General features: G+C 35.5%; 1 protein-coding gene across 1 annotated transcript; it reads left to right on the forward strand.

The window, feature by feature from the left end:
* Nucleotides 1-26251: 26251 nt before the first annotated feature.
* Nucleotides 26252-60599, forward strand: LOC149182910 (alkaline ceramidase TOD1-like). Its single transcript, XM_089414721.1, is given in 5 exon segments — nucleotides 26252-26420; nucleotides 58893-58973; nucleotides 59090-59304; nucleotides 59307-59883; nucleotides 60274-60599. Coding segments are annotated over 5 exon segments (1368 nt in total).
* The last annotated feature ends 2350 nt before the right edge of the window (nucleotides 60600-62949 follow it).

The following is a 62949-nucleotide window of genomic DNA, read 5'->3' on the forward strand; positions in this document are numbered from 1 at the left end:
TGGGCATCCTTATGCCACCTACACTTGAGGCGAAGGTGGGGATTTTGAATAGAGTCAGAAGCAACTTTAGGAAGCCTCTTGGATTCCATGTTGTAAATCTTCTTCTTATACACTAGATACTTAAACGTAGCCCTAATTTCAAAGGGCAGAGGTCAACTTCGATAAGGAGGATAGGATAGAGGGTATTTCCCTTGATCTTGAGATTGTAGGTTATGGATTGCTTTTGAATCATATCAATCTTTCACCACGACTCTCTGGATATACTGCAACCCCAAACTTCACAACCATAAAGGACAACAAGGGTGACGAAGGTCTCAAAGAGGAACCTTCTTTTGCTCAAAATACAAAGATCGCTAGCCTTAGAATTGTTTTCAATCTCATAATAAGTTTTCCAGCCTCTAATAATCCTTTTCTCAATGTTGTAATTCAAGTTGAGCTGATAAGAAATGTCAATACCCAAATATTTATAATAAGAGACTTATTCCAAGCAATTGTTATCATAGAAGAAGTTTCCATGGGTGATATTTTTAGATTTAATAATCATGATGTTATTCTTGTCTGTTTTAACCGTCATACCCATCTTGGAGCAATAGTCATGAAGAGTCTTAAGTTTCTTGTCTAGGTCCTCATAGCTTCTAGCAAGAAGAACAATATCATCGGTGTAGAGGAGAAGAGTAATGATAATACCAGCAAGCTCGGTCCCCTTGCACCTCACAATTTCCAAACACTCCTCTAGCTTATCGATGTAAATACCAAAAAGAGAAGGGGAAAGGGGACACCCTTTCTTAACCCCGATATTGCATTTAATATCTTTAAACCACCCTTCGTTTGTAATAAGCTTGGAAATAACTGTCTTGTAAAGGCGAGTCACAACAATATTCAACTCAGGAGGAACCATTATCTCATCAAGTCTTTTCCAAAGCTTATCCCGAGGAACAGTGTCGAAGACTTTTCTAAAGTCCACAAAGAAGCAAAAGAGATCAGCTTTACTATTGTGAAATTCCTCGGCAATGATCCTAAGAGTGAAAAGATGGTCAATAGTCTAGTGGTATCTCCTAAAACCAACTTTCCCTTTAGCACTTTTTCCATTGCTTTCAAGCTAATGGCTAATCTTCTTTTCCCAAATGAGACCATAAATGATCTATTTTTGTATTATTAGTTTTGTTGTGCTAATAACAATTATAGATTTATAAACATGTGCTTGCTTCTTTCTTTTCGTGCCGAAGTTTCCTTAGTTGTTGGTGCTTACAAACAGGTAAATTTCCTTAATTTTAACAAGACATTCATTAGAAAAATAGCTTCAAAAAATAATAATGAACAACAAACATGTATAGTGAAGCAAACCATCAAAGAGATACATTAACATAGTGTTTTGATGAAGGAGTTCACCCCTCCTGGGCTACATCTCCTTAGTCCATCTTCCATGGCTTGGGTCTCTGTATTAGATCAATGTGGTAAAAATTCTGTTTAAAAAGATCTAAGGATCATGATACATGCACCAATGTGTTCAAAAGGTCCAAATTAGCCAAAAACACTTCTTTCTGATCTCAATTTGGTCAAAAATTGCTCAAGTTATGCTGCATTCAATTTTTTCCTAGGAATCCCCGCTAAATCTGGAGAGACTCTAGTTAAGTCCGCCAAAACTGGCAGTTTCCGCCTAATTTGGCATGCCGCCAAATCCGTCACCAACTTAATCAATGGTTTAATTAAATTCTAAACGGAATTAATTAAATTAAGTGCGTTGAGCACCTATCTGCTAGCCCTTGGTTTTCTGGTGTGCGGTCACATGGGGTGGGGGCTGGCCCGCAGGGCTAGCTCCCACCACCCCTGTTATCGGCAATTAATGCACATTTAAATTAAGGTTTGCGTTGTTGTTTCTCAAACCTTTTGCCAATGGTCCAATGGTAAATGCATGTAATTTGGGTGGGGAGGTTACGGGTTCAAACCTGCCTCTGCCCAACCCATATATACTTTTACCATAATACATACATATATATATATATATATATATATATATATATATATATATATATATAGATACGAAATTTGTAATATGTGGATTTGTATATATAATGTTTTATTATATATATATATAACATAATAATAACTATATATAAAATATATAATAATATTTAAATAAAAACAAATATGAATTCCACCTTGGAACCAACTAGGCAAATTCCCCTTTACACAACCACACTGGAAAATCTGGAGGTCACACTTGTCACAAATCCATTGGGCAAAAACTGAAGAAGATTCCCCTTGCTAACTGGACTGCCATGTCATCATTCTGTTCCATTCTGCAATTTTTTAGCTATTTAGGAAAATGAACAACAGGGCTTTTCTCCTTCATCCGAACTTCATTTTCGATGAAATGAATTGCATTGCAATCGTCTTGACGAGACGAACGCAGTCGTACAATTTTTGAACCAATTTGAGAACTTTGATTTTTGAGCTAAATACTGAGCACCTGATCAATAAAGCTTGGCTAAGATGTAGCTAACCATAATGGTCTTGTAGTTAGAGGGAACCATTTTGTCCTCATTTTTAAAGATATGCACAATAAGGCTTTGCATCCAAGGCTTAGGGAAGCCATGCTTTACAGCCAAATTGAGAAGCTTATGGAGATGAGGAATGAGGATAGATCTTCCCAACTTTAAGATCTCAACTTGGTATCCTTCAATATCTTTAGCTTTCCCATTAGCGAGCTTATTAATCCCAGACTCAATGTCCTCAAGAGAAAATATATCTTCCTTAATAGGAGTGCTAACGATGTTGTCCATGGTGTCTGGGGAGTCATACAACTTCTTAAGATAGATGTCCCACTTTTCTAAGGGGATCAAATGATTATCTTTAGATTTACGAACAAGCACATTCCACCAAAACTTTTTGGGTGCAACTTTAGAAAGGTGAAGAAGATGCTCTTGTCTCTTATTAATATATGACCACTTCTTCTCTTTAATGAGGGCTTTGTATATACTAATATTTTAGAGCTTTACAGTTTTGTTAGGAGCGTCTCGAATAGTTTTCCTGGCACTTTTACAGTCTTTGTCATACCAAGGGTTGGAAGTTCTATTAATCTTATATGAAACCTCAGTAGAGAACTTGTTAATGGTAGTGGAAAGGGTAGTAGTAAAATTGTGATAAATTTGATCAATATTGTTATTATAAGTCAGGGAACTTAAATCCCTTTTTAACTCCTTTAAGAAAAGGTCTATATTACTCTGATTGAAACAAGTGTGTCTTTGGCTTTCACTAGTATCCTGCATGTGGCTGGTATGCATAACAAGATTGAGGGTTAAAGACAAAGGCCTGTGGTCAGAGTCAGGCTCGAAATCTTTAAGAAGCTCAAAGTTGGTAATATGGTTAAGGACATGGGTGTCTGAAATCGCATAGTCCACAACACTACTGTCCAAGCCATGTAAATAGGTCATCTAGATAGAGGAAGGCCACTTGCCAACACCGTTACAGATAATCAGGTCTTGGGAACTACAAAGCTTAAGGAACTCGGTGCTAAATAAATTCTTAGTTATGTTTTCAAAGGTTCTCTTGAATCTATTAGCTAATTCATCATCTTCATCAAGCCACAAGGGGTCAGGGTTAGAGTGGTTACTTAACATAATAGCTTGGTTGGTAACAATTATAGCATTGCAGTCCCCAAGAAAAAGGATATTACCTTCATTCTCAGGCTATGAATGTCTTTTTTTAAGGTAGTTAATGGAAAATTATTATCTAAGTTGTTTTTCTTATAGGAGGTAGAGTTGATAGGAGCGAAATAGAAGATTGCAAGAAAAATCTTATTGGAGGAAGAATCAGAGATATCAATTCAAATGTATTGATTGAAGGGGTCGATAGTATGAAGTTGGATGTGAGAAGAAACAATGTTCTTAATATAACAGACTATACCACCAAGACCCCTTCGAGAGGATTTATTGTTCCAAGCAGACCAAAGAATGAATCTGTCAAGGTGAGGAACCCTAGATTCGTCATGCTCCCAAGTTTCAACTAGAAAAATAAGGTCAATATCACTTAGGATCCAACTTAACATAGGACCTTTACGCCATGGAAAACCATGACAGTTCCAGAAGAGGATCCTGAGTGATCCTAATCCCTATTTATCACTCATATTTTGGACTCTATCTTGAATAATAGCTTTCCTATTCCTAATGATAGCCCATTTCCCTTCTTTTCTTGCCTCCTTGACCTTTTGGACTTCTTTCCTAAGTTCATCTTGGTCTTCTGGAATAAGATCTTCATTTATAAATATTTTGGTTCCCTTTAGGCTCGGGGATTTCTTGAGTATATCTAATTTGTGGTCATTGCAACTTACCTTAATATGGATTAGTCTATGTTTATTCTCAATTAAATTTCCTACCTAGATTGCTTCTGTGATATAAGTTGTTTGAATTTGAGATTTTGTTTTTAATTGTTCTTTTACTATTTCTAATGTGTCCTCATTGTTTTGTTCTTCTATACTAGCAATTATAAGGTGTAAGGCTCTTTTATGGTGCTCATGGTCAAGTTCAATCAATTTGTTAATTTCCTCTTTTATGGGTTTAATATCTAATTTACTCTTTGTGTTATTTAGGGTTGAGTTATTATTTAGTTGTTCTTTTAGACTTTTAATCTCGCTTTTCAAGGCGTCATTTTCTTCAATCATTGATTGTTTACTATGTTCTATTTCTTGAATCCTACCTTTCATTATTTGGAGTTCATTCTTAAGTGAGATTATTCTATTTTCTAATGATTTGTGATTGTTTTCAAACAATGTTGTTAATTCTATTTTAAATTGGTTTTCTCTTTCTTCTCTTCTTCTATCTAAAGCTTCAATGTACTCATACAGACTGTCTAGAGTAATTTTATTTGGTCTCCCTTTGCTAGAGGGGGGCTTAGATAGGTGAAGGGAAGTACTCATAATGTAAACATGCAAAACTTAATCAAAAGAGGGTGAGAGGGAATATATGCACCTGTCAGAGTCTAAATACTTGAGGTCACCAACAGAAGTGGTGTCTAATTTTCCTCTTCAATTGTACAATTTTGAGACCCTAAAGATGTTGTCGCAGAGATGTATATATTTGACAAGATCACAAATGTTTGTAAGTATGTATGCAAATGTTTGTATGCATCTTAGAGTGATTTTAAGTTGAGTTCAAATAAATATAGAGCATTGCCAAGTGAGACCACCCTTCAAATATGCCACCACTGTTCATACATATGACCATTGCAGAGTAAGTTTAAATACAAATATATGGCTACTGCAAAGCAAATTTAAAATTTCCCGAGTTTAAATATATAGCACCATCTCACACACATTTAATATTTTTTACTATTTTAATCATACTTTTTTATTATTTAAATTTATAAATGATATAAAGAGAAGATACATTTCATTTACCTTTATTTTTTATAATTTATTAATTTTAAAGTTGTATTTTTCCAAAATATCTCCGACTACTAGTATTCGACTTTATTATATCCATTTTCTCGTTGGCATATAAAAAAGGCCAATTCCCCAAAATTTTGTGTGGAGAGACAATGGACACTCTGTTATGCTCAACTTTCCCTTTATACCTTAGAAAAGCCAATTCCTCATCCTTTTCTGTGGAGAAAATAACTTCAATGTTAATATTGGAGTTGCCCATGAATCCATGGGCTTTGAAAAAGTTGTAATAAAAGTTCGATTATTGGATAAAGGGTAAGTTATGATTGAGGGTCTTGGTTTATATAGGTCATAGGACACCAGGTGAAGTTATAATACGTTGTCTCCAATTATATACAAAGCCTATATTAGGCTCTAATCAAGGTTAGACCCTGATTTCTTAGTCTCCCCTTCATATTGGGGTTATGGGATTTTACAAGCCATCGATATTGTTTTAAGTAAATTTATTATTATAGCTTTAAAATTAGTATCAATGTTTCTAATATTTGTGTCTAAATATTCAGGTTTATTTAAGCAAAGGTTTTTTTTACTAATTTTTGTTAAAGGGAGAGATTGAAGTTGAACATAATTTTTGGACTAGGAATATATGGTGTTTGATATAGAATTTATTTTGATCATGAACACGTGATGGTATTATGCTTGGGAAATAAATCTTGACAAACTACAAAGCGGGCAAATAGGAAGTCTTCCAGATGAAAGATTCAAAGATGAACCATATCATTATGTAGAATCAAGCAAGACATTAAAGGAACCTATATCGATTGTTTAAAAAATTATTCTACTATTCCATCTCCATGAGGGTATGACAATGCTCGATGATGTGGTCATTATTCCAAAGCTAACTCTCCCTACCCCTATTCCCATTGATCTCACTACAAGAGAACTCTTTTTAGAATGGGAAATGGAAACATGAATCAATTTTTTAAATCAAGAAAGGAATCTAATTCATATGACTCTATTGTATGAGACAAAGCAATTCAATGGTGGTACACTCCAAAAGTTTTCAATCAAGATGTTGGTTGGTCTGAATTCAAGAGAAAGTTGGGGAGGAAGGACAAAAGTGAGGGGTGATGATCTTCAATCATTATCTTTATAAATGAGAAGACTTACTTATCATGGAATGTTATCCCTAATCATGTGACATTTTTTTATTAGATTGGTGTATAAACATTACATATGGATGAACAAGCATAATATATTGCATTCACCTATGTTGACTTAATTTATTATGATCTATTAAAGCTCTAATTTTTTTCATATCATTAATGTTCCATATTCAAAGATAATAGCCCCCTTAATGCTAAATTAACTCTCAACCTTATTTTTCCCTTTCTTCAATGGTATTTGGCCTTCATTGAAAAATATCCAAAGAAAATTTATAATGAAAGGTAAGAAAACTTTTGATAAAAATCACATCATCAGAGTTTTGTTGACGTGTTTCAAACCATCCAATGTGGTTCATTGTTAGGATAAGATGAATAACCAGATCTTGGCATCAAGTTAAATAGATGAAGAGAAAAAAAATAGTTGTTATAATATAACAGTTAGATTTGACTAAATAAATATTATTTATTAATAAATAATATTTTAATATAAAGAAATAATTGTTAGAATATAGTTGTTAATATTGAATTAAGGAAAATAATTAATCAAAAGAAAAATTTTAATGAAATGAATATCTAACATAAAAATAATATTTAGGTCAAACCTAAATAATCAAAATAATTAATAAAATAAAACTAATATTTGGGTCAAACTTAAAAAATAAAAATATTAAATGGTTAAACTCAAAGTTTTCTTACTTTTCATGATATGAATCACAAAATTCTAAATTCCAAAATTTATAATATTTGATAAAGGTCTATTAGGATTTTTTGAATTACAGTTATGATGGTTATTTTTTGATTATAAAAAAATTCTTGATCTTAGAGTACATTATCGAGATGGAAAAAGCATAAGTTGCCTTGAAGGGACTTGTTTCATGGAAGGAACAAGTTAATATATGAAGTTATGGGCATACATAGAAACTATGATGGAGTTTCTAAAAAGGTTAAATTACCTAGCTTCCACTTGGAATTGTGGGGTTTGAAGATTCTACAAACCATTGTAATGCTTTGGGTCGATTTATTTCCCCAAATCCAAAAATTAACACTAATTTTTATTCAATACCTACATCCAAATATGTACTTTTCTCTATTTAAGAAATACATTTGTATACCAAATTATGTTGGAGAGAAAAAGGTTAAAGTTGGATAGAACTTCTACACTAAAAAAACATTTCCTTTTTCTATAGACATTGTTTGAAATGGACATGTGCTAATGTCATATTCAAAATAAAAATTTTCATGGATTACGAAGGTTAGTAAGTGTTCCTAGTGGAAAGATTCATAGATGGACCACCAATGGGAAGATCCAAAAAAGACCTCAAGGAATCTACATTGGTAAATCCAACACATACAACATCTATTCCATCTCTATAAGGGTGTGATGAACATAATACCATAATGATTACTAAAGAAACTCCCTTTTCCATTCATTTGTATCACTTTGAAAAGGCTCTTTATAGAAAGGGGAGATAGGCATGAATTAAATTCTTCAAATAAAAAATAGGGACTCAGTATGGCTCCATTAAGCATGGCAAAGCAATTCAATGGTGATAGACACTCCAATATGTGAAAAAATGGAAACCCAATTCCTATTGCAGCAACTGGAAATAATTCTCCTAATTGTTCATTAAATTTAACAATTTATTTACTTTATGCTACAATAAATATTGAATCAATCACATTGCAACCTACACAAATAAACTGCAGAAGAAATACTAGCACACACACATAAAATGACAGTTATTTTGGACCAATGTCCCCGGAAACACCTAACCCGGAAAAACCGGTGCAGCAACTGAGGGTTTTATTATTATGCAACAATGAAATAATCTGAGTATAAATGGATTCCGAAACTGGAAATCCTATAGAGAAATATTGACAAGAAAATCAAGTGAGTTTAAATTCCCCACTCCATAGGAAAATCATAGCACTGACCTCAACTCAAATTAAGTCGCCCAAACTACCTCTGTGCAGTCACTGTGTCACCCTAACGCAATTGTTACTGCTATCATCTTGGAACAAATTCTCCTCAAGTCGTCTAACCAGCTGATGTCTAGGAAAACGTCTATCTTGGCCTATGGAACCTTTGCCCAACTTCTGGCACTGAAATTCTGCTTCTCCCCAACAATTCAACTTTACCTCTAGATGCTACTGCGTTGCTCTGTGTCAGCCTCTCTGTGGCTTCTCTGCCTCTCTGTAAATGCACTCACCAGATTAGGAAAACTTCCTTTGGCTTCATTGTCTCTGCCTCTCTCTCACTGCTTTGATTTCTCTGGCTCTCCCTCCAAAAATTTAATGTTGCTACTCTAGAAATCAATCTACCAAGAAATCGAAGTGTCTTCTCCAAGCCCCATCAACTTCTTCTTATAATCCACTATTGAGACTTCAACGACCAAGATTAAATCTTAGTCAGTGGCTAGGATTAACTTGAAGTCGACCTGTGTGAGTTTCTATAACATTCAAACCATAACTTAATTTATTCTGATTAATTAGTCATATTCCCCAAGTTTAGACTTAGGAAATATTTACAAAAACTGACTAATAATCTAATTAAGTCACTTCTAGGTGGAATTTCCAAAAATGATTTCTAGGTTTTAGCGATCTCATGTATTCTAGGCCCTCGACAAAATTTCAAGGCTAGAACACATATAATGCTACAAAAACTAACACAATAGGTCCAAATAAGGATGTTGGTTCGACCAAATTCAAGAGAAAGCAAGGGAGAAAGGGCATATATTAAGGATTCTAATCTTCAGTCAAGAGATTTTTTAACCATGAGACTGACTTATTGAATTTTCCAAATCATTCAACTTTATATGTGGGTTATGATGTTAATTAATCATTTAGGGACATATTTAATATGGGTTCTCAATTGCATATTTGAATCACCTATGGGATCCTGCAAGTGTAATTGAAGGGGTTATCAAACAATTATAGAATTTTCTACATGTTTTTCCAAACTGATATAATTTTGGCTATAGTGTGATGGTTAGAGTGAGGTACCAGATTATGACGAGGAAGACCCACACTTTAGCTCTTGGGAGAATATTGGAGTAGACACTTGGTTTTTGGTCAAAATCAAGAAAACTAGGGGTGACATGAAAGGCGAATAAGGATAGAGAAGAATCCACTATGTTGATAAGGATTAGATTTGATTATGCAAAATTTAAAGTTGTATATTTTTACATAATGTGTAAAGTTATCTTTGGTACTAGTAGCAGTGAATAAATGAAGCAAAAAATTAATAGGAAAAGGGAAACAAAACTAAGGTTTATTCTCCTTAGATTTCTTGGTTAGTTAACTATGTACTTGCCTTAACTGAAATAACATTGAAATTGGAGATAGAAAGGAGGGAATATGAAACTCATTTAAACTCATTTTTCCATATAATACATGTAATAATAAATAAACATTATACAACTTACCCATTTATTTAGGGTAATAATGCAAACATGAGGAGGAACAAGGGTTTATTGATGACACTAAGTAAGCTAAAGCTCTTAACTAGGTTTTGAACAAAATTATTAAAGAAAATGGAAGGATACTTGGTGTAGAAAACACAAAATATACAATATAATCCAAGAAAGGAGAGAGAACATATTAAACATACCTAGTTATGGTGAGATTCAGTTATGAAATAAAATTTGGTATATTATATCTAAAGATAATTAATGAAACAAAACACATGTAATTAACCGCATACAACATATGTAGTTAAACTCGCAAGATATATGAGATCCACTATAAAAATTCCAAGATAAACCCTAAAACACCAAACATATCTAGGACATTCACATAAAAACAAGGATAATATAGAGAGAAGAACCCTTAAGGTAGTGTGTTAGTGTCAGTATCTTCATCCCTCCCTCAGTGATCAAAATTATCTTTTTGCATGCATTTTAGGTGTCTCATTCGATCAGCTGTATTCCATTAGGTCATGGATTATCTAATGGTAGTGGTTCTTTATCAATTTCCCTTATGCTTTTCATCTATTGGCCTATTTGCACATGTATAGATCATTTGCTGTCATTTTTATTTCATTTCAGTTGCAGAAGTCATTTTAGGGTTTTCAAGTCTCATTAGGTCTAGGGTTTGTCACCATGATCTTCAAAAGCTCAATAATAGGCCAGCAGTCACATGAGGATGTTCAATAAGTTCATAAAATCACAAAATTTACTCATGATTTGCTCCATAAAGGGTTTTTACCTCAAAACTCTGTTTTGAGGTGAAAACAGGGTTTTTCCATTTCTTGTATAAATTTTATGTAATTTTATCATTTTCATATGTAATAAAGCATCATCTGTAGCCCTGGGTCACCTTGCCAAACTCCTGCACTCCAGCTCCTGGAAAAAGAGACAAGAAAATCCAAGCATTAGTCCATCAAATGACAAAAAGAGAGCCAAACTACAAAACAGGGTTTTAAAGAACAAAGTGAAAAGGAAAACTTTAGAAAGTGGGTTTTCTAAATGAAAAATTAAATTCAAAAGTATATAAAGGGATCATTTGTGTTGAAGACTTCATTTGTGCTAAAAGTGAGAGAGAACAAGGAGAAAATCGCGTTTTGAGGTGAAAAGAGGGAAATTGCAGCAAGTTTCGAGATTTCTCTTGGCGCGGCGCACCTGGGCATTGGTGCGGCGGACCTGCCCGGTGCAACGCACCGGGTGCAGGATTTACACATAGTTTTGAATGGGCGTGGTGCACCTGCCAGGCGCTACACACTTGGGCGTTGGCACGGCACACCAGTTTTCCAAACCAAAAACTCATTCAATCGACTTTCTAAAGCTCCAAATTTTGCATTCCTCCAAGTAAGTAAAACCTCCTATTTGCCATAGCAAGACATTTTATCATCCTTGATGGTGTTTTGATAGGTGAAAAATCAAACCCTAAATTGCTTCACAGTTGCATTGCAAAACTATCTAGGGTTTTTTGTCATTTTTGCTGTTTATAATCCCTTGCATCATTTTCTCATATCCCATTCCTCTCCACTAAATTTCCCTAATTTTATTTCCCTTTCCCTCTCTCATTTACACTCATCTTACTCCCTTTTTCCCAAACCCTAAAACCCTAACACCTAATTCCCACTATTCCCCAAACCCTAATCTTCATTCCCAAAACCCTATCATTCCCTAGTAACCCTACAGCCAGTATCAAAACCTTCCTTTCCCTTATATTATCAGTCCACTCATCAAATCCTAAAGAAGAAAACAACAGTCACCTATTCTTGAGAAAATCTCTTCATACTCATCATTTTACACCATACATTGGCAAATATGGAAGCAGATTCAGTTTATGAAAGGGATGAGGAGACTGTGAGTGATTCCTCCCAAGAGATTCATGCACCAAGAAAACCACATAAGGGAGGAAAACACATCCGGGAGGAGCCCACCACACTCACAGAGTTACTAGCTTGTCCTCTTGCAGTAACATGTTTTAAACATCAGTCTTGCTACCAGTTTTGTGAGATGGTGGAGAGGGTGAAATACCACCATGAACTTGCTAGGCTATTTGTCCTTCATCTTCACAATGGCCAGGGGAACATAGCAGGTGTTTTCTTCACTTTGACACCTGAAACCATAGTTGCAGCAATAGGTATTCCGAATGTGGGTGAACAGTGGAACAAATGATAGTTTGTGGGCAAAAAGCATTATGAGCCTTATATCAAGGCTAGTTATCAAAAGCAAATCAGTAGGGTCTTTCCTTTCAGATACCTACAGGAAACTTATGCTCCACTCATGAAGCTTATTATCAAATACTTCACCTGTGAAGGGAGATTTTCTTGCTTGTACACTTATCATGTTAGATTATTGATGCATTTCACTAGAGTGAGGATGATGAACCTCCCCTATTTCATATGCAGAAACATTGAGAAAATGGCTACATTGGTGCAAAGAAAACCTCTTCATCAACAGTTCAACAACATTTATCATTTTTCATTGATCAAGATTGTTGTTTTGCATCAGCTGAGTTTGTTGAATGTTTCATGGGATACTTTCATTTCACATGAGGTTTTCAAAAGCCCTCAAGTGATCCCATCAATCTTTCAAGAGGAAGGAGGGCCTTCAAATCAACCAAAGGTTCATGAGACTCAAGCTACAGGTGTGCCAGTATTTGTCACTTATGAAAAAGGCACAAGGAGATTATTTGCAGCTGTCAAACGAGTACTATCTCCACCTAGGGTGGAAGGGGTCTCATTTCCTTCATCGAACCACAGGCAAATGCTATCTTCACCCGGGGTGAAAGGGGCTTTGTCTTCTTCTTCAACAGAGCAGGTACAGGATAAAGGGAAGCAACCATTGCATGAGGAAGGGCCTTCTGAAGGTCAGGAGAGAGATTTTATTTTGATTCAAGAGGAGGATACTAATTTGGGCTCCCAAAGCTCAAAACTCAAGGAGATCATCAAAGAAAAAGAAGCTGACATCCATGACTTATCTCTTAACCTTGAAAGGGATAAGTGGATCATTAATTACCTTGAGTAACGGAACAAGCAATTGGAGGATAAACAGGCAATCATGGAGCTGCAAACCATAAGGGAAAACGAGCAAGCAACAAAAAGAAAGAAAGTCAAATTGACACCCCTCGAGCAAGAGATTGATGTTGACCAGGAATCATGGCTAGAGAGGGAAAATATGCACTTGGAGAAGCTGCTTGAGAAGGCCAACAAGGATAAAGATATGTTGCGGCACATGGCTTATCACTACTTGGCCTGAAATAAGATTTGCAAAACAAGGATAAGGAGCCTAAAAGCCAAGTTAAGCAAGAATTTGAGGAGCAAGATAAGCTCAAGGTCTTGGTTGAAGCTTCATTGGGCCAACATAGGACTTGATGTAGATCACTCATGCCAAATTTCAAGAAATTTGGAAAAAAAATTAGCAATTTTGAATTTTTCATGGAAAAAACAGGTTTTTCCAGCAGGTGCCTGGCGCTCGCTTTTGATAGGGACCTCCATTTGAGGAAGAATTTGCATTTTTGGATTCCTTATGAAAAGTTATGCATGTCCAGAAATTACTAGGAAATTTTGACAAGTTTTGGACTTCCAAAAGGGCCAAAAACACCTCAAAAATGCCCTCTCTGCCACTTTTTGGCCACACAGGAAGCAGTGTTGGGAGAACTGATTTCTGGGGGCGAATATGGGTACCAAATTCAAAAATTCCACTTGTCCTAGAAAGTAGACAGATAGACATTTCCAGCAAGTCAACTTGGAGCAAATTTGGTGAAGGGAAAGGCCTCCAAATTCAGCTAGGAAAAAGCACTACGCACAGAAAAATGGCGCTACGCACAGGATGAAAAAGTGCCAATTTTGCTCAAAAACTCTGTTTTTCGCCTAGTTTTCTTCTAGTTTGACTTTTTCTCTCTTATGGTAAAATTCATGAGGTTACATGATGTAAATTGATGTACTATGATGTAAAAATGATAAAATTTGACTTGATAAGGTAGATACATTAGTTGTAGGTGGTTTAGAGTTGAATGAATTAGTTTCCTAGGTTTTAGAGGCAAGCTGTTCCACTGCCTACTTTTGTGTTCCTAGTTTAGATATGGTTGAAACCACCTCTATTCTCATGGATTCCACCCCTGATAGATAGCACAGGTGGTTTGGAGGTCTATATCATGTATTTTTCAGTCATTTGTCAAAGTTGGACTCTTGTGAATGCTTTGAGCACTATTGTATATCATCTCTGCAGTTTGGCAAGGAAATAGACCAGGGTTTGCAACATTTTGTGGGATTCTTGTCGCAAGGTGACTTAGTATTATTTTTTCTTTTGTAATTCAAGTTATCATATGTTTATGTGTGCCATTATCTCTCTCTTTTCAACTTAACTAAATGAATCAAGTATAAAGGTGGAAATCATTGACATTGCAGTGTTGTACCTTAGGGTTTGTTTAGTTTTACATGTTTTCTACTATTTGAAGAGGACTCATGACATTTCCATGGCCTATCCAACTCCTCACCAGTCTTAAGACTCTCCATTTCACTTAATTCAAAGTAATAAAGCATTTTCCTACCTTGCCCCACAAAAATCTCTGCAAGACTAAGTTCATTCCCCGGACCCAAAACTGCCTTTCACATTTGATCCAGCAAACCAACATAAAATTCAATCAAACTCCTCTGAGCATATATCTAGCCTAAAATTAGTCTTTACATCAGCCATCTCAAGCCTCATTTGCTATATTTTCCTGAGATTGACAAGGAGAGAGCCCTCTCCCGACCTGGTAGGGCTAGCTACCAGGTTAAGCATGGTTTGATGTTACCTTAGGCCTGCCTTTCTCAGCTTGAGGTAGATTTAGGCACTAACATAGTGTAACACCATCAAATACTCTCTATGGAAGGAATTACTCCACAAACCATGTTGCAAAACAATGCAATCCAACATACCTCCAATACAATGATATTCATATGTATTTTTACTTTCCTAGGAATATGCCTAGGGGGGCCATTAAATTATTATGGCCACATTACATTTATTATTACCTTGGATACCTACCTAGGTACCCAAAATTATCTTCTGCAGGAACATTGCATTCCATCCCCCTTATCATGTTTTGTCCTTGAAATGTGGGAAGAAGACATATAATATGACTTATTGAGTAATGTAGAAAATTGATATTATACATGAAAATCCATCCATCCTAGTGAAATGTGTACATGGGATCCAAAAGTGTTATTTCCTCAATCTTTAATTGGTTTCTTCTTGGGATCCATGTCTTCATTGTACTACGATGATATCTCGGTGTATTGATTTTAGTCCTCCATGTGCCTCCATATCGAATGCCTCTTTGGTTCCATGTTGATCGTGTAATTTTTATAATGATCCTTTATGGTTCTTGTTTCTTCATGTGATGTAGGTATATATAAAAACCTTAACAAGTGATTCTTATTTCTTTGACTCTTCAACATGTAGTTCCTTCACTTCTTCTTTTTTTTTCCTTTTTATGCCCTTCTTGGCGCTTTTCTTCTAGTGTTTTTGTAAGCTCTTCTTCCAACTTGACCCAAAATCTTCATATTATGAGATTATCATTAGGTATGGAAAGTACTTTCTCTATACAGACTTATTCATATGCCTCCTTTGGTTCTTCTTTCTTAGTAATAGAAATATGAAATATTGGATATGATTCCCAAGACACCCTGAAATTTTGTTCTCAAGGTTCACTGTAAGATAATGACTCTCCTAATATCGAATTTTTTAGCCTAAGTAGTATAGTTTATGCAATCAATTTGGAGTGGGAAACATTTTGGGTTAATTATTTTAGAGGCTAGCTCTTTAGGAAATTATTCAAAGATTGCTCAAGAGGGCATAAGAGACATAAGGTTGGAAATACATTCATACCTATATTGACCCATTTGATGGAAATCTTGTGTCAAGACCCCTAGTTCTAAAAGAAGACCTTTTTTATGGCTAATCTCATGAATTTTCAACTAATAAATCCACGCTATTTTAGTATGGTTTTATTTAATTTTCCCTACCCCTCAATACAATTTTGTCGACCCTTTGAGTGTATTTCTTCCCCTTTGGGGAGCTTCAATTATTGTGAACCTGGGAGGTTCTTTAGCCCTAGAGCTTAGTGTTGATTTTTTGTTAAGGATAACTTTTCAAAGGACCTAAAGGAATTCATGATCATTTAGGTAGGGGATAGGGTTCTTAGAAAATAATATTGACACGTTGTTAGCACTCCAAATTGACCATTTTTGACCTTGTATTTTTGCTATAATATTACCCTTTTTCAGTCCATAAGTTGAAAGCTTTGATTATATAATGACCCAATCATTCCAAGGTATGAAGTAACTCTCTGCATTACTATATGTTTAATTATTCATTACATATTCATGTTATCTTTATAATTATCTTTGGAGAAGTTAACCAAGTTGCTAAGTAACCGTTGAACTGTCTAAAGTCTGCAGAAATTATAATTCGTAGTTGCTGCAACACCAGAAACAACAACTACGTAGTTGCTGCAACACCAGCAACAACAACTATCTAAAGCAGGGAAAACGTTATACCGGAAAAGACAAACAGCAACTATCAGAAGTTCGGCAGAGTTCCATGCTGACACAACACGACCAGCAACTGTCCAGAAAGGGTAAAACACAGTTACAGTTGCTAAAACACCAGGAACAGCATGAGTTTACTAAATCAGCAACAATGAAGCGGCAAAGGATAGTACGAGGATTCCAAGAAGACAGTTGAAGTTTGTTTACCAGCTGTGTAACAGTAAGAGACCAAGAAGGAATACACCGTCACACTGTTGTAACAGCATCCTGTAACAAGGATGGATTTCTTATTTTTGACAAAAAGGTTTAACTGAATGAACTATGACGGTCTATTGTAATAGATGTCTCCTCTATAAAGAGGAGACATCTACAGTAGAAAAGCGGGGGGAAAAAGGAAACAAGTTGTAAGGGAAATTTTGAAAGACAAACAGCAAGTCTGAATCTTTATTGTAACTGGACATTTTGGCAGATGAATAGAAGATTGTTCTGAGCACCTAATCCAACATTTTTGTTCTGGGGAATCTTGTGAGAGGGACAGGGCCCACCTTCTTCACAAGATTCACCCATTTATTTCCTGTCAGTGTGTGAGTGTGTTTGGTAATTTCCTTTTGCTGGTACTCTGTTTGGATTCTGTAGCATTACCTTTGATAATTTCCTTTTTGCTGATACTCTGTTTTGTTAATTGCTTGATATTGTAAAAGAATACTTCACCAGTAGTTTGGAATTGCAGTGTGTATTAGCAACTTGGTTACAGGGGCAGGTGCTGAACATCCTTACCCTGAGGATAGGGTCCTGATCCTCTGCTAACGGAACATCCATTATTTCTCTTTGTAAGATTTGTATTCTTAGTTAACTGCTTTCATTTTATCTCTACAATATATTTTAACTGTTATAACATAGAGTAAGGAGTTTGACAGAAAATAGAATCGTGTATACTACAGCTTTTAATGCTTTTAGAATTAAGTACATACAGTACGAGGTCACCTTTGAAATAAAAGGACTTTCCCGGGTTGACAAATTAATGTGGTACTCGACTGTTTAATCAATAAACAATTCAAGCAGCCAACATTTTGGCGCCGTTGCCAGGGAAGGTGACTAGAGATTTTAAAAGCATTAATGATTTCTTTTTAAGAATAACAGGTGCATGAGAGGACGCATGAAACCTAATTTCACAGGCGGAAAAGGCGGAGGAGGAATAAAAACCTTTATTGACGAAATTATCTCAAAGGCCGAGACATCACAGAGGACGAGTTCCCGGAGACCTCAGATCCAGTATTCCTCACAAACAGATCGACAGACGGAGGAAGTACTAGGACCTAAAAGGAAGCTGGAAGTACCAGAATACACTGAGGAACCGGTAGAAGAACCTGAAGAAACAGAAGATACAGAAGATAAAGCAAGCGATTCAGGAAAAAGACCAATGGAGGATAACAGAGCAGAAGGAAGGGGGGAAAACTCACTCTCTACCCTAGAGTTCCCTATTGGGGAGCTCTCGAGAGGAGCAACCCCTATGAAGAACATTCCACTTTCAGCATTACCCAACTTTCATGGGTTATCCTCTGAAGACCCGGATGAATTCCTCTTTGAATTCGATATACTATGTAGGAGTTATGATTATGTGAGCCCTAATCAGAAACTAAAATTGTTTCCAGCAACACTGAAAGGGAATGCGTTAAGGTGGTTTATGAGCTTAGGAGCTCAGGCAATCACTACCTGGGATCAGATGAAAGAAATCTTTCTGGCCAAATATCAGGATTACTTCCGAACAAGAGAAAGGAAGGAAGAGTTGTTTAAAATGGTTCAGAAGGAGGACGAGAATTTGGAGGACTTTGTGGAAAGACTGCAGTATAATCTGCAGCGGTCTGACCACCCTACCATGAGTAAAGATATTCTGAAAACAATATTGCTGAAAGGGGTACGAGATGACTGCTTGGACATGTTGAATATGCTGGGAAAAGGGGACATTTCCAAGGAACCATTTGATGAAATTATCAACCTCTGCATGAGATGTTCAAGAGGAGCAGTAAGCAGATCAAAAAGCAGGGACAACGTATATTCAAGAGTCCAGAAGTCAGCAAGTGGAGGAGCAACAAGGGTTGAAATAGGTAATTTGTTGGAAGAATTCAAAACTGAGATGTTAAGCTCCTTTGCTTCACAAATTGATGCTCTGCAGGTAAAAAAGAAATAGGCAGAAGCAGAAGCTGCCCTAGCTATTTTTTGTTCTAAATGCAGAGAAAAGCACCCACTCAGGGAATGCCCACTAGATAAGATACCAATCTGCACAATCTGTGAAAAGGACCATGAGACCCAGCAATGCCCCTCTCTGCCGGGAATAAAAGCAGCATTGCAGTCAAATGAAGAAGAGGCTGAAGCAGTGTACCTGATGACATAGAGGAGGCAATGGTCACAAAGACAAGGTATGAATTCTAACACAGCATTTAGTCGTTGGAATAATCATTCTCCTTTTCAAACAAATTACCCACCCATGAACCAAATGCAGTACCCACCCTTTAATACGATGAATTTTCTACCCATACAGCAACCAAGTCTTCCTTTTCCTGATCCTACCATATGGAATCCTTGGGCTCCCCAGCAATCATATTTTAATCAATGGAATCCGAACTGGGCAGCCCAGCAGATGCCATTTCCTCAGCATCAACAGTCTCTTTCCTTACCATCCAATACTCCTCCGAATAACCAAGCAATTAGACCACAACTGCCTGTGCAACCCAACCCCAACCCAAATAACAATAAAGCTCTACAAGCAATTGATATTCAAAATCAGCCTATCTCCCCCATGCAATGTAACGATATCCATCTTCGCTCAGGGAGAGTTGTTGAACCAATCATTGATGACATTACTGACTCTGATAAAGAGGAATTTGTTAAAGAAAAACCAGCTAACAATCATGCTGAAACAGTTGAATCAACATCTAACAACAATGATCAAACAACGGATCCGCCATTCCCTGAACGTCTGGCTCTCACCAAAACACTTGAGCAACTTGCTTTTAACCTTTTAGGCGAACTACAGAATTTATATGTTAAAATTCCATTGTTGCAAGCACTAAGAGATGTTCCCATTTATGCTAGGACTGTTAGAGATATTTGCATAAAAAAACCTGGAAAAAAAACTAAGGACCCCCTCACAGTTCATGTGATGGGTGAGCTGACTGCTTTAATGATAGAAAAAGATCCTCCTGTGAAATATGGTGACCCTGGTCACCCTACAGTAACAGTTCAGGTGGGAAAAACCTTTGTCTCTAAAGTTCTAGTAGATTTAGATGCTGCAATAAACATTATGACACTTGAAACAGCACAACTGCTGTAGTTAAAAAACTTTATTAGGGAAACTCCAACCATTCTAGAGCTGGATGATCGCTCTACAATTAAACCTGAAGGAGTCATTGAAGATCTAATAATTTCTGTAGAATCCTGGAATTACCCAGCTGATTTTATGGTGTTACAAACTAAAACAAAGTTGGGGGGTCATCCACTGATTTTAGGAAGACCTTGGCTAGCTACAGTGGATGCTTTCATCAGCTGTAGATCAGGATCAATGACCATCTCTAATGGGCAGGAAACCAAACAGCTTACCCTTTATCCTCATGCTACACCCATGATTAATAATGACAATTCTGTATGGATAGATTATGAGGATGAAGAAACCCAACCTATCTTGACTATCGGACAAGCTTTAACTTTCAAAGACTCTACCGAAGATGAATTAATCAGCAGCTTCATTTCTGAACCTTCTTCGGTCAGCCCAGAAATGTATAATCACTTCACTGCAATCTTGGAATCTGAATCTCAGCAGAACCTGAAAGCTAAAAATTTATCTCAGACAATAGTAGGCAGCCCCTCCAAAAGTACAACAATAGAAATTGAGCCTGGCAAAACATTAAATATAAATCCTAACTTAACTGATAATGAAAAACAACAGTTAATAAAGTTACTCCGGGAAAATAAAGAAGCATTTGCATGGGATTATACAGACATGAAGGGGATCTCTCCTGAGCTATGCACCCACCGCATTTATATTAAAGAAGGATCCCGCCCAGTCTGTCAACCCCAGCGGCGGATGAATCCCAATCTAAGGGAAATTGTGAAGGAGGAACTTCAAAAACTATTGAATGCAGGATTTATATACCCTATATTTGATAGTGAGTGGGTTTCCCCACTTGTAATTGTACCCAAGAAAAATGGAAAATGGAGAGTATGTGTGTATTACAGAGCTTTGAATAAAGCCACCCAGAAAGACCATTTCCCTTTACCATTCATTGATCAGGTATTAGATAATTTGGCAGGTAAGAAATTCTTTTCATTTTTGGACGGATTTAGTGGATATAATCAGATTAAGATTGCACCCCAAGACCAGGACAAGACCACGTTTACTAGCCCATGGGGGACCTTTGCTTACAGGGTCCTTCCATTTGGGCTATGTAATGCTCCAGCAACATTTCAAAGAGCAGTGATAGGGATTTTTTCTGATATGCTAAATGATTCCTTAGAAATATTTATGGATGACTTTACTCCTTATGGAGTGACTTTTGAGGATGCACTACAGGATCTTGAAAAAGTACTTAAGCGATGTGTAGAAGCACACCTTGCCTTAAGCACTGAAAAATGTCATATGATGATGAATCAAGGTATTGTATTGGGTCACTTCATCTCATTCCTAGGAATTCAAGTCGATCCAGCCAAAATACAGGTAATTCAGACCCTCCCTATCCCCAAAACACAAACTGATGTAAGAAGCTTTTTAAGACATGCTGGATACTATAGAAGATTTATTAAGAATTTTTCCAAAATAGCTTCTCCTCTATTTGTGTTATTAACAAAAAATGCTGAATTTAAGTGGACTGATGATTGTGAAAAAGCATTTAATGAACTTAAACATCAGTTGTCTACAACTCCCATTTTGAGAGGACTTGATTGAGCACTACCCTTTCATATATCCTCTGATGCCTCAGATACTGCAATTGGAGCTGTCTTGGGCCAAGAAGAAAATAGTCTTCCCTATGCCATTTATTTTATCAGTAAGAATATGACACCAGCTGAGCTGAATTATACAGTCACTGAGAAGGAATTCCTAGCAGTCATTTATGCTATCAATAAGTTTCGACATTATATTACTGGCTACACTACTTTTGTGCATACTGACCACTCGGCCATTAAATATCTAATGAATAAATCAGTTACAAATGCTCGAGTTACCAGATGGTTATTATTATTACAAGAATTTGACATCACAATTGTAGATAGGCCAGGTAAAGAAAATGTAGTTGCTGATTTCCTTTCTCGATTAAAAACTGATGAAAACATTCCAGTAGATGATTCTTTTCCTGATGAATATTTATTTGCAGTATCTGCTCACTCACCTTGGTATGCAGACATTGCCAACTATTTAGTTGCAGGAAAATTACCGTCACACCTATCACACAGGGACAAAAGAAAGATCATCCAGCAAAGTGCTAGGTACAGCGGGATAAGCAGGTGTCTTTTCCACACAGGAATCGATCAGGAAATACGGAGATGCATTGGTGAAGATGAAATTTATGATGTATTAAAGGCTTGTCACGATGGCCCTTGTGGAGGGCATTTTGCAGACAAAAGAATAGCACACAAGGTACTCAGAATGGGTTATTATTGGCCCTCACTCTTCAAAGATGCAAGGAAATATGTGAAGGCCTGTGATAGCTGTCAAAGAATGGGCCAGCCTAATCACAAGGATGAAATGCCACTTAATCCCCAGGTAATTCTTGAACCTTTTGAGAAATGGGCATTAGATTTTATGGGTCCCATTAATCCCCCATCCAATCAAAGAGTGTACATATTAGTATGCATAGATTATATGACTAAATGGGTAGAAGCTAAGGCACTCCTTAAAGCTAATGAAGAAGCAGTACTAACATTTTTATTTGAAGAGATCTTTGTTAGGTTTGGATTGCCTAGAGAATTAGTCACGGATGGAGGACCTCCTTTCAACTCTCATGGCTTCAAGGATACACTTCAGAAATATCATATTAAGCACAAAATGACTACACCGTATCACCCCCAGGCGAATGGGCAGGTAGAAAGCACCAATAAAGTCATAGAAGCCATCTTGACAAAAATAATAAAGGAGAATAGAAGGGACTGGTTTCAAAGGTTGCCTGAGGCACTATGGGCCTATAGAACTACCTGGAGGAATACTACGGGCTTTTCACCTTATGAATTAGTTTTTGAAAAAAATGTTGTTTTCCCTGTTTAGTTTGAAATCAAAACTTTAAGAACTGCTTTAGCTGTTAACCTTGACTTGACTGATGCACAGACAGCCAGGTTGCAGCAGCTTCAGGAATTGGACGAGAAGGGACTGGATGCCATCCATCAAACAACCATGATACAGCAACAAAGAAGCAGGTGGCATGACAGAACCATCAAGCAAAAGCAGTTCCAGAAAGGCAACTGGGCTCTACTCTATGACTCCCGTTTCGAGAATTTCCAAGGTAAGTTAAGAACAAGGTGGTTAGGGCCTTATGAAGTGGATGTTGTTTTTCCAAATGGGACAGTCAGACTTTTAACAATTGATGAGAGCAGAACACCACTACTAGTGAATGGGTATCGACTCCGTTTATATCAGCGGCCTGTTTTTAAAGAAGATTTTAAAGCTACTTGCATGGCAAATAGACACTATGCTTCCCTAGGGGAACTTGTTGTCCCTCAAGGCACTTAAATTTCTGTTTATTTATATATATTTTTTAGATTAGATATTCTTTTCAACTAATAATCCCTGCCAAGGGTTGCCATATTACAATCCATTATTTTGCAGATCTTAGCTTTGGAAAATGGCTGAGAACAAAAACTTCAAAGGAATCACTTTGCGAACTTGGGAATCCCGTTGCTGCAACACCATTTCCCGTTGCTGCAACACCGTTTCCCGTTGCTGCAACACCATTTCCCGTTGCTGCAACACCGTTTCCCGTTGCTGCAACACCATTTCCTATTGCTGCAACACCGTTTCTCGTTGCTGCAACACCATTTCCCGTTGCCGCAACACCATTTCCCGTTGCTGCAACACCGTTTCCCGTTGCTGCAACACCGTTTCCTGTTGCTGCAACACCATTTCCCGTTGCTGCAACACCGTTTCCCGTTGCTGCAACACCGTTTCCCGTTGCTGCAACACCATTTCCCGTTGCTGCAACACCATTTCCCGTTGCTGCAACACCAACTCTCGTTGCTGCAACACCAACTCCCGTTGCTGTAACACCATTTCCCGATGCTGTAATGCCTTTTTTTCAGTATTTCTCTCATTTATAAAAGCACCAGTTTCTCCACTTCAGCTCCCAAAGAAATGAATTACTATTTGCATAAAACATACCATTTCCTACCAAAAGAACCAGCCATACACTATGATGATTACAATTCTCCACTATTACTTCCCGTCATTTCTAAAAATCGCCGGTATTCTCATACTTTTAGACCCGCTTTAATCATTATGAATCCAGCAAAAGACAAGACAAGACTTTTCGACGCAGCAACCAAAAAGGTAAAACATAAAGGTACGCATGATTATGTATGGACATTAAATAATAGTTAATGTGGAGACGTTGATAGGACTATCGAATAATTGTACTTCCAATCATATCACTTACTCGTAGCTTTTTGGGGGGGGATTACCAAAGCGCTGTCATAATTGTATAGCACACCAACTGCCGCCGCCCTTAACTCTCCCGGTAATATGTAAAAGTCATCTCATCATGGCATGTTACCATTTGCAACGATTTACTCTGGACTGAACTCGGAAGCTTGCCTCTGAACTGATAATTTTCACTGAAACAACAGCTATGGGAGGAAATCTCATCACATACGAACCTGGCACAACAGCACTTCTTGAACTCTATCCCGAGGCCTATCAAATCTTCTTGCAAGCGGGATGGCTAGATTATTTTAGGAGACTTCCAGATTTCGACGCACAACAAGTCCTTAAGTTTGCATGCAATTTAACAGAAGGGTTTTCCGTCGTTCAGGGAGTTCAAATTCCAGTCACAGAGGAAGTCATAGCCCAAGTTTTCGGGCTACCAGCTAATGCCATGCGGTGGTTCAGTAGGAAGCACCTGATCCTTAATGCGCAACAGGATTTTCTTCAACCAGGCGAGCAGGTGGAACCCAAGGGCAGAGGCGTAACACTTCAATCACTGCCTCAACCGTGGTCGAAAGTTGTTGAATTTGTAAAGCAATACCTGACGTGTGAAGGCCGGTACCAGGTAATTTACTAGCACGATTTCGTCTTGTTGAATCACTTGAGGCATGGTCAGTTGATAAATATGCCATATTATCTATTGGGATGTCTTAAAAATATGTCACGTTACACTGTCAACGCAAAGCGTCCGCTCCATTCCTTGAAACACCACCGTCTAGCTCAATTATTGATAAATAAGGGCCTTGCCTTAAATAACCCCCCTCCCCTCATTAATCCCCACCAAGAGGCAGAAATCCCTCAGCCAGAGCAGGAAATTCCTCATCAGGAAGAGGAAATTATTCACCAAACTGAGGACATACCTCAGCAGGATGAAGAAATCCCTCAGCAAACAGAGGACATTCTAGAACAAATACCCAAAGAAATCCCTCAGCAAACAGAGGACATTCCAAAGGAAATACCCGAAGAAATCCCTCAGCAAACAAATGATATTCCAGAGCAAGTGCCCGAAGAAATCCTCCAGCAAACGCCCCCACAAGTTGCTGAAAATGTACAATCAGCAGTAGAAATACCCACGGAAACAACCCCATCCCCCAATAAAACCAACCCATCCGTCCCTATACTTGGTATTTCTACCAATGACTCTGATGATAACATCCCTATTACCCTTCTCAAATGAAAGATGCAGCAGAAAAATGAAACCCCACCGAAAAGAAGAAGAACTAGGGCTTCGGCTAAAGCAGCAGCTATTTCCGCCACTGCCCCTATTTTAAAGAAAGCTAGCTGAAAAAGAAAAATCTCTGAATTCTCTTCTTTTCTACCCAAGCCAAGGACTCAGTCGTCTGTAACAACTGAATCCCCTAGCCCCACTCTCCCCAGCCCCCTACCTATCATGTTAAAAACTCGTACTTCCACCAGCCCTGGAAACTCCCCTCCCTCACCCTCTGGGGCTGAGATGCAGAGTGTTCACAGTGTCGTGACATTATCTTTTGAGGCAGCTGTCACACAAGAACCAGCTGCCGACACCCAAGGTAATATTGGCCAAGTGGCTGCAACACAAGAAACAACCACTACCCCACCATGTGACACACAAGAACCACCTGTTTATAAATGTTCAAATCAATGTTGAAACACAACCTCTGCCTCCACTGGAACCTGCCACTCCACAAGTTCAGCCTACCATATCTGCCCTGCAGGAAGAAATTGAATTTCTGAAATCCCAAATTCATGATTATCAGGAGGAAATAATAAGGGTCAAAGAAGCTTATCAAAATGAACGTAACCTGCACATTTTAGCACGGGTAGCATCTGTAGTGGAGAAGAGTAAAGAGAATGAATATCTATGCGCCAATTGTGGTGAGATATACACTCAAGCAGGATACAAGGTAGTTGCAGAATCAATGACTGGAGTCATCCCAGAACCTTCTGCTGTTGTAGTTGAAACGAAAGAACTTGCTACAGAAGCAAAAACAGAACCACCACAACCCTCTGCTGAAACAGAGAAACCTGCTGCAACACAAGAACCAGCAGACCCTCCAAAAATGGTGCAAGAGAAAACAGAGCAACCTGCTGCAACACAAGAACTAGTAGGTTCTCCAGAAACTGTGCAGGAGCAAACAAAAGAACTTGCTGCAACACAAGAACCAGTAGGTTCTCCAGAAACTGTGCAGGAGCAAATGGAAGAACTTGCTGCAACACAAGAACGAGGAGGTTCTCCAAAAACTATACAGGTGGAAACATAGCAACTTGCTGTAACACAAGAACCAACAGGATCTCCAAAAAGTGTAAAAAAAGAAAAAGAAGCATTGGATGTTTCACAGGAATCAGCAGGGAATGAAGAAGAAGACATAAAGTCACCCCGCCCTACCCAAATTGTTATGGAAGAAGAAGAAGAAACATTGGCTGGAAATGGAAAAGAAGACATCGAATCACCCCGGCCTACTCCAATTATCACAGAGCAGAAAATTCTTGTTGATGCCTTTACACAAACTGAACCTCCCACTGTCAGTGATGCATGCATAGAGACCGCTAGTTTTCAAGAATTAAAAGGAGAATGGTGGAGAGAATATGAGCTGTCACAAGGGAAAGCATTCCAACAGCAAAAGGGAATCTGGTTCAGTTATGCATATAAGAATTGGGAAGCACTTGAGCAGTCTAGAGCTCAGTACAAAGAAATTAAGGAACTAAAAGCTAGACTGTCCCAGATTTTTGAGTTAGTTCAAAGAATACTTGCTACAAGAAAACCCTCTTTCAACTATGCAGCATTTTTGAGGGAACGACTAACATTCTTACAGATAAAGGCAGTTAGAGATGGTAGACCTTATCAGGTGATTACATCAGAACAATTTATTGAAACCTTTGCAGAGGCACCCAAAAATGATCAGAATTTGTTGTGTGAGCTTTATCTCCACAACGAAGCCATGTCTGAAGATAGAAAAATGAATATACTCCCTCTTGTTGGCGACATACAACTCGGAGCTTTCATTTCCTTTCTAGCCAACCAACTCACTTGGCAAAACGCCTTCATCTCAGCACAACATAATGAACAGAACTGCCTCCTTTGGATTAGGGCTGAACCTCAAAATGCAGCTACTTTCATTGCACAGCACCAAAGAATGTTAAGTGAACCTGGAATGACTGATCACATTAGGCAACTACAAGCAGTGGTCTTGCGAGATTGCCAACACTATGTGAGAATGAAGGCACCTTTGGCTATTAAAGCCAACAACCTATTCTGGGAAAACTGTCCCAAGGAAAGGCAGGAGTATCATCCCTATAATCCACCTAATCTACAGGCAGCAATTTCAAGGGTACCTTACTATGTTAGATGTATGGAACAATGTGCTGAAAAATGGATTGGCTACAGATTTAAATTTCCCCTCTTATGGTTATCTGGTCAGCAATACAAGGGTCAGTTTGGATTATCCAAAAAGGAAGAGGCGGCAGCATGGAGGCAACTAGAGACTGTCTGTGGGTTCAGAGACAAATTTGATAACACTTTCTATAGCTACTGTCTCAGTAATTTACACTGTTCATCCCAGTACTCCGACTCAGATTCAGAGTAAGCATTGCATGAGGACATGCAACCCTTTCAGTTGGGGGGGATGTTAGGACTCCAAATTGACCATTTTTGACCTTGTATTTTTGCTATAATATTACCCTTTTTCAGTCCATAAGTTGAAAGCTTTGATTATATAATGACCCAATCATTCCAAGGTATGAAGTAACTCTCCACATTACTATATGTTTAATTATTCATTACATATTCATGTTATCTTTATAATTATCTTTGGAGAAGTTAACCAAGTTGCTAAGTAATCGTTGAACTGTCTAAAGTCTGTAGAAATTATAATTCGTAGTTGCTGCAACACCAGAAACAACAACTACGTAGTTGCTGCAACACCAGAAACAACAACTACGCAGTTGCTGCAACACCAACAACAGCAACTATCTAAAGCAGGGAAAACGTTATACCGGAAAAGACAAACAGCAACTATCAGAAGTTCGGCAGAGTTCCATGCTGACACAACACGACCAGCAACTGTCTAGAAAGGGTAAAACACGGTTACAGTTGCTAAAACACCAGGAACAACATGAGTTTACTAAATCAGCAACAATGAAGCGGCAAAGGATAGTACGAGGATTCCAAGAAGACGGTTGAAGTTTGTTTACCAGCTGTGTAACAGTAAGAGACCAAGAAGGAATACACCGTCACACTGTTGTAACGGCATCCTGTAACAAGGATGGATTTCTTATTTTTGACAAAAAGGTTTAACTGAATGAACTATGACGGTCTATTGTAATAGATGTCTCCTCTATAAAGAGGAGACATCTACAGTAGAAAAGCGGGGGGGGAAAAGGAAACAAGTTGTAAGGGAAATTTTGAAAGACAAACAGCAAGTCTGAATCTTTATTGTAACTGGACATTTTGGCAGATGAATAGAAGATTGTTCTGAGCACCTAATCCAGCATTTGTGTTCTGGGGAATCTTGTGAGAGGGACAGGGCCCACCTTCTTCACAAGATTCACCCATTTATTTCCTGTCAGTGTGTGAGTGTGTTTGGTAATTTCCTTTTGCTGGTACTCTGTTTGGATTCTGTAGCATTACCTCTGATAATTTCCTTTTTGCTGATACTCTGTTTTGTTAATTGCTTGATATTGTAAAAGAATACTTCACCAGTAGTTTGGAATTGCAGTGTGTATTAGCAACTTGGTTACAGGGGCAGGTGCTGAACATCCTTACCCTGAGGATAGGGTCCTGATCCTCTGCTAACGGAACAACCATTATTTCTCTTTGTAGATTTGTATTCTTAGTTAACTGCTTTCATTTTATCTCTGCAATATATTTTAACTGTTATAACATAGAGTAAGGAGTTTGACAGAAAATAGAATCATGTATACTACAGCTTTTAATGCTTTTAGAATTAAGTACATACAGTACGAGGTCACCTTTGAAATAAAAGGACTTTCCCGGGTTGACAAATTAATGTGGTACTCGACTGTTTAATCAATAAACAATTCAAGCAGCCAACACACGTCAATCTTCCCAATGGTTGATTTCAATGTCAAACATTGTATAACCATATTTAACATTGCCTAGTCATGTCCTAAGTTGACTTTCAACAATCCAAACCACATAAATCTGGCTCGGCTTCTAAATCTTCCCACATAATGAATAATGAAGGTGGTTGAACTCAGGTGGTAAGGAAGAAAAAAACATTAGGGAATCTAGGAACTAATCCCAAAAATCCTTAATCCCTAAGGCTCCAACTAACTCTACCTAGTATAGAACTGGTAATCATAGAATTTTTTCCCATCCACTATTGCTTCATTCTTGGGTAAAGGAAGTAATAGTTGACGCTAATGTATAAATTAAATTTCAATGATAGGATACCCCAAGGATTGTTTGCTTCAATCCTTTTCTATTATGGATAACTCTTTGGCGCTCTCTAAGAGCTCGATGATAATCAAGGAAATATGTATGATGTTAAATGTTTGAAAGTGAAAGGGGCCACCTGGTATATCTGAGAATTAAGTGGCTCTATAAGGATACATATTGTCTCCTAGTTTTTGAGTTCAATTAGCATGACATATATTACATGTTTGGAAAAAGTAAAAATTCCAAGCTTTTTGTTTTGCCAAGGGTGGACATATTTACATCAATCATTATGAAGGGAAAGGTGGTGTTTTTGTATCAATATCCTATTAATTATCTAGTGTCTTTGTCCACCATGGGACTAACTCCTCACAACTATTGATTTGGGTGTTTTTTAATCTAGAGGATGAGTTCTCATGCTTAGATAACATATATGGCTCCAATGATTTGGGAAGTGTTGTTCCTTGAGATGTTCCTGGTTGTTTAGGAATGATGTTAATGCATATTCAAACTAACTCTTGGCCTCAAGCTTGATCTTTGGCCAAAGGTGGTTCCCTTAGCTATTGATAAAAGTTGGTTGTTCACTTTCGCTAAGTCGAAGTCTATTCCTTTAAGCTCATAATGTTAGATTTAGATTTTAAAAGAAGACAAATAGGGTTGAAGAAAAAAGGGTAGAAGAATGGGATAAAAACATTGCAATCCTCTTAGATAGATTTTTTTCCATTGGGAACAGAGTCTCAAGTAGTAGAGCATGATAACTGATATGTAGAAGGTGGAAAAACTAAGAAAAACATTAATCTCAAGCACAACAAAATGCAAGGGATTTCTTGGTGGTCTGTGATGAAAAAGCAATGGTTCATTGAGCATTTAACAAATGAATTTAGCAATAAAAATGAATTCCATGAAGTGAACTTAATTGATTTCAAGAAAAATGATAATAAACTACAATTTTATTACATCCTTTGAGTATATAAAATATAGAAAAGGGTCTTTACTAAAATCCTTTCAGACATAAGAAAAAATATACTCTTGACGATGGAGAATGTACCAAATTATTAAAGTTGTAAATCATAATTGAATTTGAAAAGAACAGGCATGGAAATATAGAATCTTAAGACATAACATATGAAAAGGAAAACAATGTCTTGTCAAAAATGAGCCACAAATCCATATATTGCCCCTTTAGTATAAGAAAATTATAGAGATATCCCATCAGGATTTTATAAGAGCATGTCTCTAACTACACAAAAACTATATTAACCTCCCTCTCCCTTGATGAAGTCTTAGACTATATTATTTATGGTCTTCAAATGTTGATTTGGTTGCATGGAAAAATTGGAACTGATTCTTTAGGATAACATTACAATTTTTGAAGAAGTCAACACTCAAATTTCTTTATCATCACTTATTTACTGAGAATAGAACTTATTTTTTATGCATTATCCACTAGACATTTTGAGGCAAGATCATTTCTATTTTGAGGAAATCTTGTATGAGGCTCTTTGGACCTATTAGATATTCCTTTTAAGTCTCAGACCCGAGGTTTATGGAAATGCTATGAGAAAATTCAGGCCTCCTTTCTATGAATTTTTCATATTGATTTGAGAATTCCTCTTAACATGTGTTTGTGGGTCTGGTTGAGGTTCATTGCATATTTATTTGAGGTTTGCTTCTGAGGCTCTCTCGATGGAAAATATAGAAGTGTCACCTCTATCATCAGTAAAGTTGACTAAGGTACAAAACAATATCTGCTAAACTAGGGTTTCAATGTACTATTTTTCATCCTTATCAGGGATTTGAGCACAAATATGTATCACTGTTACCTAAAAAATAAATTCTAACAAATTAAAATGTGCCTTAGAAAAATTGTGTCACAAATCATACTATTGCCTTGTGTTTTCATTGTTCTTGAAGTTTTTAACTATTGATTCTAAGAGATAGATGAATAAGGTTTAATAGTTAGATGTGTTTAAGAGAATATTTTCTATTGTTTATATAAGTGTATTAAAGCAGTGTATTGAGGTATGTGCAATCATCAATAACACTTAGTAGTGAGTGATATTGTTGTAGTAAATATGATGGTGTGAATTGAGAAAATAAATGACAAAAAAATCCAAGTGAGTATTTGAGCCAAAGTAACTTCACTATACAAAACTAAGATATTAAATTTGGGAAAAAGGAGAGAGCATTGGCAACAAGAAAAGAGTTTAAAGGGTAGATCATATCAATGGTATACATATTTAGGCCTATTCTTGCCAATCAATGGCATACTTGACATCGTCTAAAAAATGTGATACTATGAGGGTTTAGATAGAGTATGCATCAGCCAGATTTTCTCTAGTGGAGACAAGAATTTTATAGATGTTTTTACAAAGAATTCAAAGAAGTAGAGTGATAGCTTGTCACCATTGCATAGCTGAGTATAATTAAGGAGAGCACTCCTACAATTCTTATTGTTTCAGTGCTGCTATTTATGATAACATATGGCTAAGAGGAAATCATCCATCTAGAGTTTGATGCATTAATGTCAACTAGTAAGAATATCTTATATTGATGTTGATGATAAATTTATGTAGGCTTTCATGATTGCAAGTTTGATACATTGTTGCTAGGACTTGAAGTTATTGATGAGCAGAGGTTTATTGTTGTTGATTTTGGCTTAGTTTCCAAATTGTCTTGATTATTGGATATCATTGGTACAGTGATGTAGTTGAAGCATATTTTCTTATTGAGAAAATATTTTTTGATACTTTGAGTATGGGAAGTTGTTATCACTTTTGATGACCATATACCATTATTACACATTGAAAAAGTCAACATATTTTTCATGTTTTTATTTATTATCATTTTGAGCACATGTGGATCTAGTTTGAAAATTGGGAAACATGGTTGACTAAGGTGATTTGAAGGTTGGAACCTTCAAGAAAAGTGTTGGCTTTCTAAGAAGGGTGGTAGGGTGGTGCAAGGTGGAGAGTGTAGTCTCCTTCAGGTTGAATCTTGAGAACACTTTAGAGGGGCAAGGTGGTGCTAGGCTAGGTTAGAGCCTATGCAAGGTGTTGGAGAATCCTTTTAGTCAAAGATGATAAAGTCGGTTCCTTCAGTTTCAGCTTAATAATTGGAAGGTAGATCTCACAAGTGTAGAGATAGAAATGCAAAAGAAGCATGCATCCAAATGATCAAAGGAAGTATCCAATATTGCAGTAGTATCAAAATCTATTATAGCTAATGAAGAGATTCAATTTGGTTATCCAACTCCCAAGATTGATGAAGCCAAATATCAAATATTGGAATCTAGAATGGAAGCCTATTTGAAAGCTCATGGATATGATGTTTGGAAATCCATTATTTTTAGAGACATATCTACTAATGAACCTTGAAGGTACAATACAAAAGACATGAATGTCACTCTTAATGATCAAGGGTTAGCTAACTACATGCAATGAGTTGTTAGAGGTTTTGTGCAATTGAAGTGAGGTCAACTGAATGGAAGAGTGGTTGACTTGAATGGAAATGAAGGTTAACCTAACACCCATGAAGGGACATGACTATTTGTTAGGCAAGAGATGTCACACGTAACTAAAATGAAGGGAAGATGGATGGAAACAATGAAATTGACCAAAAAAAAAGTAATTGAAGGAACACAAAAGTCATGCAAAATACAAGGAAAAGTGAAGCATCTAGGATGAGCTCACTCTAAGCCGAGTTATGAAGGGAGATTATGCAAAGTCAAGAAGATTTGCTTTGCGAAGTTGTTGGTTGAGTGTTGTGGAAGGTCTTAATGTTGTGGGGGATTTGTGCAGGATGAAAGGCCAAGGTTCTTAGTTGGTTAAGAGCTTCCAGCCGAAGGACTACATTTCAGTTGTAATTTTTTGTTGTACGCTATATTTCTACACAAGTTGTGGTAGTGAGTGGTTTAAGGCTTGGACCAACCGAACATGTAAAATGTGGTAAATTGAATTTGTATATTGAATTGAATTTTTATTGAAGTATTATGGGGAAGAATTTAGGAGCTCCCCCTCCTATATCATTGTATTGTATGTTAGAAATTGTAGCAAAGAAGGGTCAATTTGACTTGTGCCTTAGTAAAATTGAGTAATTCGATTTTCCACATCAGTAGGATGACTTGGATTGAATTTGACTTGTGTAACATGGTCGTTTCTAGTTAGATCAATAAATTCGAGTTATAGGATTGTAGTAGAGTTGTGCATGTAGTGATTGCTAAAATTTAGCAATCTAGTTTAGTTATTTTTAGTTGAACTTAGTGAACTGAGCTCGAGTAATTAATTGATTCAATTGAAGGTCAATTGAGTAGTAGAACTTTTGTTAACTCAATGATCTCTTAGTTAAACTAACCAATCAGCTAAAAATAGCCGATACATGCATGGAATTTGAAATTCCTAGCTAGAGTGGAGGAAAAAGGCACATTGTAATTATCAATTGTATACTAATTGAGTGTATAGGCTTGACATTGATGCAGGTGATCAATTCCTTGGGATTTGTGGAAGGAAATAGGGAATTACCTTATTATTTAGGAGCCTAATTTCTCTTGAATTGTGCAAGGAAATAGGATGAATATAGGGCTTTGAATTGGCTAAGCATTGGCTAGAGAAAGACATTCAGTAAGAGAATAGGTTTAGAGTGTAGGGTGTGCTTTAGGATTGAAGCAATACATTGTAATAGTTTCTCATTCTCAATTAGTTAATGAAAAATAGTGAAGGGGTTTTTCCCAATTGGGTTCCCCTGTAAAATCATTGTTTTCTTGTGGTTTTAATGGTTGCATATCATTGCATGTGTTTCTAAATTATGACTTTCATTTCACATAATAGTAGAGGAAATTTGTAATCTCTTATTTTCAGTTCAAATTCATCAGTAGTAGAATTTTTTTTATTAATTTCTACATGGTATCAGAGCTTGAAATCACAATATAAACCAGTCAATAGGTCTTCTCCTTCAGAAATTTCAATTTACAGATTCAGTGAAGCAAATATTTTTTGTGTGAGAAAATATATTTAAACAAATTGAGATTGGAGTATTCCATGGATCTAACCTTGAATTTAATAGCCTGGAAGGACAGGATCGAAGTTGTACTCAATGATAATGGAGTGTTGGAGTACACACAAAATAACATTCCAAAACCAACAATATCATATGGATAGCAGTTAGCCCAATGGAGGAAGAATACTACAAAATCCAAGAAGATCATCCTGGAGGGTGTGAGAGATCACATAGTCTCAAATTTAAATGGAAAAAAAACTCTACTTGCTATGTGGTGTAGGAATTTACTAGGTAAGTTCCTCAGATAGAACACAAAAGGACACCGCTCACCAATAGATCACAGATCAATACACTAGTATTCTTGACATGGTTAAAACCCTCAAAGAGGGAAAAAAATCCACGACTTGAGTCAACATGGCCACTTTAGGCAATTTATTAATAAAATAAAGAAAATTTACATAAGCTTCTCTCATGAATGGTCACCTTACAAATGACCCTCCATGCTCTTTAAATAGAGATCATGTACCAATCGGATGTTAAGCGATGAATCAAGTGTCAGTAATACGAGGAGAGAATGAATTGTCGGATCACTTCATGTCTAGAACGTATCGTGTCCGTCGGATTGTAAGTTACAAAAGTACATAGTAAAGAAACACACTTTACCTAACTCTACACTAGACCAAGTTATACTTAACTATTTCCTATGTGTCAGAATATCCTAACATCCCCCCTTAAGAACAACTTGAGATAGGATTGAAGGATGTACAAATATGACACAATAGGAGAAGGAAGGAGGCATTAGAGCCTATCCCCCCTTAGTAACAACTTCCTGAACTCTAACCATAAATCGAAGTTTAGTAAACTTCGCCTATGTGAGAGCCTCTGTAAACATGTATGCAACTTGACCATTGGTTGAACAATATTGCACTTCAACAACATGGTCATGAATGAGCTTTCCGATGAAGTGCATGTGTAGTTCAATGTGTTTATTGCACTGATGTTGGACTGGATCTTTTCATAGTTAAATGGAACTTTGATTATCACACCAAATTGTAGTCGAATGCTGTTGCTGAAAGAAAAACTCTAACACGATCTGACGAAGCCACATGGCTTCCTTACTAGCTTCTACGACGCCATGATATTATGATTCTGCTGAAGAAAGAGAAATGGCACTTTGTTTCTTGCAAGCCCATGTAATAGGTCCAGAACCAAGAGTGAATACATAACCTGCAGTAGACTTTTGATCATCAGGGTCGCCAATCTAATCGGAATAATTGAAACCAACCAATAGAGGAGATGCTTCTACACTGTAATGAATCCCAAACTAAATTGTACCTCAAACATAACAAAGTATTCTTTTAGATTCTTTCCAATGACTTTCATGTGGGTTTTTCATAAGCCGATCAATAAGGCCAACAAGAAAGGAAAGGTCGAGACGATTATTGGTCAGATACAAAAGTTTTCCTACAAGTTGATGGTATAAGGTAGCATCAACTTCAGGGGAAGTACAAGTGACTGAAAGTTTGGCTCCAGCCTGAAAGGGAGAAGGGGATGGCTTATAGTTTTCCATGTGAAAGTGGCATAGAATATCACATGCATGCTTGGACTGGGAAAGGGAAATACCTTCCTTGGATTTCAAGACTTGAAGACTAAGAAAATAATGCAAGTGTCCTAAGTCTGTCATTTCAAAATGATTTTTAAGGCTAGACTTCACATGGTTTATAAGGTTGGGATCACTACCAATAAGGATAAGATCATCAACATAAAGATCAAGAATGATAAGAGACTTACCCACTTTGTTGGTGTAGACAGTATTGTCAGAATGAAACCTAGAAAAGCCAGTATCTAAAAGAAAGTTATCCATTTTGGGATACTAAGCCCGAGGGGCTTGCTTGAGACCATAAAGGGATTTATTAAGCTGACATACAAGGCTGGAGTCTATTTGTATAAAGCCATGAGGTTGTTCCATATAGATTTCTTCATGCAAGTCCCCATGCAAGAAGGCATATTTAACATCCATTTGATGGACTTCCCATTTGAAAGAGGCAGCAAGGGAAAGAACAAGGTGAATAGAGTTCATTTTAGCAATAGGGAAGAAGGTTTTAGTATATTCAGTGCCTTCAACTTGTGAAAATCCCTTAGAAACAAGACGAGCTTTATGTTTATCAACTTTTCCATATAGTACAAACTTGGTTCTGTAAACCCATTTACATCTAACAACTTTTCTTCCCTTTGGAAGAGGAACAATATCCCATGTATCATTTGCCAATAATGAATGATATTCTTCATTCATAGCTGTTTCCCAATTTGGATGGCCTGAAGCTTCTCCAAAGGTGTCAGGATCATAATTCGTTGAAGCTTAAGCCAGTAAATAAGAGGCTCTATCACACTGAGAACGTGCATGTCACTGATCTATAGGATCACCTGCAATAGAACTTGCTGCATCCCGAGCAGCAAAGACCCATTTTGGAAGCTAAGGAGCTGAAGGAGGATCCTGAGAAGGTGGGGGAGGATTGTCATCCTTGCTGTCATCATCTGAAGAAGAAATATTTTCAGAAGTAGAAGGGATAGAGAGAGGTGGCACATCTGCTGAACTAGGTTCGTAGGCTGATATATTTTCAGCAAACTTTACATCTCTTCTAATGATAACATTTTTGGATTTAGGTGAAAGAAGTTTATATCCTTTGACATCTTCAGAATATCCAACAAAAATAAATTTTTCACTCTTAAGTTCTAAGGCTTTATGTTTCTCATCGGGAATAGGGGCCCATGCTTCACTTCCAAAAACATGAAAGTGACTTACATCTAGTTTAATTGAGCTCCATGCTTCTTCTTGAGTGAAATTATTTAAAACCTTAGTAGGAGTGAAATTTACTATGTAATTTGCACAGTTAATTGCTTCTGCCAAAAAATTAAGACTAAGTCCTTTAGATTGAAGCATACATTTAGCCATTTCCTTTAAGTTGTGATTCTTCCTTTCATCTACACCATTCTGTTGTGGAGTATATGGAACAATATGTTGCATTTGAATTCCACGCTTAGTGCAAAAGTTGATGAATTTGTTGTTAACATATTTTCTACCATTATCAGATCTTAGCTTAAGAATTTGATGTCCAAGTTGTTTCTCAGCAAACGCCTTAAAAGAAAAGTACATGTTAAATACTTCACTTTTGAGTTTTAAGAATTATACCCAAGTGCGTCTGGAGAAATTATCAATGAAAGTTAAGAAATACTTGTAGCCAGAGAATGAAACAAGTTGAAGTGGACCACATAAATCACTATGCACAAGCTGTAAAGGGGTTGAGGCATGCCAAGAGGCTCATTTTTCAAAACTATCCTAATGATGTTTTCCAAGTACACATCTGGAACAAACACCATCTCTGCAAGATACCATAGGAAGATCTATCACCATATTTTATTTACATAGATTTTGAAAGGAGCAATAGTTTAAGTGACCAAATCGCTCATGTCAAATTTTTCTCACTTCATCATTATGACCAAGAAATACCAAGGGAAGAGTTGATGAACCAATTTTTTTAAACTTATACAACCTTGTAGAATCATCAACAATGCCAGTAGCTAAAATCTATCTAGGATATCTTAGGTCCTTAATTACAACATCATGAGGTGAAAATTCAACAATTTTACCTTCACCTGAATGAGTTATCTAATATACAGATAGAAGGTTGCAGGATAAGGTTGGAACACATAATACATCATTAAATTGACCACTGGCTGGATGAATAGTTCCAGTCCCTACAACACTAAGAGATCTATCATCACCAACATATATATTTTTGGTGTTACAATCATTTAAAGAAGAAAACATGGCTTTGTTTTTGGCCATGTGATAAGAAGCTCCAGAATCAATGAGCCACTCATGAGAGTGAGAAGAAGAAGATACATTTAATGCATAACCAGAACGAGATTCTTGACAACCACATGCAGAAAGTGTTATTCCTGAAGATGAAGTTGAAGTTAAAGAGTGCTCCAAAAGGATGTTATGCTTCTTCATTGTTGCTTCCAAGGTTTCCATCTTCTTAAAGAATTTGGATTCTAAGTGGACATCTCAATTACAAATGTTGAATGTCTATCAGTCTTCTTCCCTTTGTTTTTATTTGCCTTATCATTTTGTTGAATTGATTTTTCATTTTGAGATTGGAAGTGCTTAGGACACTTGGTTGATTTAGGACCATTCCTTTTAGGATGCTGCTTCTTAGGATTCTTTGAACTTGGTTGCTGTTGGGCGACTAAGGATTTCTTAGAAGAGTTTCCAAGGTTAAGAGGACCAAGATGTAAGAGTTTTTCTTGTTCTCTTATTAAGAATCAAAAAACGCATCAAAAGAGGGGGACTTGTAGGTTTATCCTTGAGAAATAAAGGTTTCTCTAGTAGAATGGAAGGTGGTAACAAACACAGAGTAGGCTGGTCCTAACTTAGTAAGAATGGAATAGATAAGGCTATGATCTTCTTTCTTAACCTTAACACCTTCCAAGAGAAGTCTAAGGGTCTTGAACTTGGACAAAAAATATTCTATGGAAGAAATATTATTGGGGTCCAACGTAAGCAACTCATTTTCGAGTTTATGGGCTCTAATTTCATTTTTAATTCCAAGAACTTTATTGAACTATTTCATTGCTTCATCAGGGGTATCAAGTTCTGCAATATGGAATCTAAGGTCTAGAGAAATAGACATCCCTATCAACCCACGTGCTTGATCTTGCCTATTTTCCCATTTGAATGCCTTATCTTCATCTTTAGGTTTATATTCTTGGCCTGAGGCTATTCTATAAAGACCTTTACTTCTAAGTGAATCCACAATGTAGGATAACCATTGGAAGTAGTTGGTGCTGTCAAGAATAACTTGGCATGGAATTTCGTTTTTAACAGAAAATGAGGCTGTATATGCTGAAACTAAGTGTTTCAATGGAAAGATCTCGAAAAATTAGGCTGATTAAAATAACATCTTTGAAAATGACTTCTGGATGAAGAATTTATGGCTTTTTGAAAAAAAGTTGTTGACAATGCCGACAGAGTACGTGAATGTGCAGAAGTGAATGGTAATGTTATATTTTAAAAAAAAATCCCCCCTCTTTCCATACTTAACCTAATTAGCCCACTTTTAAAAAAAATTATGCGACCCACTTTTATAAATAAGTGAAAGTCACTTTAACAATGGTACTTTATGAGCTACCCACTAAATTGTAACTTAAATAAAATATAATGAGACTTTAAAATTATAAGTGACTCACTTTTTATAATGGGTACTTTAAAAATAAGTTACATGTGCTTTTTGAAAAAGTAACTCAACAAAAAAGGACTTGAACCCAAGACCTCTATTCTCATAAAGTAACTTTGGACCAAGTGAGCTAGTTTAAAATGTTAGTAATTCTTGGAAAAGATGAAGGGTTTTTTTTTTGCGTGCTTACTTGAAAAATTCCTTTTTGCCTACAAAACAAAAAAACACACAACCCAATACGAACATGCAAAAAAAAACCAAACCTTATGGCTTGAAGTTAGCTTTCACTGGAAACTATATATTTTACTCAATGTTTTTGATTTTTCGAGATCACACTAAGGCGTAGCAGACAAGAGCATATGCATGAGAAAAATCCTTCCTTTCTATTTCTGATTTGCCTAGATCACACAAAGTTACAGGGAAAAGAGCATACGTAGAAATGAAAGGTATAGATCTGGTAATAAAAAAATAGAGAGCTAAATAAACCGAAATAAACAAAGAGATGAATAACTAAAACTACAAATAAAGATTGTATACCTCTAGATCTTAAAAATGACGTAGCTAGGGCTACCAAAAACCTTTTCGCATGAAATGAAAGGGGTTCCTCACTAGAACAGATGCTCCTAACACAATAAATGAGTCCTCTTGGCCCAAAAGCAGTCAGAAACAATAGATATAGGAAACAACAGTTGGATGCAGTTGTACCGGCTTCAGATTTGGATCACCAATGGATACGACCCTCAAATAGCTCTGATACCATGTAGGAATTTATAGGGTAAATTCATAAGATAAAACACCAAAGGAAATCGCTCATAAACAGATCATAGATCAATACACCAGTATTCTTGGTGTGGTTAAAACCCTCAAAAAGGGAAACAGTTCATGGCCTGAGACAACACAACCACTTTAGACAATTTATTAATAAAAGAAAGAGAAACTACATAAGCTTTTCTCATGAATGGTCACCTTACAAATGACCCTCCATGCTCTTTAAATAGAGATCATGGATCAATCAGGTGTTAAGCAATGGATCAAGTGTCGGTAATACCGAGGAGATAATGAATCGTCAGATCACTCCATGTCTAGAACATATCATGACTATCAGATTGTAAGTTACAAAAGTACATAGTAAAGAAACACATTTTACCTAACTCTATACTAGACCAAGTTATACTTAACTATTTCCTGTGCGTTGAAATACCTAACATGTGGAAGACCCTCAGTGATTGATTCAAAAATAGCAGTGATGCCAAGAAATTGGCATTGAGGGACAAGTTTGGAAACATCTGCATGCATAAAAATGAAACCATTCCACATTACCTCTCTAGATTCACTCAGTGTCATGATGAGCTTGGAGGAGTTGGAGAAAATATACCATCTTCATAGTTAGTGATCTTATCTCTCCTAGGAATTTCAAAATCCTGGCACAACTACCAGGATTTTGTAAATGGAAAGGACAAATTGCCAAATTGGGAGAGACTTTGGTTTGATTTGGTGTAGGAATAAATCTAAAGGAACACCATAGATGGAGTAACATCCAAAGTTAAGGAGGAAGATAATTTTTCCTTGGTTGGGAAGAGAAAGAAATCTAAGGATAAGAAGGCCCAAATAAATCCATCTTCTAGCCAGAACAATGGAAAGAATAAGGACCTAAGCAAGATAAAAAAAATTCATTGCCATGAATATGGGCACTATGCAAAAACGTTTTCGCACAAGAATTCTATGAAGAAGCCTTCAGGAGGAGCAAGAGGTGAAGGAATTTCCTCACAATTAGAATTAGATTTCACCCTAATTGCATGCATGGCCAACATTGTAATAGGGAGTGTGGTATCTAGATTCGGGTACCTCATTCCATATGACAAGATGGAAAGAATTCTTCAGTAGCCTAGAGAAGAAGGATCTCTAGATGCGCATAAAACTTGGGGATGATGGGAGGTACAATAACTGTTATGAAACCAGCTCACAATATAGAAGAAGAGATAGATCAACGACTTCAAAATAAGCCTCTTCGAGGGGGTAACCTCCTTTACATTACACAAATGAAAAATTCTTGGATGATTCAACTGACAAAACCTCCTTTCTATATATAGGAGTCTAAGCAGTCATAATATAATCAAAGGCGACATAACAATAGTAATGTAGGGCACAATTATAATAATAGTGGGATTCTATGGGGCAAAATAGTAACAATATGGGGATTACATGGACACAACAATAACAATAAGGGGGTTGCACTAATAACAATTAGGGTTAACACTAGTAGTATAGGGACCTAACATGTCCTCTCCTCCAAAAAGGTATTGTCCTCAATGCTTGAGTAGTTCTCGATGCTTCTGTATAAAACTATCATCCTCCCATGTGGAATCTTCAGTGGGTAAGTTCTTCCACTTGATGAGATACTTTGAAATTAATCGATTTCGTATCTAACAGGTTCTTGATTCTGTGACTGCTTCAAGTTCCAATATGATTTTTCCTTCCTCATCAATTTCCAGCAATATTGTTTGAACTGGGAGCTTGTCACCTATAACCTTATTTAAGTATGAAACATGGAGAAATGGGTGCACTGGGGAAGATGCAGGAAGCTCCAATTTGTATTCCATAGTGCCAATATTTTGTAACACCTTGTAAGGACCATAGTACTTTGGTGATAATTTCTTATCCTTCTTAGCTTGCTTGAGGGACATTTGTTTGTATGGTTGTAGCCGTAAAAATACCTAATTTCCTACATCAAAACTTCTTTTGTTGCGATGTTGATCTACCTTTTGTTTCATTCGATTCTGCGCCAAAGTGAGGTTATCCTTTAAGAGTTGGAGAACTTGTTTTTGATGTTCGATGTAATCTTCCACTGCTTGAACCTTAGAATGATTGTCCAAGACTTTTTGGAGATCTGTAGAATTAGATGATTTCATTGTTTGAACCTCTAGTGAACATAATTGTGCAATTATGCCATGTTTTTATTTCTTTAGAAGATTTTTCATGATGTTAGAGATGATTATCTTTCCTGGTTTCCTTGTGATACCCCTTAATTCAACTTCCTTTCCTTCCTAAAAAAAATTCAAGAAAAGTTCTTGAAAAATAAAATTGATCGCACCCAAACATTGTAACCATTGGACTCCTAGTACAACATTGGCACCACCCATTGGAATGGAAATCATTGGACTATTCAATACATATTCTCCCATGGATAGCCTGATATTATGGCACTTTCCAGAGAAATTTATGGTTCCTCCATTTGCAACCATCACTTGACACTCTAGTGCTGGATATAGGAAGTAATTCAATTCCTTTGCTATCTTACAATGAATAAAATTATGGGTATTACATTTTGTGTGTTTTTCACATTATAGAGATCAAAATATTGCACCATCTGTAGTATCCATGTTACGGGTTCCTTCCCATCAAAATTCTTCATATCTATCTTTGGAACATGGTGGGTCTTCAATCCAATGTTAGATTCTATGAAATGATGATTAACATTTCTTTTTTTTCATCATGATTTTCCTTAACTACCCTTTCGCCATTAGTAAGCATTTCTTGTAGCAACTTTGTCAAATGTATCTTCAAATATTCCATGTTGCCTTTAAGTTTTTCTTCTATACCATCCATCTTAGATTCCATTCCATTCTTTAAACCATCCATCATAGCTTCAGTTACTTTTTATGAGAGCAAAATTTGTTGCACTTGGCCTTGTAATTTTGATATATCATGTTGCATTTCTTCCTCTTATTCATGTGTCATAGTAGAGATTTAGGGTTGATTACTATGTGTTTCCATTATATTTCTTCAAGTCATCAATTAATGATAATTATGCTACAGAATTCCCTTTGAATCACTTCAAACTACTTTCTCAAACAAAACTTATGAAAATAAAAAAAAATAAAACTACACATTTTCACTTTGTATGATATCTATATTGAAGCTAATGTATCTATGTAATTTAGGATCTACAAGGTCTGAACTTATGTCTTGTGGGATCCCTCTGAGTCCTCTTTCAAACCCCATAGGTGTGATTGAAATTGGATTCTTGAAGAAAGGGTTATGACCAATATCCCATGACGCCCTGATTATAGACTGGTTCAATAGAGCGAAATTGTACTGTGTTCCATGTGCCTTTGTTTTGTCCTTAGGCTCTCACAATGATGCCCAAAAAACTACTATCTATCCCCTTTCTGTCAGTTCTTACAAAATTGGAATCTGATTCTCAGAGAGAAAGTTATTACCATTTTCCCAAGGTCACATGTTTGCGATCGAATTGGGGAACCTGCCAAAACCATAACTTCCTTGGATCCTATCTCCAAAAATATAGTGAAACAAGATCTGAAATTCATACACAAGGTTCCAAACGATTTCATCTCAAATGGGTTTTAATTCTGTTTCTAAATTTTCATGGATAAAAATTTATAGCGAATATGCCTTGATGGCCTATTTGAGATGGAATTATGGAGCCTGCAAAACCCCTAGATTCCTCAACTCATATCTCTGAGACTACAACAAGACAAGATCTGAAATTCAGACATGAGGTTCATCAAGATTTTGTCTCAAATGGGTTTTAATTTTTTCTTTTGAAACTTCGTATAAAGAATTTATAGAGAAAATGTCACGATGAACTGTTTGAAGTAGTAAAACCCTAGAATCCAAAGCTCTGATACCAAATGCTATGAAACCAACTTACAAAATAGAAGAAGAGATAGATCATTGACTTCAAAATAAGCCTCTTCGAGGGGAAACCTCCTTTACATTACACAAATGAATAGTTCTTGTATTATTCAAATGTAAAAACCTCCTTTATATATATAGGAGTCTAAGGGGTCACAATATAATCAGAGCTGACATAATAATAGTAATCGAAGGGCACAACAATAATAATAGTTTGCTTCTATGGGGCACAATAATAACAATATGGGGACTACATGTAAACAACAATAACAATAGGGGGTTCACACTAATAACAATAAGGGTTAACACTAGTAGTATATGGAACCAACAGTACCAAAGGAATTGGAACTGAAACCTTTAAGAGGGAGTCAACCTCCAATATTCATGTGAAATATGTTATGTATGTACCTGGGCTAGGTCTTTGTAGCTGTATTGGAGGATAGAGGCTATGATGTTGTTTATAGTAAATGGAAATCCTTTCTGAGACATTTAGCTATCAGGAAAGTGAAACAAATTGGAGTTAGAGTGAAAAATATCTACAAACTTGAGGTGGAAGCTTGTGCTACACTGAGTAGCGAGGAGGGAAAGGTGCATAGTCGAGATGTTGGAGAACTTTGGCACAAGCACATGGACACTTACACCATGGGGCCTTAAAAATTATGCAACATATTAACACTGGTCTCCCAAAATGTACTCTTAACTAACATGATGTCTTCAAGGGATGCAAATTGGAGATATGTCAAATCCTCCTTCCAAGGACAAGATAGCAGAGTTGGAGAAATCTCAAAGCGAGTCAACTCTAATGTATGCATACCATTTTCTATATCCTCTACAGTGAAATACATGTATTATGTGATTTTTGTTGATGACTTTTCTCGAAAATGTTAGATCTTCTTCATGCAGAAGAAGGATTAATTTTTCTCCAAATTTGTTGAATTCAAAGCATTGGTTGAAAAGGATTCTGGTCACATCTTGAAGGTTGTGAGAAGTGATAATGGAGGAGAATTTTTTTTTAGCACCTTCAAGGACTTTTTTTGGCAAAATAGGGTATTAGAAGAGAACCGATAGCACCCCATAACCCACAACAAAATGGGGTGGTTGAAAGGAAGAACATAAGCATAGTGGGAGTAGCAATAACCATGTTGCGTGATCAAGGGTTTCCATTACATCTATGGGAAGCAGCATGAAACAACGCATTTTATTTGAAAAACATGATTCTTCACAAAATACTTCGCATGATCACACTCGAAGAAGCTTTCTCTAGGAGGAAGCCAAATGTATCTCATTTTCAAATTTTTGGAGCTATTGTGTATTTTCATGTCTCTAAGGATAGTAGGAAGATATTGAAGCCTACAACTAAGGTGGGGATCTTTGTAGGATACATAGATACACCACGTAACTAAAGGTATATTTGACCTCACTCAAGGTGACAGTAGTGAGGAGAGATTTCAAATTATATGAGAAGGCTATGAGATGCTCTCTAGAGAGAGAGTTGAATATCCCACCAAAGGAGGAGCTTCTAGTTTCTAAGGAGGAGCCTCAGATAGAGCTTAGGATGTTGTGGAGCAACCACAAGTGGAGGAGTAGACAGGAGGTCGAGTGGAAGAACCCACTCAACATAATCTTCTAGAGAGGGGAGGAAGAGAACCTGAGAATTTGATAGATTGGTGCAAGATGCACAAGAGCATGTGGGAGATGATACATCCTTGCGCATGCAAAGAAGGTCACCAAAAAGGTACACTAGATATATATCTCTCATGATAAAACTCACTGAGACAAAACCTTCTTCATTTGAGGAAGCAATTTCTCAACCAGTGTGGGTTGATGCCATGGTGGATGTGTATGACTCCATCAAAGAAAAATGTATGGGAGGTGCTTTTGAGACCAGAGAACAAGTCACTAGTTGGTTCAAGATGGATCTATAAAGTGAAGCATGCAGCAAATGGGAGATTCACGAAGTAATAAGCCAGATTTATGGCCAAAGGATTCTTTCAGGTAGAAGGAGAAGACAATGAGGAAAATTTTGCCCCAGTGGCAAGATATTCCTCGATCAAAACCATTCTATCATTAGTTGCACAGATGGGGTAGAAGATCAATCAGATGGATGTGAAGATTTCCTTCCTCAATGGTGTTGTTGAGGAATAAATTTACATAGAGAAACCATAGGGGTTTGAGACATAACAAGGAGACACATGTGTGCAAACTCAAGAGATCCTTGTATGGTCTCAAATAGAAGCCCCAATCATGGTACACTCATATGGACACATATCTCAATGGATTGGGCTTCACCAAAATTGAAGCAGATGCCAATCTCTATCACATTGTGGTAGATGGCAAGTTGTTTATCCTTGTATTATATGCTAATGACCGTATACTTACAGGGCATGAGCAGTTGATCCAATCTTGAAAGTAGGACCTTGAAAGAGAATTTGACATGAAGGACATGGGCTTGATGCATTACTTACTTGGGATGGAAGTATGGAAAAGTGATGGTGAGTTGTTTGTGAGTCAGGGGAATTATTTCTCTAAAATACTTTAGAGATTTCATATGGAGAACTGCAAGCCTATGGACACACCTCTAACTATAAACTGGAGGAAGGAGAGTGATTATTTAGGATAGGATCTAGATGCTACCATATAGAAGTAGCTTGTGGGATCCTTAATGCATCTGGTGAAACCAAGGCCTGACATGTGCTATGCAGTTAATCAATTGAGTCAAGCCATGGTGAAGCCCGCCAAGTTGTATTGGAAGGGAGAAAAGAATGTACCAAGATACCTCGAAGGCACAACTGAGTATGGGTTATGGTACAAGAGGATAGGGGGAGTGAAGCTCCAAGGATTTATTGATGTAGATTAGGCAGGGAGTCCATCAGACATAAAAATTACTTTAGGTGTTATCTTCAGCGTTGGGTCTGCAACCATTTCCTAGTACAGTAAGAAACAGATGTCTGTGGCCCTCAACTTAGCAGAATTTGAATACATGGTTTCAAGTGAAGCAACATGTCAGGCCATATAGATGAGGAAAAAACTTCTGGGTCTTTTCAATCAGGATATTGATCTGACATTGATTTATTGTGATAATCATAGTTGTATTAAACTCTCTGAGAATCCAGTATTTCATGATAGGTCCAAGCAAATTGATAGCAGGTACCATCACTTGCGAGATTGTGTCCAGAGGATAATTATGATGTTATAGTACATTCCAACTGAGGAGCAGGATGCATATATCTTGACAAAGGCATTTTCAAGAGGAAAATTAAAATTCCATAGGTGTATCATAGGGGTGGTAAAAAATCCTTTTCTTGCTAAGAAGGAGTTTTAAAAATTATATCAAGAAAGGCTCAATTTGACTTGTGCCTTATTCAAATTGAGTAATTCTATTTTCCACATCATCAGGATGACTTGGATTGAAGTTAACTTATGTGACATGGAATTTTTACTAGTTAGATCAGTAAATTCGAGTTATAGGCTTCGAGTAGATTTGTGCATGTAGCGATTGCTAAAATGTAGCAATCTAGTTTAGTTATTTTCAATTGAAGTCAATTAACTGAGATCAAGTAATTAATTGAGTCATTTGAGTAGTAGAACTGTTGTTAACTGAGTGCTCTCTCAGTTAAACTAGTAAATTAGCTAAAAATAACCCAAACATGCATGGAATTTGAACTTCCTTGCTGGAGTGGAGGAAAAAGGCACATTGTAATTATCAATTGTATACTAGTTGAGTGTACAGGTTTGGAATTGATTCAGGTGATCAATTCCTTGGGATTTGCACAAGGAAATAGGGAGTTACCCTACTATTTAGGTGCCTAATTTCTCCTTAATTACACAAGGAAATAAGAGGAAGTTGGGACCTTTTTTTTTTTTTTTTCGAATTCAACAATAGTAGAAAATTTCTGATAATTTATGCATTGTATTGCTATTGTATTGATGTTTATGTTTCGTACAAATTGTTGGTTATTGTTGAAGTTAAGTTAAATTGAACTGCATATAACCAAATTGAAGATAATTGAAGTGAACTGTAAATGAAGTAAAAGTTTTTTAAGCACTACTATATTGAGTTGGATTGATTAATAATTCCACAACTAATACATTTTCCTCGCTAAGGGTACATACGCTAGAGGCATAGTCTAGGCATTAGTAGACTGAAGTTGATCTCATCATTAAGAGAAAACCATGGTAGTGTCACACAACTCAAGGGACTTAGAGAACTCATAGCTCGGATGGCGCCCTGAGTGCGTGAGAGACCAATAAGGTTATGTTAGGTTTCGGAGGGTGTTGGGAGTCGTGTTGTTAATTTACATAGAACACAACTTTTTTTAATAATATTCTTTTCTTTCTATTTATTTATCTTTATCTTCAAAATTTTGATATGTTATTTATTTATTTATTCAGACCATATACACCTAAACTATATAGATTTATATATGTATAAATAGTTATAATAGGAGTATAATATGTATAATACTTCAATAAAATGTAAAAGATAATATACATAATATTTCAAAAAAAATACAAAAGCTAAATATATAAAAGAAATATATGTAAATTAAAAAAAATATATATTCTTTTAATTTTGTTGTCATTTATTATTTTTTAATATATATAAACAATTATAGTAGAAGTGTAATCTATATATATATATATATACATTTAAATTATAAAAATCTATATGTTTTATAAACAATTATAATACAAGTGTAATATTGCAATACTGATAAAAGTTATATATAAAAGAAACATATGTAAATTAAAAAAATATTTTAATCTTAAAATTTTTTATTTATTTTTTATTTATTTATTTTTATTTTTATTTTTTTATTATTATTTTTATTTATTTATTTATTTCATTTCATTTTTTTTTTTTTTTTTTTTTTTTTTTTTTTATTTATTATATATATATATATATATATATATATATATATATATTTCAATTCGAATTCAATAGTAGTAGAAAATTTCTGATAATTTATGCATTGTATTGTTATTGTATTGATGTTTATGGCTAGTACAAATTGTTGGTTATTGTTGAAGTTAAGTTAAATTTAACTGCATATAACCAAAGTGAAGATAATTGAAGTGAACTGTAAATGAAGTAAAAGTTTTTTAAGCACTACTGTATTGAGTTGGATTGATTAATAATTCCACAACTAATACATTTTCCTCGCTAAGGGTACATAGGCTAGAGGCATAGTCTAGGCATTAGTAGACTGAAGTTGGTCTCATCATTAAGAGAAAACCATGGTAGTGTCACACAACTCAAGGGACTTAGAGAACTCATAGCTCGGATGGCGCCCTGAGTGCGTGAGAGACCAATAACGTTATGTTAGGTTTCGGAGGGTGTTGGGAATCGTGTTGTTAATTTACATAGAACACAACTTTTTTTAATAATATTCTTTTCTTTCTATTTATTTATCTTTATCTTCAAAATTTTGATATGTTATTTATTTATTTATTTAGACCATATACACTTAAAGTATATAGATTTATATATGTATAAACAATTATAATAGAAGTATAATATGTATAATACTTCAATACAATGTAAAAGATAATATACATAATATTTCAATAAAAATACAAAAGCTAAATATATAAAAGAAATATATGTAAATTAAAAAAATATATATTCTTTTAATTTTGTTGTCATTTATTATTTTTTAATATATATAAACAATTATAGTAGAAGTGTAATATATATATATATATATATATATATATATATATATATATATATATATATATATGATACACATTTAAATTATAAAAATCTATATGTTTTATAAACAATTATAATACAAGTGTAATATTGCAATACTGATAAAAGTTATATATAAAAGGAACATATGTAAATTAAAAAAATATTTTAATCTTAAAATTTAATTTTTTTATTTTTTATTTAATTAATTAATTAATTATATTTATTTATTTATCTATTTTTATTTTTATTTTATTTTTTCCGGTTTGAATTCAACAGTAGTAGAAAATTTCTGATAATTTATGCATTGTATTGCTATTGTATTGATGTTTATGGTTCGTACAAATTATTGGTTATTGTTGAAATTAAGTTAAATTGAACTGCATATAACTAAAGTGAAGATAATTGAAGTAAACTGTAAATGAAGTAAAAGTTTTTTAAGCACTACTATATTGAGTTGGATTGATTAATAATTCCACAACTAATACATTTTCCTCGCTAAGGGTGCATAGCCTAGAGGCATAGTCTAGGCATTAGTAGACTGAAGGTGGTCTCATCATTAAGAAAAAACCATGGTAGTGCCACACAACTCAAGGGACTTAGAGAACTCATAGCTCGGATGGCGCCCTGAGGGCGTGAGAGACCAATAAGGTTATGTTAGGTTTCGGAGGGTGTTGGGAGTCGTGTTGTTAATTTACATAGAACACAACTTTTTTTAATAATATTCTTTTCTTTCTATTTATTTATCTTTATCTTCAAAATTTTGATATGTTATTTATTTATTTATTTAGACCATATACACTTAAACTATATAGATTTATATATGTATAAACAGTGATAATAGAAGTATAATATGTATAATACTTCAATAAAATGTAAAAGATAATATACATAATATTTCAATAAAAATACAAAAGCTAAATATATAAAAGAAATATATGTAAATTAAAAAATATATATATCTATTCTTTTAATTTTGTTGCCATTTATTATTTTTTAATATACATAAACAATTATAATAGAAGTGTAATATATATATATATATATATATATATATATATATATATATATATATAAAATAAAAATATATATGTTTTATAAACAATTATAGTACAAGTGTAATGTTGCAAAACTGATAAAAGTTATATATAAAAGAAACCTAGGTAAATTAAAAAAATATTTTAATCTTAAAAATTTTTATTTTTTATTTTTTATTTTTATTTTTTAATTAATTAATTAATTAATTTATTTTTATTTTTATTTTTATTTATTTATTTATTATTTATTTATTATTTATTATTTATTATTTATTATTTTTATTTTTATTTTTATTTACTTTTTATTTATTTATTTATTTTATTTTTATTTTTATTTTTTATTTTTATTTTTATTTATTTTTATTTTATTTTAATTTTATTTTAATTTTTTTATTATTTATTTATTTTTATTTTATTATTATTATTATTATTTTAGTTCAAATTCAATAGTAGTAGAAAATTTCTGATAATTTATGCATTGTATTGATGTTTATGGTTCGTACAAATTGTTGGTTATTGTTGAAGTTAAGTTAAATTGAACTGCCTATAACCAAAGTGAATATAATTGAAGTGAACTGTAAATGAAGTAAAAGTTTTTTAAGCACTACTGTATTGAGTTGGATTGATTAATAATTCCACAACTAATACATTTTCCTCGCTAAGGGTACATAGGCTAGAAGCATAGTCTTGGCATTAGTAGACTGAAGTTGGTCTCATCATTAAGAGAAAACCATGGTAGTGTCACACAACTCAAGGGACTTAGAGAACTCATAGCTCGGATGGTAGTGCATGAGAGACCAATAAGGTTATGTTAGGTTTCGGAAGGTGTTGGGAGTCGTGTTGTTAATTTACATAGTACACAACTTTTTTTAATAATATTCTTTTCTTTCTATTTATTTATCTTTATCTTCAAAATTTTGATATGTTATTTATTTATTTATTTAGACCATATACACCTAAACTATATAGATTTATATATGTATAAACAGTTATAATAGAAGTATAATATGTATAATACTTCACTAAAATGTAAAAGATAATATACATAATATTTCAATAAAAATACAAAAACTAAATATATAAAAGAAATATATGTAAATTAAAAAAATATATATATTCTTTTAATTTTGTTGTATTTATTATTTTTTAATATATATAAACAATTATATATATATATATATATATATATATATATATATATATATATATATATATAAACATTTAAATTATAAAAATCTATATGTTTTATAAACAATTATAATACAAGTGTAATATTGCAATACTGATAAAAGTTATATATAAAAGAAACATATGTAAATTAAGAAAATATTTTAATCTTAAAATTTTATTGTTATATATGTATACCATGAAAATTTAAATTTTATATATTTGTAAATAGTTTTAGTAGAAGTGCAATATTTCAATAAAATATAAAGGTTAAACATATAAAAGAGATATATGTAAATTAAAACATTATTCAAGTCATGTGCATGCTTGTGGGTGTGTGTTAATTTTTTATTTATATCATACACACTTAATTTATATGGTGATAATTAACATCCATTAAGTACAATTTAGTATGTTTGCAAATATATAAATTTATACATATTTGTAAATAGTTAAAATAGGAATATAATATTTCAGTGAAATATAAAAGAAACATATGTAAATAAAAAAGTATATTTATTATTTTTGAAAAAATATGTTTGTGTTATTTTTTTATTGCATTGAGAAGTGATTTACAACTCGGTATGGGGAGATGTGTAGGCATTAGATGTTATATGTGTAGGAGTTAAATATGTGAATATTGTTTGAAATTTTCGGATATGAAGTGTGTGCAAGTTTTCCCTATCTGACATTTTAGGCACTCTATAGAAATAACTCAAAATTTTCAACCACTAATGAATTAATTCAAAAAAAATAGACAGAATTTTATTCTAATTAATTTGTGGAAAGGAAAATATACAATAGAAACACATGAAACCATTTAATCATAATGAACACATTTTTTTCTTGGGGAACCCAACTGGGAAAAACCCCTCCTCTATTTTGTATAATATAAGATGAGAATATAGATCTATTACAATGATGAATTCAATCCTTGAAGCTCAACCTAGATTGCAATATTTATCTCTTGCTCTTTAACCTTCTCCAACCAACACTTAGCCAAAATAGGCTCAACCTTACTCCTATTTCCTTGCGTAATGCTTGAGGAAATTAGCTCCTAAAAGATAGGGGAATTCCCTATTTCCTTGTGCAAAACCTGAAGGAATTGATCACCTTCTCAAATGCAAAACCTATACACTCAACTAGTATACAATTAATAATTACAATGTGCCTTTTCCTCCACTTCAACTAGGATATTAGAATTCCATGCATGATTAGGGCTATTTTTAGTAAATCGATCAATTAAATGAAATATCAATGAATTAACAACAGTTACTACTACTCAAAATTGAACTCCTACTGACTACATTCATGACTAGAGTTGAGATAATTGAGTCTAACTAACAATAACTCCACTACATTGCTATATCTTAGCAATCAACTCATGCACAACTCTACTTCTAGACCACAAACTCAAATTGAAAGATTTAACTAAGTGACTTGGCCATGTCACTCTTGCTAACTACAACTCAAGTCATCATGTTGATGTGGAAATTCAAATTTCTCCATTTGACTACGGCACAAGTCAAATGAAGCCTTTTCTTGCTACAATTTAACACTCCCTCTTAACAAGAAAAGGATTATGCACAACCCCAATCTTGCTACAGTGGAATGTAACATAACACAACTAACACTCCCTCTCACTGTTGTTGTTCATACTAAAACAACTGCAACTAAGAGGCATCTAGAATACTAAATCAATTGTGTCTCTAAGCTGCAATTGTCTCCCAAGATCTGATAGCATCAAATGACACTAATCCTTCTGCTAATAAAAATTGTGGGCCCCTATAGCAAGGTTAATGATCCATGATAAGAGTATACTGCAATTGTTGTTGCTTTCCTATGGACCCTTCCCAAATATTTGCAACTTTGGGGCTAAGGCTCTACATCGCCCCACCTCACTCTTGGTGTTATAGTTGCATGCATGGCGAAATCTACCTATAGATTGTATATATTTTTAACTCAAACACCAATTTGTTTTATTTGTCTAGTAGCAACATGCTTTAAATAAGATTTCCCTCTGCTGAACAACACATCATATCCACGGTCTTCAAGTACAGCTACAAAAACTATATTTTTCTTCAAATCAGGTACATACATTACAACCTTTAGGTGATGATAGGAGCCTCACTCCCTCTTAAAGTTGATAGTGCCAATCCCTTTGGTATTATACCTTCCATCATCTCCAAGCTCTATGTGTAATTATAATTCCTTCTCCTCTAAGCTGTTAAAACTCCTTATTTCCTATTGTATTATATGAGGAACCAGAGTCTAGGTACCACTCACTCCCTCTTATTGTGCTTACCTTGCAAGCAATGAGGGTGAAGTCCAACTCAAATTGTGATGTGCAAGCATCTCCTCCTGCTCATGCTGCAGAGTCCTTACTAGATTTCTTCTATGAACACTTGGTTGCATAGTGTCCATACTCATAGAAGTGAAAGCATTTAATTTTAATAGGGTATTTCTTCTTTTCATTGTTCTAGCTAGATTCTGCCTCACCTTGGGATTTCTCACCTCTGACATTCTTTCCTTTTCCATCTAGAGAATAGTCTTCTCCCTCATCGGATCTATATGTGACACCATCTCTAGTGTTTAATATGATCTCCTCTTGCACCAAATCATACCATTATCTTCAAATTTGAGAGGTTGTCTCTTCCATAAACTTAATCCTTATAGTTGTGTCAGGACTTTGGAAGACAAAGGAGTGTTAAGCTAATAAGTTCATATGATGGAACATTTTCTCTGTCTCCTCAAAGTTCATCTCGAACCTGAGTGAATCTGGATATCTATTGAACAACAATTTTATTTTTACAAATTTGAATGTAATGGGTCGTGTCTCTCAATGCCAATTTCCTGATGTCCATGCTTCTCTAGAATAGATCTATGAGAGTTTTCCACATTACAAAAGGAGTCTCATTTCCATGAAAGCTTGAAACCACATGATCTCTAACACCTTCCAGAATAATCCTCTCATCTTTTGTTGTGACTTTCTTCCACTGAGCAATTTCTTGTGCATCTGATGCTACTAGTTTCGGAATATCATTTTGTGTTTACTACCATACTCCATTTTCATTCATGATAGCTTTCATCCTTTCTTTCCAAGAAAAAAAAAATTGAGGTTCCCTCCAATGCATACTCAAGCCCTAATCCATTGAAATACATTGTTCTTGCGTTGAAGAATATTTGCACCAAAACACATTTCAAATCAAAAAAATTCTAAGAAAGGTCTTAAACCTGGTTTCTATGTAGTATTTAAGAGATCTAATACAATGTAGAAATAGCTCGAAATTTGTAGTTGTTGATGAATTTAGACTGAAAACAACTAACACAAATTTATTCTACTCAACTTTTGAAAAGGAAAACATACAATAAAAACACATGCAATCATTCAATCATAATGAACATAGTAATTTTCCCGGGGAACCCAACTGGGAAAAACCCCTCCTTTGTTTTGTATTATATCCATGGTAAATATTAGGGGCGAATTTTAGCACAAAGGCGAAATTTAAGTGGTTTTCATTTTAGAAGGGTGAAATTTTTATAAAACACCCATTTCATATATTTAGCCCAACTTTTATTTAAAAAATAATTATATTTTTCATTTTAGCCCCAAAAAAAGGGGCGGATAAACTATGAAAAGACTCATTTGACCTGATTCCCCTGGTTTGGGAGGTTATATTCCATTACAATCACCTTATTTTCTGCTTTCCAATGTTAAATTTGTTTGCAATCAACCTTTTTCTAGTTTGGAAGGTGGTTTTTGAGGTTGTATTTGGTCCCAATCACCATGATTTCTTCTTTGCAATGTTAAATTTGTTTGCAATTTCCCATTTTTTGGTTTGGAAGGTGGTTTGGGAGGTTGTATTTGGTCCCAATTGCCCTGATTTCTTCTGTGAACAACTCCCTATTTTCAAGTATGGTTTTCATCGATGGCAAGGGTGTAAATAAATAAAGATCTAAATAAAGTGGAGGTATGGTAAATAAATAAAACCTCTTTTTATACTTACTCCAAACGTATGGTAAATAAATAAAAATATAAATAAACTAGAGGTGTGGTAAATAAATAAAACCTCTTTTTATATTTAGTCCATAACCCTCTTTCTATTTAAGAAGGCTCAAAAAAGAGGTTTTATTTAAGTGAATCCTATGGGCCAAATACCATATTTATAAAAGAGGTATGGTAAATTAATAAAAATATAAATAAACAATAGGTATGGTAAATAAATAAAACATTTTTTTATATTTACTCCATAAGTCACCTTATATTTACGAACACTAAAAAATGCATTATATTTAGGTGAAGCCTATGGTCCAAATACTATGGGCCAAATTATTATTAATACCATGCAAAAAAACATTATTAACCCTAATATTAGTATTAATAAAAATAAAGATGTCACATGGTATTGACTCATGGTATTCACGTGGAATGTAGCCTATTTAAAGGGGGGATTAAACCAGCATAGATCCATCTTTACTCTGGATCTACTAAGCACCGAGAGGGATCAAATATCACGATATGCAAACTAGCATAGAGTGAAAAAATATTTCATCCCTCTCGAGGCTTGGTATATCAAGAGTAGAAATGGATCTTGTAATTTAATGTCACTTAAACATTTTAACTCGGTTAAAATAAAGAAAAAAAATAAAAATCAATTATTGATTTTATTAATTTTTATAAATTACTAATAGTAGTTTTGAAGCTCCAGGTTTATGATAACCCATGGTATTGACCCATGGTAATACCATGGTATTCATGTGAGAATAGACTATTTAAAGAGGAAATTCTATCAGCTTAGATCCATCTTAATTGGTCTACCAAGTGCTGAGAGGTATAAATAGATTTCATCCCTCTGAGAGTTTGGTAGATGTGGAGTTAAGATGGATATAGGTTGGTTTTTATGATAATGAAGATATTAAATAGACTTAGGAAATTATATTGTAAAAAACATCTTAAGGTGAACGATTAAAGCTACATTTATTCACTTCACAAAATTTAGTTAAAAATACCAATATGTCCATTAATATTGGTTTTTCTGATTTAACAAAGAAAAAATCAAAACAATGAAATCTTATCACTCTTTTCGCATCACCCTCGTAGAAGAGAGATAGTCGCTGCCCAGATTTCCCACCATTTTTGAAACATTCTCAATATGATATCTTCATGAAAAAGTTAAGGTACTAATGTTGGATTAGTTGTTTGAAAAATATTCTAGTTTGTACAACCTTTCATCTTCTTTGTTATTCTTAGTTTGTCATAATGATCTTAGGGGTTGGGCCACTGCACCATATTATCCTAAAAGTTGGAGATTGTGCACCAAAAAGGAAATTAATCCACATGTTACAACAATGTTAAAAAATGCAAGATGTATGAAGGTAGTGAATTATGCTAATAAGCAATTTAGATTGGGAGAGACATAATTAATTTTTATTATTTAATTGAAGATTTCCAATTAAAATAATAATTATTCTGTAAGGCATTCCCCTCTGAAAAGAACTCCCTAAACTTCCACGTGTACCCTCCTGTGCCCTCCGATAACTTGTTAGACGATTAAAAATCTCTTTGCCATCAGATGATTCCCTTGGTGATTAGGGTAACGAGGTAACCACCTACCTATTACAGTTTCTCGCCCCCGATCTCATAGCTGAGGTTACTTCACCCCCAATCTCAATGCTGAGGCATAACCTTCATTTCTGCAATGCTTAACACATGACTGCTCCATTTCTGCAAATTTCTCAACACTGAGCTAGATTTCCCAAATAGTGGTATCAAACTGGCAACGAAATTTAATGCACAAGGAATGAATCTCCACACCCCAATCTCTCGGACCTGCAGCTCCACTTTGATATTATTCGTTGATTGTTGATATGGTGGTTTTCTCCTCACCTGGGATGCTCATTTTTTCATTATTCCTTTTCAAAGTGCACTTTCTATAAATTGGCTATACGTGCATACTTTTCATAGATTAAATGTCCTATTTTCTATGACTGGTATGATAATTCTCCTTCAGTGCTAGAACGCACAAGATCTTTATTGCTTTGGCTAGGTAATTGGTTACATTTGGTATTCTTTATCGTTTCCCTGTCATTATACGTTTATGTTTTTTTAGAAACCCTCGGTTTCATTGACAGAGCCTTCGTATGCTTTGTTTTGTTCAGGTAAATCATCAGTGACGGGTGTCAAATCATCAGTGACTCGTCACAACTTTTTTCATAACCCTTGCCGCATACAACTACTCAGTCATGTAATTTCTTTCTAGGTTCTTCTTTCTCCTTTGAACTGCTCGAAGAATTTAATGGGTTTACTCAGCATCGAAGAATTTAATGGGTTTACTCAGCATCGGGATTATCATTTGCACTACTTAATTATATTCATGCTTAATGGAGTTCCCCTAGGGTTATAGATTACAACACTGTCCAAGTCTTAATTTTAAGCTTTGTACAATAGAAAATGGAGGGTGATCCTTTAGAGGGAAGGTATTTGATTTCAACTTCATTTCTGCAATGCTTACCCTTCAGATTATGGAGCGAAGAAGTATTTTCTCAAGAAAGCTACAACCATGGCGAATATGTCTTGCCACTTATATTCTCAATTTTTAGGTAATGAGAGATCCTCATATTTAACAATTTGAGAAATCTATCAAGAAACATTACCTTATGGCATGCATGTATGTAAAAGTAATTAGGCTAAAACTATGTTTCGTTGTTGATGGTAGTCTCGGCTATTGTTCATCATATTCAAAAAGAAGAGTTAATTGATAAATCTCAGCTTTTGTACATGAAAGGACCTAAAAACCCTAATTCAGCAGCAGGTCCAGTGACCTTCGGTGGAAATCTGGATGTGAAGGAAAGAAAAAGGTATTTCAATTATTCTGAAGGGACTGATTTGCCTTGTGGTTTTTCCAATTACTGTACCCCAGGGTTCCTTGTGTCTGAAGAGGGTTCCTTATGTCTGAAGAAGATAGGAAGGCCATCGAACAGTGTAAGGGGGTTGTGCTAATTTCAGCTATATTTGGAGCCTATGACAAGATTAAGCCACCCAAGAATGTTAGGAAAATTGTAGTAGAAAACATTTGTTTCTTCATGTTTATGGACAATGCAACTCTCAAAGTTATTGCCAGATACCAGATCAAGCCCAATGAGTCTCATAGAATTGGAATTTTGCACATTGTTTTGCTCAGGGAGTTTCCATACAAGGAATCTATAATGAATGGCCTCATACCCAAGTATCTTCCCCACAGGCTTTTCCCAAACCGTGTTTACAACATTTGGATGGATGCCAAGCTACAACTTGTTGTTGATCCTTTGTTAATTTTGGAAAATCTCCATATAACTCACAACGTTGATATTGTTGTCTCAAAGCATCCTTACAATAGTCATACCATGGAGGAAGCCATTTTTATAGTCAGATGGAGAAAGTGGAGCAAAGAAGCTGTGAGATATCAAATGGACAGTTACTGTGCCAATGACTTCCAACCTTGGAGCTCTAAAAGGCTTCCCTACAATAGTGGTATGAGAACTCAACTTTGCTCGCATGTGCACCATCGTGACAAAGCTTTTATTAAAGGAGGTGTGACATGGGGACAGATGTTGATTGAGACGGTACAAATATATGAGTCCATCCACCAGCTTAGATGAACAAAGATGCTAATATTCCCTATTCTGCATTTGTCATTGTTTTGGCTATATTTGATTCATACAGAAATTTTGCTTGTCTACTCTTATTGTGTAATGGTTTATGTTGCCAATTTCAGTCTCCCTTCCCTACAACAGTGGTATGAGAACTCAACTTTGCTCAATTATGGTGAAGTTTTAGTGTGATAGCATCTGAGATTTGTTTTGAGGTTGGTTCTCTCTTTAACTGATTTTTTGATTTTGTGTGTTGTTGTTGGCATTACAGATGTGCCTGATACTACACTGATATTGAGAAAGCACACCCTTCCAACGAAGCTATTTTCTTGCCTGTTATTCAATGAATTAGAAATCTTCAATCCTCGGGATCAGTTGCCATTTGCATATGTAAGAGACATGATGACACCCAAAGTGAGGATTGACATGTTTGAATCAGCCATTTTTAATACAATAACAAATGAATATCGACACTCTTACAAAGTCAATCAAAGAATTTTCAAAGAGCATCCTTTGGACCTGCAAATTTCTTTGGGTTATGAATCCAGAGCCTGCAAATCGTATTTGGACAGAATGTGGGCTGCATATTCTGTTTGATTGTATTAATTCATTTCAAATTTGATTAGATGCTAAGATTACATCTTGCATAAGCTATAAATTTTTTAAACTATGAAGGGTCATGAAGTAGCAGGATATGGGAGGATCCATACATGCAAATTTAACCAATCCATGATGTTGATGGATGCCATGGATGTTAATTTTGTGCTAGATTGGATTAGATGAGTGATTTACTTCTCAATAATTGAAATCATTTTTACTGCCTCTGCCAACATGAGATGATAGAGACCGTGCACCTATATCTAATATGTGTATTGCATTTAATGGAGATGATAGGGACTTAATTGTTTTTCCATGTGAATTCCAGTGGTGATTCTGGCTATACTGGAAATGAAGGAAAATGCAATCATTGTTTTGATTATATTTGATTCATACAACAATTTTTCTTGTCTACTCTTATTGTGTAATGGTTTATGTTGCCAATTTCAGTCTCCCTTCCCTACAACAGTGGTATGAGAACTCAACTTTGCTCAATTATGGTGAAGTTTTAGTGTGAGAGCATATGAGATTTATTTTGAGGTTGGTTCTCTCTTTAATTGATTTTTTGATTTTGTGTGTTGTTGTTGGCATTACAGATGTGCCTGATACTGCACTGATATTGAGAAAGCACACCCTTCCAACGAAGCTATTTTCTTGCCTGTTATTCAATGAATTAGAAATCTTCAATCCTCGGGATCAGTTGCCATTTGCATATGTAAGATACATGATGACACCCAAAGTGAGGATTGACATGTTTGAATCAGCCATTTTTAATACAATAACAAATGAATATCAACACTCTTACAAATTCAATCGAAGCATTTTCAAAGAGCATCCTTTGGACCTGAAAATTTCTTTGGGTTATGAATCCAGAGCCTGCAAATCATATTTGGACAGAATGTGGGCTGCATATTCTATTTGATTGTATTAATTCATTTAATTTTTTAGTAATATATATTAATTACCACCTTACCATAACAATTTTTGTTCCCTTCAACCCTAATTGTAAGGCCTTCGCAAACTTGGGCGGTTGGGTGTCAGGTGCGACGGGCGCGCGGACACGGCGGGCACGCGTTGGTGCGACGGGCGTGTGGAAATACGATGAGCGGGCGCCTTACTTGCGACACTATGCGACGAAAATGCGATGAAGGATAAAACATGCGACAACACTTGGAACGATGAAACAAGTTTATATGCGATGAAACATGGACTTGCAAGCCGACTTGCAAGGGGTGTCTTAAAGGGCGTATACCATGAGTTTGGGGGTCGGCCTTGAGGTGTACACACCCCATACGCTAATGCTACCTTGTGTATATATTGGAGGATGCAAGGATCATTTGAATCGATCAAGAAACTTCGCATCTCTACTACGAAAAGGGCAAGGGGTAAAGTAGTGCGCAGAAAAGAGGAGTGCGCATATCTCATGCGCTCCACTTGTGAAGGGTGCGCCAGTTTACCAGAGGTCAGTCGTAGGTCGTTCAAGGTGCAGTATAAGTGCAGAATCGTGCAGACTTAAGGGGGAGTTCTAGGTGTCTCGGGTGAGCACCCTCCTACCGTGTAAGGTTGGCATTGATGTTGTAAAGGCAGTTCAAGCCTGTGTTGTAATTATTCTAAGTATAGACTTGGAGTTTTGCCAAGTATACTTGATGATGTATTATTGAAGAAACTGTTATAATATATTGATTGGGCAGACTGTTCGGGAGTTGCCCCTCCCTTTATACTTGTTTAAAATTGTTGTTCTCGGTTAATTGCATATGGATAATGAATGAGTATGGGCTTCATTAAGTATAAAGGATAATGCTTTTACTTAGTTGCGAAACACAAGCTAAGTATGTTAATGTGAAAGTAGGTGTAGTCCACGAATGTTAGTATTGGTGAAAAGAAAGCGTTCGGTGGTGCCGCACCTCGCTATAAGCGGTTGGAAGACTACCGCAGGTGTAGGGGCGTGACAGGTGGTATCAGAGCAAGGTTTGCTCGTGTTCAGGTTGATGATGAAGTGCTGATCCCACTGCACTATCGTGACAGTTGGTATCAGAGTAGCTGATTCGGGTATTGAAGCTACTACACAACTTCACCAAAGTGAAGTTGGTATCAGAGCAAGGTTTGCTCGTGACAGGTACTTGCAGGTGAAGGAAACCGTTTCACACGAAGTGAAACAAGGGTTGGTTCAGGTTGCAGGTGACTTGGTGAACATGGAGAAAGCTAAAAAAGCAGTAATGGTGGATGAAGGTGAATCTAGCCATAATGCGGTTGAATCTCTCCAGTATGAAGTGTTGGAACATATAAGTCGATGGAGTTCTAACTGGGTTGCAATGAGGGCTGAGAACATGAAGATTCGAGAAAGCTGCTC

This window comes from Pinus tabuliformis, chromosome 3_2 (genome assembly GCF_031772625.1).
Source record: "Pinus tabuliformis cultivar Carrire ecotype Pingquan chromosome 3_2, CPIR1, whole genome shotgun sequence".
Lineage (NCBI taxonomy): Eukaryota > Viridiplantae > Streptophyta > Pinopsida > Pinales > Pinaceae > Pinus > Pinus tabuliformis.